The sequence below is a fragment of the Lissotriton vulgaris genome, chromosome 2_1 (genome assembly GCF_964263255.1).
Source record: "Lissotriton vulgaris chromosome 2_1, aLisVul1.2, whole genome shotgun sequence".
NCBI classification, from domain to species: Eukaryota; Metazoa; Chordata; class Amphibia; order Caudata; family Salamandridae; genus Lissotriton; species Lissotriton vulgaris.
In genome coordinates, this window is record NC_141687.1 from 2000455697 (window position 1) to 2000527785 (window position 72089).

Below are 72089 nucleotides of genomic sequence, written 5' to 3' on the forward strand. Positions count from 1 at the left end.
TTGGGAGTCCTAGCAGGGTATATGCCGGGAAGCGCGGGAGCTCTATGCCGAAATGAGAATCAATTTCATCCAGCACTTCCTTCCAGTAGTCAGTTAAGAGAGGACAGTCCCAGAGAATGTGCGTGAGCGTACCCCGGTGTCCGCACCCCCCCCAGCATGTGTCTGTCTTACTATGGTCAAACTCATGGATCCGCTCAGGCGTATAATACCAGTAAGTGGACACTTTAGTAAAAGTGTCTGTGAGGCCCATATGATAGGCTGAGTGGCGTGCCCTATAAGATATGTGGTCCCATTCCTTGGGGCTCAGTGTCGTCCCAAGCTCCCGTTCCCATCTAACCCTCCCTGGGTTGTGGAAGTGTGTTGAGGGTAGTTGCAAAAACGTGTACAGGTCCGAGATTAGTTTCGAGTCCGACAACAGCCATCTCTCACACGGTGAGAGCATCCTATCCGCCACCTCCCGCACCTGTGGCTGAAGGGCCCAATGCCGAACCTGCATATAACGGTGTCTCTCCGTTTCAGGGAGTGAGAATTCCAGCCGAAATTGTGTGAACGGGATGACACCCTCGGGGCCATACAGGTGACATAATGCTCTGCATCCTGCCTGCCGCCAATGTGTGAAAGCTCCTTTCTCCATCCCGGGGGTGAAGGCAGGATTATCCACTAGCGGCGAAAGCGGCGAAGGAAATGTGGTGAGGTCATACCTAAGGTAGGTCGCATCCCAGACCCGCAAAGGTACCCTAGTTATGAAGGAGGCGTAGAGATTCTTAGGCCGATGAGTCGGGTGTAGGAATGGTATCTCCTGCAGAGGCCGCCCCGCCACCGCTTGGTCCTGGAAAAGCCAATGCTTATCCGACTCCCACCTGCACCATTCGACCAAGTACCTCAATTGCGTCGCCTGAAAGTATTTACGGTTGTCGGGAATGCCTAGGCCTCCAGCGTCAGGAGACAAAAGGGAAAGGGTCCTGCGTAACCTAGGCTTTTTCCCCTGCCAAATGAAACGGGCTACGTCTGACTGCAATTGCTGTATCCACCCCTTCGGCGGCAGCAGCGGCAGGGCCCCGAATAAGTAGAGCATTTGTGGCAAAATCGTCATCTTGACGGCAGCAATCCTACCCAACCAGGAGAGGATGCCGCGATTCCAGCGGCCTAGCTCGGTCTTGATCTTGGCACCCAAAGCCAAGAAGTTGGCTGAGACCATGACTGGCAACGTAGGGGCAATCTGAATCTCTAGATATGGTATCGCCTCTGAGGACCAAAGTAACGGGAACCTGTTCTACAAATATGCCTTGGTATCAGGCGCCAGGGAAATATCCAAAGCCACGACTTCCCCATATTTACTTTAAAGCCCGAGACTGTGCCGAACGCCGCCAGTTCTTCCATACAGGCCGGAAGTGATGTCCGGGGTGTAGCCAATGTGAAGATGACATCATCAGCGTAGAGACTAACCGCATGGGTAAATCCCCCCATCCGTATCCCCTCCACCGCCGGTCGCGTCCGCACCCTTTGAGCGAGCGGCTCCATGTAGAGAGCGAAGAGCAAGGGTGAGAGTGGACAGCCCTGCCTGGTGCCTCTCTCGATGGGGAAGGCTGCAGAGGTGTGGCCGTTAACCCGGACCACTGCTGAGGGCTCCTTATAGCAGTTGAGGATCATAGTGCGAAACGTCTCTCCGATACCTGCCTTCACCAGCACTTGTTCCAAGAAGGGCCAATGCACGCGATCAAACGCCTTTTCTGCGTCAACCGCGAGCATCATCCTCTCACCCGGAATCCGGGACGCCTTTTCCAGCAGGTGGACCACCCGTTTTGTATTATCCACCGTCTGCCGTCCCGGAACAAAACCGGCCTGATCCGGGTCGACAAGGCCGGGTAGATGGAGCGCTAGGCTGCTTGCCAAAATCCCAGTATAGAGTTTCAGGTCGACATTCAGGAGAGATATCGGCCTGTAAGATCCACAGTATTTGGGCTCTTTCCCCGGTTATGGGATGACCGTAACGGAAGCCCTCAGGAGGTCAGGCGGGATGGCCCCAGGTTCCGCGAAGGAGTTGAAAAGGCGGGCGAGGATTGGGGCTAACGACCCGCAGAACGTCTTATAGAAGAGGGTCGAGTAGCCATCTGGGCCTGGTGCTTTGCCGTGCTTGAGTCTGGCAATGGCTGTCACTACTTTCTCTATGCTAATGTCCCTGTTTAGGTGGTCCGCCTGTAGTGGGTCCAAGGAGGGCAGGGTGACCGAGTCCAGGTAGGAGGTCAAAGCCGGCACATCCGGCGGGTCACCCGCGTAGAGGTTTCCATAGAACCCTCGGAACGCGGCCGAGATGCAGGCATCGTCTGTCACTGCACCGCCCATGGGATCAGTGAGTTCTTTCACCAACTGGCTCTGCCTAGTGGCCCGGAGTCTATTGGCCAAAAGTTTGCCACAGCGATCCCCCCCAGTATAAAAAGCATGGCGTAGTCGAAGGGCCGCATATTCCGCTCGATCCACATCTAATTAGAGAGAAAAGAGGGACCCGGTCACTCGTTTTTTTGGTTCTGCTATCTTTTTTATTTAGAGCAGAATCATACACTAAGGTGTTTAATCCTTAGATGTATATTTTTATTTTATGTGGATGAAAGAAGAAGAAAATTTGCAACAATTTTTACATAATTCTGACAGTCCGAAGAATTACTCACTGTCCTGTACAAAGACACATTCATTTACAAGTGAATACAGACATACATTACTTTGAAAACCAAAAGCTTAAATATTTATACAATTCTAAACAGAAGACATTCAAAAAATAAATAGCTTTTTTGTGAAAGTACCCTGTCCACTTTTTACTATCTCAGGCCACTAAAGTGCACTTGTTATTCTATGTTTTGGCCTGATCGCGCAAAGGGCTAGTGTTGCAATGAACATTCAATTATGTTTAATTTTATAAGACAAAACCTTATGCGCAACAAAAACATTCGGAATTAAGACGAATGAGTGTTAATGAGCCTGTGGCTTACAGGCTCATTAACACTCATTCGTCTTAATGTATGTCTGTATTCACTTGTAAATGAATGTGTCTTTGTACAGGACAGTGAGTAATTCTTCGGACTGTCAGAATTATGTAAAAATTGTTGCAAATTTTCTTCTTCTTTCATCCACATAAAATAAAAATATACATCTAAGGATTAAACACCTTAGTGTATGATTCTGCTCTAAATAAAAAAGATAGCAGAACCAAAAAAACGAGTGACCGGGTCCCTCTTTTCTCTCTAATTGAATATTGTCCTACCCGGACACGCTATTGGACAAAACCCCCCCAGTAAAAGCGATCCACATCTAAGGCGGCAAGAAGTTTCCTTGCTTCTTTAAGCTGCCACCAAATCCTCGGAGCCCCAGTTCTGCGGTGGATCAACTCCAGTTCCCGGACCCTATCAGTAAGCTCATTCCTCTTTATCCTGCGCTCCCTATTTTCGGCCGCGTAGATTGACAAGAATTCTCCCCGGAGGACCGCCTTCAAAGCTGCCCACTGGGTGGCTCTGGTGGTATCTGTATTGTCATGGTGCGCTAAATATTCACGAAGAACCTGCTCAATACGGTCCGTTACCGTTTTCCTGTGGAGCAGAGTATCCCGGAGGCGCCAGACCCGCGCCGGGGCAGCAGACGGTGGCAAGCAGAAGGATGCCTCAACAGGGGCATGATCCGACAAGTAAATAAACCCCATGTCTACAGCAGACGCTAGGGCCTGCACCGGTGAGGTGACCAGGAGGTGATCAAGCCTCGTGTAGGTCTTGTGCACGTGGGAGTAGTATGAGTAATCCCTGTCCATGGGGTGCTTATGACGCCAGAGGTCCTGGAGGTCCACTTCCGCAAGTCTCGCCTTACAACCAGCTGAGAATTCCCCGACTTGCGGGGAGCGCTGCGCCGATCTGTCGGCTACAGAATCGAAGACCATATTAAGGTCGCCCCCGAGGATAACATGCCTATCCGGCGAGGCTGAAATCTCTTCCACCGCAGACTGCAAGAACCGGTCCTGTTTGTCATTGGGACTATAAAGGGAGCCTATCATGAATGTAATGCCCCCAACCCGAAACCTATGTGCCAACATCCTCCCTTTAATTTCTGCGAATTTATGGATGTGCTCCCCCCTGAAGTGTCGAGCCACTAGAATTGCTACCCCGGCTGTCTTGGTAGTACCGGAAGAAAAGAACTGCATCGGAAATTTACAAGAGCGTAGCCTATGTGTGTCTTATGGTAACAGGTGGGTTTCCTGAAGAAGGCAAATGTCCACTTGGGTGTTTTCTAACAGGGAAAGCACCACTCGCCGCTTAATGGGATTGTTCAGACCCCTGACATTCAAGGTCACAATTTTAAAGGTATGAGGAGGCATAGGAGGAAATGTATGTAAAGGCGCAAGTGTCCTGCGTGATGAACACAGTGGGTGAGCCTACTCCCCCCAACTCAAACAGAAATTCAGTCTCCCACCAACAGTATGTAACGCCTCTCCCCCCTGCGCAGCGCGGCCTAGTACCAACCACCAGCCCCAATGTGACCAGTTCACCCACCACACACGCGCCAACCCCACAAACCACCTCCCCATGCTCCTCCCCATCGTCACAAATCAAAACAAGGTGGAGAAACTCAGGCAAAGCCACAATCCTTAACACAGAGCACTGGACAACTTCTTCCCCCACACCCAACTCCCACGACCCCTCCCGGTACCCCAACACCCCAAAACAACCCCTTCCAAACCCAAAACACTGTCCCCGTCCCCCCAAGAAAGGAGTCAAGGAAACCATTGTCCAAGGCCGGCCCAAAAAGGCAAGTCTATGGGAAAGTCTCAAAAGTGGACGTCCAGCCACAACACCACCCCCGCTCCCCCCCACCCCCCCATGCCCCCAAACCTGCAGCTCAAAAAAGAAGAAGCGATGTCGATCTCCCCCCGGAGAATTCCTAGGCTGTCAAAGCAACCTCTTCTGTCGCCGTTTCTCTAGCGACCTCTCGCACAGCATCTCAGCCCGGATAGTAGGCGAGTCCGGTCTCACCGAAGAAGTCGAAGACCTGCGGCCAGGGACTGATTGCCAGCCATCTCTAGTGATCCGTCGACGACGTGGAGTGGGAGCATCTTCGTCGGTCGCCGTGATGCCCAATACAGTACAGGTGTCCTGAAGGGAGCGCAGCTGATGCAATATTCCGTTCCAGCGGAAGATAATACGAAAAGGGTGGCCCCAAGAATATTGAGTGTCATGCTCCCGCAAGAAGTCAGTCACAATTTTAAAAGACTTGCGTTTCTGTAGGGTGACCACTGAGAGATCTTGAAAGAGGGCCACCCTATGGCCTCTGAACTCCAAGGAGGGCTTAGTGCGAGCTACCCTTAGAATCCTTTCCTTCAGGGGATAGTCCGGCAGGAAGGCCAGAAGATCGGGGGGAGGCGCCGGGGCTCTACGTCGTGGGCCCACTCTATGTGCCCTATCAATCCTGAGATTAAAGTCTGCCGGCTCACCCAGGACTTCCCGGAACAGATCCCGCAGGTAGGCGGCCGCATCTTCCCCCTCTTCTCCGAGTGGAACGCCCCGGACCCTGATGTTGTTCTTCCGGGAACGGTTCTCAAGGTCCTCCACATGGGATTGTAGATCAATCTGCTGGTCCCGGAGCCTGATCACTTCCTGCTGAAGCTGTGTGAGTTCCTCGTCCCGGGCATGTCCCGCTTCTTCCACAGATGAGACCCTTTCTCCCAGGCCATCAACCTCTCTCCGGACCTCTCCAACCTCCCCCGCCACTTCCTGCTTAAGAGTCTGGAAGTCCTCTCGTAGGGAGCTAAAAAGCGACTCAAGGAATGACCTGGTAACTGGTGGCTCCCCTCCACTCGCCCCCTGTGAACTGCTAGACTGACTTGGGGAGGACTGTCCGCGGTCTTGCCGAGCATTGCTCCTGTTCAGCATCTCCGGTAGGGTACGGTCACCCTTCCTGTTCCCCCTGTTGCCGGCCATCTTGGGCCCCAAATAAAAGTGTTAAATCCTCACTAGCTACAGTAGAGTTCACTACACCGCCTAGCTACCCGCTGGGTGACCGCCCTGACCGGATAGGTCGTACGTCGCTCCTGTGGTGCAGTCCAACACCCGTTCTCCACCTCCTCGTGCTCTTCGGGCGGCAACTCCTGCCCACTCAACCTCAGTACTAGGCCGTTGGGACTTAGCTTCCAGTCCAAAATGGCGTCCACGCTCCGTAGCACGCTGCCTCGCAAGTAGCTCCCGAGCGGACCCCAATCCGTTCACAATAAGGGAGCCGACAAGTCCCCGCGGTCAGCCGTTTCAAAGGCTGCTGAGACCCCACTGGGCCCGAGTGCACCGCCAGGCACCCACCACCTCCTGTATAGCTTCAGCGGGTGGGACGGTCTCGTGCCCCGAGCCAGGCCAGGCAGGGCCTCCGAAATCCTCGGCACCGCTCTGGTCCCACCCACGGCTGTAAATCGGCCGTTCTTCTTGGTGGGGCACCAACTTCTCATCGCCGCGGTTGCTTTCGCTCAGCGCCACAATCAGTGGCTCCGCACTGCAGTAGGGGGCGGACCCGAGCTGGTCCCCGCTCCCCTCTAGGCCGCGCCGGCGGCCTCCGCACAGCGCCTCAGGCTCGAGTTTGCTCACAGGGCGGACCCAACGGCACTTCCGGTCGGGCCGCAGCTTTCGAGGGTCGCGGCTCCGCTTCCACAGTCCGCTAACCGTGCCTTCTAGCGCGCAGATTTTCTTCCCAGCAAGGTCCGCTAGTTCACCACTGCACCCGCCGTCGCCGGCTAGCGACGATGGGGGGAGATCAGCAGTGAATAAGGTGTTCAGGGGCCTGGGCCGGAGGAGCTCGCCGAGGCCGCGTCCTTCTACTCCGCCATCTTGGCCACGCCCCCTTAAAGGTTTTTTAAATGCTAATTCCTAAATATAACACCCCTAAAACTTATGGTTTTTTCAGTGAATTTCAAAGGTTTTTTAAATGCTAATTCCTAACTTTATCAGGACTCAAACCTATGGTTTTTTCAGTGAATTTTGAAGGTTTTTTAAATGCTAATTCCTAACTATAACATGTCTGAAACCTATGTTTTTTTCAGTGAATTTCAAAGGTTTTGTAAATGACTAATTTTAAATGTATTAATTGTGATATTTATTTTTTTGATTCTGATTTACTACATTTTTTTACACTATTTAATTTTTAGAGATTTCGTTTTTTAAATTACATTATAATTACATTATACATTACATTACAAAATATACCTTCTCAGAATGAATTACTCTAGTTTAAATACTTTGGAAATAGGCAATATTCTTTTAAGTACAGTACTTACAGTTGGTGCAATGGCAACACAATTTCAAATGCAATGCAACATCGAGTTCAATGTGAATTTCTAGTTAAATGCAATGAGTTACTTTATGGATTACTTTTCTAACCACAGGACTGGATCCTAGATTCAGTCCTTGGACATCTCCTGTAAACAGTTGAGTAAAAGAATTTCGGTTACAGTAGTGATTTTTAAGGAATATTATTGTGTTTTAAAAGTTGACACAGAACATTTTTCACATAGAATTATCAATGTTATCCTATGGGAGGAAATTCACTTAGCAGGTAAGTAGTGTTATCGTTAGTTTTCCTTACTCAGTGGTCGATCCTGGATCCAGCACTGATGCAACTCCTGTTGAACTCCTGTTGAAAAAATGTGTTTATGTCATACAGGCGATTTTTAAGGAATATTTGTAGTTAGTAAAATCAACACAGAAACTTTTCTGGGGAAAACCAGACAATGGATTTCTATGGAAGGAAATACAAGTTACTGGTAAGTATGGTTAGAATTACTTTTCAGGTTCAGTGCTGGGCTAAAAGATGCAGCACTGGGTTCTCTCCTGATAACAGGTGAGTAAATGGGAATTGGTTGTTTGGATGATTTTAGGTGAATATTTTAAAGTTCGAAAACTCCACACTTAGAAGAATTTCCAAGTGAAACCAGTCAATGTTAGCCTATGAATGGAAATTCAAGTTACTGGTAAGTATGGCTAGAATTACTTTTCCGGATCAGTACTGGGCTCAAAGATGCAGCACTGAGGTCTCTCCTGATAACAGGTAAGTAAATCGGAATTCGTAGTACATCCAGTAAGCGCCACAGAGCTGCGTAGCAGAGAGATGTAAAAAGGGGCACGGCCTGCACCACCTCTCTGCTTACGCAGCGCAGTGGCGCTTCCTGGAAGCACCTGGTGGCCTACTTGGTCCCCACGGTCCCTGAGGTTTTAAGTGGAATTTTTTCCCCAACTTAAAATGCGCCACAGGGCGTGTTTGCACACATAACGTCAGGCCCCGTCCCCTCCCTTCACCATTGTGTAAACACACTCTGTCACAGTTCTAAGTTGAGAAAATGAGTCCCCTTCAACCCTAAGGGTCCCTAGGGTCAAACTAGCCCACTAGGTACCTCCAGTAAGCGCCACAGAGCTGCGTAGCAGAGAGGTGTAAAAAGGGTGTGTGGCCTCTAAACACCTGTCTCCAGCACAGCTCCCTGGGACCCTCAAGATTGAAGAGGAATTAATTCCTCAACTTAAAATGCACCACAGGGCAGTGCTGTTTAGGTAGCTTGGGGGGTTTTGCCGGGGGTAGAGTTTTAGGGTTTAGGTTAGGGCAGTGGTGTTTGGGTAGTGTAGGGAGTCGTGCTGGGGGTAGTGTTTTTGGGTTTAGGGTAGTGCAGTGGTGTTTGTGTAGTGTACGGGGTCGTGCTGAGGGTAGTGTTTTAGGATTTAGGGTAGTGCAGTGGTGTTTGGGTAGTGTAGGGGGTCGTGCTGGGGGTAGTGTTTTAGAGTTTTGGGAAGTCCAGTGGTGTTTGTGTAATGTAGGGGATCGTGCTGGGGGTAGATTTAGTCTTTAGGTTAGTGCAGGGGGTTTTATGTAGTGCAGGGGTCGTGGTGGGGGGTAGATTTAGAGTTTAGGGTACTGCAGTGGTGTTTGTGTAGAGTAGGGGGACATGCTGAGGTAGTCTTTTAGGGTAGTACAGTGGTGTTTTGTTAGTGTAGGGGGTCGTGCTGGGGTAGATTTAAGGTTTAGGGTAGTGCAATGGTTTTTGGGTAGTGTAGGGGGTTGTGCTGGGGTAGTGTTTTAGGGTTTAGGGTAGTGTAGTGGTGAATGGGTAGTGTAGGGGGTCATGCTGGGGGTAGATTTAGGGTTTAGGGTAGTCCAGTGGTGTTTGTGTAGTGTAGTGGGTCGTGCTGGGGCTAGTGGTTTAGGGTTTAGAGTAGTGCAGTGGTGTTTGTGTAGTGTATGGGGTAGTTTTTTAGGGTTTATGGTAGTGCAGTGGTGTTTGGGTAGTGTAGGGGTTTGTGCTGGGGGTTGATTTAGGGTTTATGGTAGTGCAGTGGTGTTTGGGTAAGGTAGGGGGTCGTGCTAGGGGTAGATTTAGGGTGTAGGGTAGTGCAGTGGTGTTTGTGTAGTGTTTGCGGGTTCGTGCTGGGGGTAGTGTTAGGGTTTAGGGTAGTACAGTGTTGTTTGTGTAGTGCAGGGTGTCGTTCTGGGGTAGTGTTTTAGGGTTTAGGGTAGTGCAGTGGTGTTTTGGTAGTGTAGGGGGTCATGCAGGGGGTAGTGTTTTAGGGTTTAGGGAAGTACAGTGGTGTTTGTGTAATGTAGGGGTCGTGCTGGGGGTTGTGTTTTACGGTTTAGGGTAGTGCAATGGTGTTTGTGTAGTGTAAGTGGTCGTGCTGGGGGTAGATTTAGGGTTTAGGGTAGTGCAGTGGTGTTTATGTAGCATAGGGGGTCGTGCTGGGGGAAGATTTAGAGTTTAGGGTAGTGCAGTGGTGTTTGTGTAGTGTAGGGGGTCGTACTGGGGTAGTGTTTTAGGGTAGTGCAGTGATGTTTGGGTACTGTAGTGGGTCGTGCTGGGGTCGATTTAAGGTTTAGGGTAGTGCAATGGTGTTTGGGTAGTGTAGGGGTTCGAGCAGAGGTAGTGTTTTGGGCTTTAGGGTAATGTGGTTGTGAATGAGTAGTGTAGGGGGTCGTGCCAGGGGTAGAATTAGGGTTTAGGGTATTTCAGTGGTGTTTGTGTAGTGTAGGGGGTCGTGCTGGGGGTAGTGGTTTAGGGTTTACAGTAGTGCAGAGGTGTTTGTGTAGTGTATGGGGTAGTGTTTTAGGGTTTATGGTAGTGCAGTAGTGTTTGGGTAGTCTAGGGGTTCGTGCAGGGGTAGATTTGGGGTTTAGGGTCATGCAGTGGTGTTTGTGTAGTGTAGGGGTCGTGCTGGGGGTAGTGTTTTAGGGTTTAGGTTAGTGCAGCAGTGTTTGTGTAGTGTAGGGGGTCATGCTGGGGGTAGATTTAGAGTTTAGGGTGGTGCAGTGGTGTTTGTGTAGTGTAGGGGGTTGTGCTGGGGTAGTGTTTTAGGGTTTAGGGTGGTGTAGTGGTGTTTGGGTAGTGTAGGGGTTGTGCTGGGGGTAGATTTAGTTTTTAGGGTAGTGCAGTGGTGTTTGGGTAGTGTAGGGGGTTATGTACTTCTGAAGTACATAGGTATGACAAGTGATCAGCTGATTGGCTGAATGACTGCCTTAGCAAAAGTAATGCAGCCATGTTGGTTTCACTTCAACTTTCCCTGTGTTCTGCGTTATGCCTTGTAATGTAGGTAAGCATTAGGTTTGATATTTTTCCAATAATTAAGTAACACAGCATCATAGTGGTGAAAGGCAGGGAAAAATATTTATACGTTTAGATATATTTTTTAAAACAATTTACAGAGTACCGCAGTACTAAAGAGTTACCCCAAAACAATATAAACATTTCGAAAAACACCACAAGGCACTATATTTTGCAAACAAAGAGCCAGATTCACACAGGTTTAGTATCGGGTTAGCATTTCTTTTTTAACACACACCAAATACTAAATCCTTTGAGTATTAACAAACCAATGCAAATTGGTATTTTCAATGGTTTGCATGGAAAAATGAATGCAGCAACACGAAATGGAGAACAGATCCTGTGCACACGCACGTATGGTAGATAGTCCGAGTATGAGGACTGAGGTTTCTACTCATGGGGCGTTTGAGGAGTAGAACCAGCATCCAGGTAGTGGATCCACTACCCAGATGCCGGTTCTACTCCTCAAATGCACTTATCGCGTGCGCTCCCTTTCCGATCAGGCAGCCGCTTATCCCAGGACGCCACTGGCCCTGCAACCCTTGCCTGACCCTGCTACTACTCCTTGGCGTTTTTCGCCTCATTGCACACGCGGACTGGGTCTTTTCTCCACCGCTCCTTATCTCCACGATTCCGCCAACCTTGTAGCCCTACAGCCCTGATGAGTTACACCTCTTTCATGGTGTGACGAAACACGTGTCGGCTGGCTACTTCCTTACTGTACTGTCCACTGTATTACTTATAAAAACTTTATTCACACGAATCTTGACATTCCACGTTCTTTTTTCAAGCAATCACTCTTTATGAGTAGAAACCTCAGTCCTCATACTCGGACTATCTACCATACGTGCGTGTGCACAGGATCTGTTCTCCTTCCAGTTGTTCCAGGCTTGCCTAGACCATTTCAGGGGTGTTTTTCCCAAAGGGTTTGTGTTCCCCTGTCCTGTTTTGCACCGCGTGCCTACTGCACACCGATCTCAGCCACAATATCATACTGCTCAGAGCGCCACTACTTCCTACTTCCTAACACAAACCCAGTCTCCAACCAAAACGAAATGCTGCTCTGCCTTACTTTGTGTCAAGGGGGCGTTACATGGTGGTACATGTGCATCCCCATGCAACCGTCCATGCTCTCTGAAGCAAGACCCTATCTGCTAACATTAGTAGACAGGGTTTAGCGCTAAAATGGAATGTAGGAGTGTTTCAGACACTGCTTGCGATTCTCAATAAGGTCACAAATGACCTGCCTCATTAATATTTATGAGGCAGGTCGCAATTTGCAATCCCATTGAGAATGGCAGGCACTCACAGGGATGGTCGCCTGCTGTGACTGCTTTATAAATAAAGCAGTATTTTTTTAATGCAACTCATTTTTCTTAAAGGAAAACGGAATGCATTTAAGAAATAAAAAGTTAACATTTCTGTTTCACTTTTTTGAAGAGTAGGCATGTGTCCATGGGACCACAGCCTGCTCTTAAAAATATTTTTGCTGCCATTCACAAAGGGGAAAGGGTCTCCGGGGGTCCTCTTCACGTTTGTGAGTGGCTTACCACCTTTTTGAAATAGGTGGTAAACTGCGAGCGTTTTGCAACCGCAATTACGGTTGCAAAACAATTGTACATAGCAGTGTGACTCGCTGTTAGGAAGGGGCACACTTGGCATGCCCCTTCCTAATAAAACCCTATTTTGCGAGTCAGTAGACTTGCAAAATAGTGTTTTACATTGCACAGACCAATTTTGCGGTCATAAACGGGTCAATTCCCTGTTTGAAACCGAAATAATTGTCGTACATTTGGCCCATGGTGTGGTGGTGGGCCTCAGTAAGTCCTATGGGTTCGCCCTTCTCTGCACAGGTCAATAGGATAGAAGTTGGCACAGAAACTGGAATAGAAAATACAAAGTTTATTCAACCTCATGAGGTAGAACTACATTCACACAACACCCTTCAGTAATGTATGAAGTAGCACACTGAATGAAAGGAGCTTGGTCCTTTTATACCCACACAGGGGCTCAAAAGAAGGCGGTACAAGTACAAGGGGAGGTTTCAGGTACATATAAGGTCATACAGAAAATGCACAGTCAACAAGTGGGAGGAGCTAACAGTTGCTAATTCTGGTGAACATATCCTGACATTTACAGACTAGGGACAGCTGCAAGGACAGCTGCAAGCTCAACTAAGCATGTGTGAAGCAGAAGAGGCTACTTATAACCTGTCTCTAGGCAGATTTCAAGAACATACAACAGCAAGGTAGAACAGAGCACATGGCACGCACGTGGTAGCACATGGCAAACAAGATGGTCAAGATAACTTCTGGCTGCCAGAAACACTAAATGGATTCCACAAAATGGACAAGATAACTTCTAAATACAGGATGGCTTCTGCTAATGCTAACCCTATTGCTGCAAAATTACAACAGACAACCCTTTTAGCATTAGCTGAAGACATTCGCTCATGTGGGGTAATCTAGATATGCATCCTGTACATCGATGCTCATCAGTTCAGTGACCTCTTTATTTAGCATTTGTTGGGCTTTCATTTCTGCAATATTTCTCTTGATAGGTGTACAAGCAGTGATGCAAATGGAGCACAGCATGGGACCACATTGTATACATATATAGCATGTAAATAGTATCACCAGTAGTATACATAGAACAGTCAGTAGCTTTTAGCCCCAATGAATAAAGAGTGCCCACATCCAGTTCGAAAAAGTCCATGTACCAGTCTCTGGGTGAATCTCTGCGGCATACTTATGCAGTTTAGAGATTGCATCATATACTGAAGGTGAGTGATCCAGTAAAAGACACAACAACTGCACACCGATGATGCGACATGCACCTCCTCGATCAGCCAAAATCACATCAAGCACCATACGATTCCATACGATTCCGGAGTGCTACAATCCTCGCAACTTGCAGCTCTTCTGTAATGTTCCAAAGCGCCATTACTGTCTGATTGGTAACAGCTTCCACAACACGAGTCAATCTCCTTATTTTTCCACTGTTCAATGCAGCACCCACGAAAAAGAATACGCCTAAGTTAAAGTCGACATATTGTTGCAAAGCGGTGTTAGTTTGGCCAACTTCATCCATACTTATTGTCCTCTTATTTCTGTTCTTGGAAATGTCATTGTACAGTCTATAGTCCTTATGATACAATGTAGGTGCCAGAAACACAGGGGGCAACAGAAAGGACACGTAGCAGACCCTAGACCACCTCACAGGTAGTTGGTAGTATCCCTTATTACCGCAAACAAAGTATGTATTATGCGATGAAATAAAGCTGCTATTATTGGTACCTTCAATTGTCATAATTACAGTACATTCACTTCTCCCCACTGGAATTCTCCCAACACTACTAATACATAAGTCTGCTTTAGCTCTTGTCACTGAAATGACAAAAGGTCCATTGTTCTTCATAGTCCTTGTATTTGTGAACACATGTGGCATAGGAATATTGTTTGGTTAGTACTCCACCCATTTCCATTTTGTTCCTCTAGCTTGAGGGTACCCATTCTCATCAGGATAACGTTCTTTATTAAGGTGATAATTCATTTGTCCTACTGTCATTTCTGTAATGTTGGCCCTTTCAGAGGCAAACAAGAGCGCAAACCATGCTTGACAAGAACCATTATGATAGAATGGAAGAGGAATGAAAGGTGTACCTACTTTCTTTTGGTGCGCAGGTATCATCCCACACACCCAACAGTTGGTAGTATTCGTGGCATTATGTGTATGATGCAACATCTGGATGAATGCATTATTCAGGTAGGATTGTCAATGCTTCTGCTCATGGTAGGGAAGCGTAAAGTGGTCGTGATCAACTGGTACTGGGGTAGTGGCGATCAAAAGCTCTCGAACAGGAGACACTTTCTCAACATACCAGTTAATTGCTGCCATAACCACCATAGCACCAACAAACCCTACAGCACAAATTATTTTCTTAGTGCAGATCTTAGCAACTTTTGATCTCTCGGCAGACATGATCACTTCGTCATCGTCAAAAAATAACAACAACCGTTGGAGCTCTTATCCCTGGGGAGAGGTTGATTTCTTCACCGAGGGTCAAGACGGGTGTCACTTCGCAGGACTGAAACCCCCCTTGCCACATCAGCACTCTGTTTCACCAACCCAGAGCGGTAGCTCAACCAGTCCTTTTCGACAATGCAGGCTCTTTCCGTGGTCTCAATTGGTATCGCGATGTTCCAGAAAACGCGTGGTCCGGGAAGACTTCTTCAGATTCGTCAGGTGAGATGGCTTGGTTTTTCTCTGTATCCAGGATCTCTCGATGGTCGGTCAACACAGCAGGTTCCACCAAGGTAAGCGACACATGTTTGCAGTGTGTGTTATGGATCAAATTCTTTCTGTTCATCACTCAAACTGCTGTTCTCGTAGCCAAAAGCACTTGCTCCGGTCCTCGGCTCCAAGCTGTTTGACCTCTCAAATATTCTGACCATAACCTGGTCTCCAGGCCGGAGAGCATGGGCCTCACCTGCAGATCTGTCAGGAAGAGCTTCTCGAACCTGTTGATGAATAGAGATCAAACTATCGGTTAACTGTGCCAAATAATCATCCATCAGAACACAAGGTACATCATGTATGGGGCGTGGCTTAGGAACTCCCTAAATGTTCATCGGTCTCCCAAACACCACTTCATATAATGTAAGTTCAGATCGTGAATGTGGCACCGATCTTATGGACAACAATACCCGAGGTGTTGCATCTGGCCATTTCGGAGACGTGGAAGTCAGTATTTTCACTAATTTCAGTTTTAAAGTAGCGTTGAACCTCTTCACTAATCCTGCTGATTGTGGGTGGAAGCCTGCATGGAATTTCTGCTTGATCCCTAATCCTTTCAGGACATATTCAACAACTTGCCCAATAAAATGAGGTCCGTTGTCACTCCACGAAAGTTTGCAAACACCATATCTAGGGAAAAACTCCTTTAAAAGCACCTTTGCTGTAGTGAGAGCTGTTTTATCCTTTGTAGGGTATGCCTCTATCCATTTACTGAAGGCACATACCACCACTAGGACATACTTTAAGTTATTGCAGCGTTCAAGTTGGATGTAATTCATCTGCAAAACTTCAAAAGGTGCAGTCGGTGTAGCAAACCCTCCTGAAGGAGTTTCCTGTCCCTTTACAAGGATTATACTGCCAACATATCAAACAGGACTGTACTATTCTCTTAGCTGTGCTGGCAATTTCAGGATGCTCCAAAACTTGCGTAAGCAATTTAGTTATTGCTAGAGCTCCAACATGTGCCAGCCCATGTGCCATTTGAACCATAGGTTGTAAATAGGCTGCAGGTAGTTTCCATTTATCCATGTCTTTGTTGCGCCAACAACCCTCATCGTCCAATATTCCTTCTTTAGCCTATTGCTCAAGTTCTGCTATAGAAGCAGATCTCTGTACATCTAACACTTCCTGTCTAGCGTCGTGCCATCGCTCAGCTTGAGACTTCACTACGTTCATAGAAGTAGTACTTCATTGCATCGCAGTCTCACGAGCTACGCGATCCGCAAAGGCATTACCTTGTCCTGTCTTATCAGTTACCTTCTTGTGTGCACTACACTTCACAATAGCTATCTTCTTTGGATATGTTAGTGCAATCAGAAGATTTTGCACTAATTCTCCGTGCATTATCTGCATCCCGTGGGATGTAAGAAAGCCTCTTTCCTTCCAAAGCAGGCCAAAATCATGGGCCACTCCAAAAGCATAGCGGCTGCCTGTGAAGATATTCACACATAAGTCAGTGCTAAGTTCACACGCTCGTGTCAAAGCTATTAGTTCAGCTGCTTGAGCCGACTTTTGTGGTATGCAAGCTGTCCCCTCTACTGTGCCTTTTGCTTGCAAGACACTAATACAGTTCAATCTATCTTTTTAGGGGAAATAATCGTTTTTAACTTAACTAATATGGCTGCGGGAAGATCTAAAATTAACTGACAGATTTTCTGTGCGGGTTCCCTCTCTACATCAAGTCGTTCTAAATCTTTCCATAACGCCCCAAAAGTCACATGATCATCAACCTTACGTACAGTTCTCCACATATCAGGGGGTAATATCAATCTGAAAAACAGGTCAATATCATGCAGAGTCATAGTACAAGAACTAATGGCACCCTCAACTTCCTCATAAAAAGCTGCTGAATTTTTCAGAAGATTCGGCAATGCAGTTTTAGGAGTCATAACATCTGCTCTATTCCAAGGAGTGTAAACCCATTTATAAATAAAATAATCCTTTGCATCAGAGGAAGCCTTATCATCACTCTTACCCGCTCCTTTAGGAGGAATATCCAAAGGTGCGGCTTCCCGCATAGGTTTCGCATGAACTATCATAGTCTTATCTGTTCTGAAGATAGAAGCTTGTGCCACACTGGTCTGAGGTGTTTGTGCAGCTGCGTCTGCTGCCTTTTTCTCCTCTTGCAAACGGACTGTCTCAACATGTAATTTAACCAAACGCCTAATTAAGTCAGCCACCTGAGAAAAGACAAAAAGACCATCACACATTTACTTACAATCATTTGCTATATCAACAGGCTCCAATTCTTCAGAATATTTCCTAAACTGTTCAACAACTTCTGTGGCAAACACCTCTGTAAAATATATTTGCTCCCTTTCCTGCCAATCCGTTATGCTATCTAAAAGTTCAGAAGCAGAAGCAATATTACGGGCGGCTTTGCGAGCAGCAGATCTAAGCTGAGACGCACGTTCAGCGGACAACATAGAACGAGTTTCTCGTGTTTTGTCCTGGTCTGTAGGAGAGTCCTTATCTGAATCATGAGGAGCAGAAGGAAAAGTATACAGAGGTGGAGAAGGATCTAAGAACTAAGTGTGGGTGCAAAATCTGTTCCGCTCGCGGAATTTGCGGATTTTCGGCAATTTCGCAATCCGCGAACCTCGCGAAATTGCCGACAAATCCGCAAATCCACTCGAGGGCGGATTTGCATTCTGGCAGGATGCTCCTGCAGAGTTAAGGCAGGTAATGGCGTCGGCAAGCTGCCAGAGTTGAAGATGCTTACTTGTTGCAACTATTCTCTGACCCTGTCCTGACCCTAAACAGCCGGGTGCCCAAGGCAGGGTCAGAGAATAGTTACAACAAAGCAGGTGCCCGAGTTGAAGCTCAAATTCAGTAACGCTTTCATCAGCCCAAAAACAATTGTGAGCTTTATCGAGGCTGGGCAGATGTGCTTTCTCCCCATATCTACAGTCGAAAATTAGCTGTGATGCTGGATAGAGGCCAGGGGCTTCTTTCTCCTCATCTGCTGCTCTGATCGGTCTCTGACCTTTTTTACACACAAGAGGCATGTGAACTCGCATAGAAGCCCAGCTTTTTGGCCCCGCCCACACACTAGTGATGTGCACCGTTTTCCCGCCCTGACCCACTATGATGGATCGCTCACTCAAGGGACCCCGTTGCTGGGCAGGTGTGCTTTCCTCCCATATTTACCGTCGAAAATTAGCTGTGATTCTGGATAGAGGCCTCTGCATCCTTGACTTTCACGAGCGCAATCCCCGTGCAGTTCTTGTGTCCAAGAGCTTCTTTTTCCTCATCTGCTGCTCTGATCTGTCTCTGACCTTTTTTACACACAAGAGGCGTGTGAGCTCGCTTAGAAGCCCGCTCTTTGGCTCCGCCCACACACTAGTGGTGGGCACTGTTTTCCCGCCCTGACCCACTATGATGGACAGCTCACTCAAAGGACCCCGGCGCTGGGCAGGGGTGCTTTCTCCCCATATCTACTGTCGAAAATTAGTGGGATGCTGGATAGAGGCCTCTGCATCCTTCACTTTCACAAGCACAATCCCCGTGCAGTTCCTGTGTCCAGGAGCTTCTTTCTCCTCATCTGCTGCTCTGATCGGTCTCTGACCATTTTTACACACAAGAGGCATGTGAACTCGCAAAGAAGCCCCTCCTCTTTGGCCCCGCCCGCACACTAGTGGTGTGCACCGTTTTCTTGCCTTGACCCACTATGATGAACAGCTCACTCAAGGGACCCCTGCGCCCGTCGGCGCGATGGCATAGTAACACACACATGGTCACTGGAGAGAACTCTTCTCGCCCTTTTGCAGCTGCAATGTTGGAAAAAACTATACATTTACCCAACAGGCTAGCACTTACTGTTAGCCAGTAGAAACATTAACTTGTGCAAATCCTCGAGTTCGCAGATTTTTCACGAACTCGCGGACTTTTTGGGCAATTTTACGCGAATTTGCGGACCGCAAATCCGCAAAATTCATCCATACTTACTAATAACATGAAATCATCTTGAGGTTTATTAAGGATAGGATAGAGTGTTCGTCGAACAGCATATTGGCCAGTTACTTGTAAATGGCGCTCCCTATCTTTCCTCTCTTTTAGTTCTTTTATTTCTTTATTTTTCATTTCAAATGCTTTTGCATAGATGTTCTTTCGCTGTTCTTTTTCAATCAAGAATTTTCACGCTTCATTCGTTCACGCACTTCTTTCTCCCACATTCGTACACTGTCAAACATGTCTTGCCTAGCCTTTTGCTTAAACATTTGTTGCTCCACATACTGAATCTTTTGCAAATCAAATGACCCATGCATAGGCCAACGCAATTCTGGATCCTTACGAGTAAATTTATTCCATAACATGCTGTACATTATAGAAGAAATACCATATTTAATATACATCTCCCTAATAGGCGTCCCCTAAGGGGGGGCCAGTTGTGCTTCATCGAGTCTCAAACTGGTACCACTACAAAAGCATCACATCCTACGAAGTGTACTAGAAACAGGCATGCCAAAAATAGTGCAGAATATGCAGTATTATAACCAAAGTAGCACTTAAGGTACCTTTTGTACGATGTGCAGTTCAAATCAATTCAAATAGAGAAAACTCTGCTCATTACCTGCCCATATAAATTGCAATTCCTATATCAATCCCATACAAATCCAAGTTGGCAAACACAATTCCAAAATTCCAAAGCCACAGTAAGCGTTACTAAACTACCTTACCAATCCCATACATCAAAACCAACAGCAAGTGTTGCATAACAACTCCTACCAATCACTTGGTGTCCAGGTTCCCACTGCCAAGTTCTCAAAATCGACCAAATGGTCACTGCACGGCGAATCAACAGAAGAGATCTCAGTCGAGGGCTGGCACCACCTGGAGGGTGAGATCAGAAAGAGAGGAAAAACGCTGTTGTTGCCAAGACGTGGGTCTTCCCGGGCAGTGAACATCCAAAGCGAGATTCGAATCCTCCGTTTCGACCAATCCTTCGGGCATCCTATTTACAGATGAATCCCATGTTGGGGGCCAATTTGTGGTGGTGGGTCTCAGCAAGGCCTACCAGTGCTAGGGTTTCACCGTTCTCTGCACAAGTCCTCAGATCAATAGGATAGAAGTTGGCACAGAAACTGGAATAGAAAAAGCAAAGTTTATTAAACCTCATGAGGTGGAACTACATTCACAAAACAACCTTCGGTAATGTATGAAGTAGCACACTGAATGGAAGGAGCTTGGTCCTTTTATACCCACACAGGGGCTCAAAAGAAGGCGGTACAAGTACAAGAGAAGGTTTCAGGTACATATAAGGTCATACTGAAAATGCACAGTCAACAAGTGGGAGGTGCTAACAGTTGCTTATTCTGGTGAACACATCCTGACATTTACAGACTAGGGACAGCTGCAAGGACAGCTGCAAGCTCAACTGAGCATGTGCGAAGCAGAAAAGGCTAAGTACAACCTGTCTCTAGGCAGATTTCAATAGCAGACAACAGCAAGGTAGGACAGAGCACATGGCACGAACATGGTAGCACATGGCAAACAAGATAGCTGCCAAAAATACAAAATGGATTCACACAAAACGAACAAGATAACTTCTAAATACAGGATGGCTTCTGCTAATGCTAACCCAATCACTGCAAAATTACAATGGCATCACTATGTACCATAGTAGTAAAGCAAAATATACCCATATTTTGCAAACATAATGCGCAAACTGATCTCACAACCTTTAATTAAATTATAAATTGTAAACGCATCTGTGCACCATAATATCTAATCAAGCCAAGCCTTCACAAAAAGCGACTACTGAATTTCACGATACACACATTTAAATAAATTATGCAGCATGCATTGAATTTTACCACTTTTCGGGTCACCCAAAATATTTACATATATTGAATATATTTTGGTGAAAACGTTTCCATCTTTCCACTTTAATACTACATTTCTTGAAATTTACACACTCCACTTCTTCCACTTCACTGTTTACTTTACTCACTGTACTGCACTGAATTTACAGTATGCTACTCCACTTTAAAAACACCACAGTATATGCCACTACATTCTACGTTCATCGACTGTACATTACTCCACTCTACTCGACCCAACTGGACTGCACACCATTGCAATATGCACAACTATACTCTATGCTATTATGCTGTCCATCTCTCTATTCCATTACACTTTTGTGTATGGCCCTTTACTGGACGCCTTCAAACAAGAGTCCAAACAACTCAACACCATTTCACTGTACCCTACTCCAATTTATGCTATTTCACTACATGCTATTCCAGTATGGCTCAGTTGATAGTGCACTACTGGAGTGTATGCTATTCCAGTCTCTGCTACTACACTCTACTCCATAGCATTGTACAGAAATACACTATTCGGCACTGTAACACAATTGACTGTATGCTATTTTGCTTTACATGAGTACATTCTGTGCCACTCCACTAAACCGCGCTTCACTGCATGTGATAAAAGTGTACGCTTGTATAATAAACCCCTATTGAGTTGGATGGCACTGCACTGTATGCTACTCCACTATATAGCACTCCAGGGCATGGGCAGCGTGGGCAGCTGCCCAGGGCACCACGCCGGCTCGCAGCCAGGGGGCCTCGCACTTTCATAAACTTCAGAGTTTGGAGGCCAAGGGGGCCAAGGCGGCCCAGAGGATTTTGATCAATAGCTGCGGGCTGGTCCGTCTCTCTTTTAATCACTGCATCTGCATGAGGATAGCAGTGATCAGACACGTAATTAAAAGAGCCCTCACCTGTGAAGTGTGCCCTGCTCCTGTTTGAATGAAAAGAAGTATAACATGCAGGGCATAGAACAAAAGGTAGAATGACTGCACCTCACAATGAAAACCACTCAGCTCACCCAGGGTGAGGGAAAGGAGCAGAGAGGTGAATGAAAGGGGTACGTAAAATGGAATAAAGTGAGAGGGGGCGGGGGAGCAGATCGGTGTGAGTACAGCAGCCACTGGTGCACAAAGAGGAGCACAATCCGAATGTAAAATTGGCTGGACTAGAGCTTGAAGTGTGCTGGGTGCCTCTTCTTTACCTGGTGGTTAATAAAAATGGACATTGAAACAGGCCCCTATCGGACCCTATATTCACGTCCTTTACTTTACCTGCAAAAGCAATGATCCTGTATCTGCACAATAATTGTATAACACAGTGGCCGGGTTGGACTGTCATTAGGGCAATCAGGCAGTGTGTGATGGTCTAATCTGTCAGGTTAGTAGGTGACCTGTTTTTTGGGCAGTTTGGTTGCCAGCTTTATGGTCAGATGAGCACATTTTTAATGTTGATTTTCATGATATTAAAACAATCATTGTCTGCAGCAAAATCAAATGTATGCAGTCTCCCATACCTAAACAGCATGTCTTTACAAGTTAAAAACTGCCCTAATTTTGAAACATGGGACACTTTTCTCCCTAACTAATTCACTAATGGGGGTCACTTTTATTTTAGTGCCAGGCCTATTTCCTGACCCACTCTCAAACTGCATGATAGAGTAATCCATGGCAGCGATTTTCCTGTGTATATTTCACATGCTTTACTTAATCTTGCATTCCCCAAGAGTGTTAGCTATGTCAAGGATGTGTGTTTCTGTATTTCATTTCACAGTATTTTACACTTGTATGGGGCACACATCGTAGTGAGTCGCCTCCAGATGTTTATAACAGGCTACAGTTGAGTGCTTTAGATTTGAGGATGCAGGCAGTACAACTTTCACACTGTGCCTATCTGTGGGTTAAAAAGGTGTCCAGAATACATGGTCATTCAACACATGGCCTCTCTGAAGAGCACACTGAGCAATGGTTCTGTATTCCAGTTGCAGTTGGTATTCTGTGCAAATGTGTGTGAAGGAGGTACTCATTGGTCAAAACAGTGGCAGGGTGAACTTAAAATAATGTATCGTTGTTACTCATTTGTCTTAAACAGCCATTGACAAAAAACCAAGACCCTTGGCTGTTTTTAAATGTAAGTCAGCTGTTGTCTTATATTTCTTGATTCAATCACAGAAAGATGAGGGAAAGATGAGAAAAAGAGTAGAGCATTGAGGCGAAGGGGAATTTAAAAGAGTCATCATCAACAAGAAATGGTAAGATGCTCCAGGAGGATGGAAGGGGGGAGGTGGATGTAAATGAAGCAGAACAAGGAACGAAGTAATGAGGCTGGGGGAGAGATTAGAGTTGAAGGGGAGCGTATGGATAGGATGTGTGGAAATAAGAGAGACAGAACCAGCAAGGGAACATAAGCAGAGTGGAGAAAGGAGTATTGGTGAGAGGTGGAAGGAAGAAAGCAAGATCACTGAAAGATGTCAGAGGTTGGGCGGGATGAGACAGGAGGGGAGAGGTGGAAGTTTGAAGGGTCAGAAACAGCAAGAGAAATTTGAATCCTAGAAAAAAGAAGTCAACTTCCAAATCTCTTTTATAAAACATAATTTACTCATTAACAATGTGCCGGCTTCTGACAACTCTAGGAGTTTGAAGTAGCATTTGTGCTATATCAAATGATTTGTGGTTGACTCTTGATCGTAGAGTTAGAGCAGCCTTAATACTACTAAATGTTAGTACCACATTTGACACTGTTTCTCAGCCAGTGCTTATAAATCAACTAGTACAACCTGGAATGTAAGTATCCCCCTGGTGTGGTTTACCTGTATCCGATTTGAGAAATTGGAAACAATTCACTCACCACCTATTTCTATTATGTTTTAAACCTCTGAATTGTGGAAATTTATTGAGCCTCCACTGTTCAATCTATATAATTCTCAGTTAGTCTGACTCATACAGTACTTTGGTTTTGTGCTGATATCCAGCGCACATTGATACCCAAACATGACTTCCCTCAGTAGCGATCTGTCTTTGCCCAAGAACATATCTGGACTTGTACGCTAACACTTGATTTCTGAATCAAGACAAATTCATTAAAACCTTAAAGTGACAAATCAAGGGTTCTCATTTTTAAACGTTCTCATACCATATTGTGCTCTCTTTGGTGGCTGGTGGAGCTGGGTCAATCGTCCACATTGGTGGAGTCAGCAAAAAAAATCTTCGATTCATTTTCCTGCATCTTCTCTTTTTTATTCGGAACAGATTAACCATGTTTCATCCACTTGCTTTACTACATCCATAAGCATTACAAAATCATCCATTTTCTCCCCTCTCACTACAGTTAAGCTGTTGTGCAGTCAGTTATCTTCTCATTAGATTATTATGCCCTCTCTCTTGAGCTTCCCGCCTTTTCTCATTCAGTACCCTTCAAATCATTCAGGACAGTGCTAGGCAACTCATCTGAGACTGCTGCATTACAATTCTATTTCTTCTCACCTTTCCGCTGTATGCTGTGTTTTTAATTGAAACCCTTCATCTGCCAGGCACTATCTATTTGTCATTGTGCATTGCATTAAAAGGGTCCTCTCTTTCGACAGCACTCCGTACTGTTCATTCCAGAATCCCATACTCTGCGCCATCAAAACTCCTGTGTCATCCTAAAATTTAGATGGCCCTGATTGGAGACAGAGCCTTCTCCTTTCTAGTTGTGCTGGACTGAGACTCTCTCCCTCTTGAGCTATGATGTGACTCCAATTTATGGAAAGGGGCGACCACTCGGTCCCCCCGAACGTATGGCAGAGTACCACGATCCCCCCGGGAAGCCATCTTGGGCGGGAGGCGAGTCTCGGCTGGTATGCCCGAAGCGGCGTAGCCGGGGCGCGCCTTTTCCCACCCTAGAGTGGGTTGGCCTAGACACGGACGCGGCTGGCCACGCCCTAGGGGCAGGCAGGGGCGGGTTTACGCCCGCCCTGAAGACGGATAAAAGGAGAAGCAAGATCCGAAGGCATCCTCTTGTTCCTGTGCTCTGAAGCTGCACCTCCTCGCTGCACGTGAGCTCGAGACGGAACGAAGAGCCAATTTTGAGCGTTGTAATCGTTCTTGTTTGTTTTGCAGATACTCTGTTGGAGAATGCCGAAGAAGGCTGGAAAGCGCATGACTACTGAACAGATGCTGCGCGTTCTCATGAAGGAGATGACCGAACTAAAGAGGCGAATGGATAAGAACGAGGAAGGGGGACCGAAACGTCCTTTGGCGGGAGCAGCCACGGGAGGAAAAAACAAGAGGCCCAGGAGGGGAGCAGCGGGAGAGGACATCCCGGGTCCCAGTGCCCCGCTCGAGGCACCAACTCCCGTGCCGAAGGAAGGGAATCCGATTCCCGTTGTGGTCACCCCCGTGTCCGAGGAAGATATGCCGCCCGAGCTGGCAGCACAATTGGCAGCGTGGTTGGGAAAAGGTAGCAAGGGCGCCACGGCTGTCGACGCGCAGGAGCTAATGAAGCAACTGCGTGAGTCACGGGAAGCAGCGAAGGTGTCCACGCCGGCTGCAGCAGTAGAGAAGCCACAGGGGACGGGTTCAGTAGCAGAGACAACGTCCGGTGCAGGTAAGCGGCCATTGCCGATTGCGAGGGATGAGTCAGCACCCTCTCGTAGGGAAAAATTGGGTCAGCATGTTCCTTTGGCTATTAAGGAAAAGATATGGGCAGGGGAGTACGTAAACATATTCTCGTTGCTTACTGATCACTATGAGATGGAGCATGTCAAGGGCCAGAAGGAGCTCATGCATCCGAGTGTTTGGCGCGCAAAAATGGCCGCCTTTAAGGTAAATGAAAACATTGGCAATTGGGGCCAAGCGTGGGGGTTTTTTACATCGATCTTGGGGGAGCGAAGGCCCGATCTGTTACCCGAATTGCCGATTTATCAGTCAAGAATCATGGGGTACTCGGTATCACACGAGGGTAATCATTGGTTCTGCTATGATAACCTGTTTAGAAAAGCTAAAGAACATGATAAAAACTTAACATGGGATTGTTATGATTCTGTGTCATGGTCCAAAATGAAGGAGACTGGTATGTTAAAATTGCCATTAGTGGGGAGTATCGTTGGCGAATCTTCCCGCCAGTATGCGGGGACGCCCTTTCGGTCAGGTGCGGGTACAGACAATTACTCGAAGCCTGCCGGTAACACAGGAAAAAGGGGGGTTTGTTGGAACTTCAACAGGGGTAAATGTACTAGGCCCCAGGGATCGTGCAAATTTAGACACGAATGTAGTGGGTGTGGGCAATCATCCCATCCTGAGTCCACGTGCAGAGCCAAAACGGGTGATAACGGGGGTAGAGGAGGCGCCAAACAGGTCTAACATAGTCCGAGGGGCGCCTTTACCTACCCCGATTGATACCTTGGCAATGATTCCTTGGCTCAGTGAATACCCGGATCGTACTTCTGCTGGGGTGTTGCGGAACGGGTTTTCTTATGGTTTCCGCATCCCAGTGGGGGACTTTCAAGGTGCAACGAAATGTAAAAATCAGCTATCGGTCTTTCAGCATACGACTGTGGTACAGGATAAGATCAGGAAGGAGGTTACTCGAGGTCGAGTCGCCGGTCCGTTTAGTGTACCACCGGTTCCTAATTTTGTTTGTTCCCCTTTAGGTGTGGTCCCAAAGAAGGACCCGGGTGAGTTTCAGCTGATACATAATTTATCAGCCCCACGTGGTCTTTCCGTAAACGAAGCGATAGACCCGGAAGTGTGTTCGGTGCGGTACGCATCCTTCGATGAGGCCGTAGCCATTTTGAATCGCCTGGGGCCCGGGGCGCTGATGGCAAAATCTGATATTGAGTCAGCGTTCCGGTTGCTCCCGGTACATCCAGACGATCAGCGTCTCTTAGGTTTCATGTTTCAGGGTCATTATTACATGGATAGGTGTATGCCGATGGGGTGCTCCATATCTTGTGCCTATTTCGAAAAATTCAGTAGTTTTCTACAATGGGTCTTCACAAGGAAGACGGGTTTCCAAAATGTGATGCATTACCTTGATGATTTTTTGTTCCTGGGGGCAGCCGGGGACCCGGAATGTGGGCAGGCTTTGGCACAGTTTTGTGTCTTGATGAATCAGTTTGGCGTGCCATTGGCACCACGTAAGACTGTGGGGCCTTCCACTTGCCACGAGTTTCTGGGGATCGAGTTAGACTCCGCAGAAGGTTGTTTTCGTTTACCAGCTGACAAAGTGTCAAAGTTCAGGACATCCCTGCAGATGTGTATAAGGGGACCTAAGGTTAAGCTGCATCAATTACAGCAGTTAGTTGGCCAGTTGAATTTTGCCCTGAGGGTTATACCAATGGCCCGCCCCTTTTCCCGTTCGATCGCTCAAGCCATGGTCGGCCTGAAGGAGTGCCATCATCGCACAAGGCTCTCGGCAGAGGTCCGCCAGGACATGCGCATTTGGTTGGCATTTCTGGCGGATTTCAATGGTCGAGTCGTCTGGAACAAACCAGCCGTGTCCTCTGAGGAGCTGGGGCTGTGGACAGATTCGGCAGGGAGCATAGGTTTCGGTGCCATATTCGGCACAAGATGGTCTGCACAAACGTGGCCGACATGGTGGCATGACAGTGGACTGACAAGTAACATTGCTTTCCTGGAACTTTTCCCCATTTTAGTGGCCCTGAGAACTTGGCCCGAAGGGTTCAAAGATCACTCTGTGGTATTTTGGTCTGACAATATGACCGTGGTCGAGTGTATCAATAGTCAGGCAGCACGATGCAAATGGATTTTGAGACTGCTCAAGGAAATTGTTTTACTTTGTATGCAATTGAATGTGCTATTCAGAGCAAGACATGTCCCAGGGGTAATGAACCAGGCGGCTGATGCACTGTCTCGTTTTCGTATGCAGGCTTTCTGGGGTTTCCTTCCCACAGCGGACCCAGAGCCGGCACCCTTTCCCGAAGCTCTCTGGTCTCTCGGTGCCCCGAACTTCGTAACCTCGTGGGAGAGAGTTTAGCACCCAGGACGAGGAAGGCATATGAAGGGGCGTTCCGGTCCTATTTGGCCTTTTTGGGGACTGATAGGGAGGAGCTTTGGGGCCAGGAAGAGTGGGTGGTGGATTTTCTGATGTCCTTACATCGGGTCGGGAAATCGGTGGCCACGGCTCAAAGGCATCGGGCTGCCATTTCCTTTGTTGCTAGGGCTCACGGAATCCATGACCCGACAGCGTCTTTCGTTGTACAGAAAGCGCTACGGGGGTGGCAACGCCTTGAGGGTCGCAGAGTAGATGAGAGGCGCCCGATAGGTTTGGATAGGCTGGCCCAGTTATTATACAGACTCCCTGCTACGTGTTCATCTCAGTTTGAGACAGTGTTATTCCGAGCCGCTTTTACGCTGGCATTCCATGGGGCTATGCGGGTAAGCGAATTAGTGGCGAGGAACAAGCAGGATGTGACAGGAGGATTGTGCCAGGAGCACGTCCAGATCAGAGGGGAGACGATGACGGTCTCATTTGTCAGGTCCAAGACCGATCAAAGTGGGATGGGTGACTGCGTAATCATACGCAGGATTCCCGGGTCCTCCATGTGCCCGGTAAGGTGTCTAGAAGATTATTTAGCACGAAGGGTGGCATCATGGGGGGGGACCTTGTTGAGACACGCTGACGCCACCCCACTGACAAAGTTTCAGTTTCAGCGGGTGCTTGCGATGTCGATTGCCGCTGCGGGCTTGAACCCGGGCGAGTTTGGGACCCATTCCTTTCGGATAGGGGCTGCTACAGAAGCTACAGCCAGGGGTCTGGATGTTGAACAAGTTAAACGGGTGGGGCGTTGGTCCTCCAATTGTTATAAAAGGTATGTGCGGTTGCACATGTTGTGAAGCTGTAGCAATGTACTCACGCTTCTTGTTTTTGTTTGGTTTTCAGTTGCGCAAGCCTACGAGGCGGGGCGGACTTTGCAGTCGACCCTACACCGGGCCAGCGGTCAGACATCACCGGCTGTGAAAAAGGAGGTGTGGGTTGTGGGCCACTCATACGTGAGACGTGCCGCAGACGTATTCAAGGCAGGTGATATGATTCACGTAGCTGGGGAATACGGGTACAGTGTGTCCTTCTACGGAAGAGGCGGTCTCTGTATTGACCAGTTTCAATCAATTTTTGAGGGTTTGCTAGGGCGGACGAGGTCACCGCCGTCTGTAGTGATAGTACATCTTGGGGGTAATGATTTGGTCACCACTGGTAGACGACTTCTTCTTGAGGCGATACTTTCCACTGTAAGTTGGATAGCGAGGAGAGTTCCAGGGTGCACAATTGCGTGGTCCCATATGATCCCACGAAAAGTGTGGCGGGGGGCTATTTCGGTTCCTGCTTTAAATCATTCTGTTAGGAAGCTTAATAACAAAGTGAGTAGGTTGTTCCGTTCCAAGACACTGCATGCTATTTCACATGGGTGTATTAATGATGACAGTATGTATTTGGGGGATGGAGTGCATTTGTCACGGGTGGGGAATGAGTTACTCATAGGAGACTTCTTAGCATGGCTAAAAACGTTACACCATGACCTTTAGGTAGGAGTGTTGTGGGGGGTCCGGATAGCCGGTCAACTATCCGGCCTGTGGCGGTAAGGTCATGATCGGTGAGCACTAATTGGAAGATCCCTATGAGTGGGCGTCACCCAGCACGGATGGGAGCGCTCGGGGGAGGTGGCCATTGGCCCCTCAACGGGGAGGCGGTCCCTTCTAAGGATGGGTCGCCGAAAGAAGAGGAAAGGCGGTCAAGGCCCCTTCCTGGGTAGGAGGGGTTACAGCCCCCTCCTGGGGAATTTCCCGGGGCCAGGACGTCTGCGACGGCAGATATGGTAAGTTGTGTGGGGTTTGGGGGGGGTCTACGCTACCTTCTAGATACCTCACACGAGTCCTCGTACGACCTCTAAGTGGCGTCGAGTTTTATTGGGGCCCCCGTCAAGTCAAGGGAAATTGGTAATTGCACTTGAGGTACGCCTCTGGGCCGCCCCTCACAAGTGAGGGCGATATTTCTGGGTTAGGGATCTTGACACCGGTTACGACCTTGCCGTTGGCCCTTAAACGTTAGGATGTACAATTTCAAAATTTCAAGTAAATGTTTTGCAGGATGTTAGTTCGGCTAGGAGAACCTTTGTATTAGAGAATCTGTTAAGGTTAGCCAAACATCGCAATGTGGTAATGAAATTGTACATAATATGAAACTGTTTATTTAATGTTTTAATTTTGTTTCATATTTTAATAAATACGGCCGGGGGGGTTACTCCCTCCCGTCTTCCAAAGACTTCAGAACTGTTTCCGGTTTCCCATCCTTGGGGATTGTGTTGAGAGGGGGTGGCGGGTATCTCAGCCATATGGAAAGGGGCGACCACTCGGTCCCCCCGAACGTATGGCAGAGTACCACGATCCCCCCGGGAAGCCATCTTGGGCGGGAGGCGAGTCTCGGCTGGTATGCCCGAAGCGGCGTAGCCGGGGCGCGCCTTTTCCCGCCCTAGAGTGGGTTGGCCTAGACACGGACGCGGCTGGCCACGCCCTAGGGGCAGGCAGGGGCGGGTTTACGCCCGCCCTGAAGACGGATAAAAGGAGAAGCAAGATCCGAAGGCATCCTCTTGTTCCTGTGCTCTGAAGCTGCACCTCCTCGCTGCACGTGAGCTCGAGACGGAACGAAGAGCCAATTTTGACCCACCCACCAGCCCCTGATGACAGCAAGTGGTTTTGAATAAAGTTGATGGATAACTCTGATTTTCGTTTACAGGTTGTGGTATTATCGTGATGATTTTGAGTATGTAATAAAGAATGTCGATTTGTGTTACGTTTTGCAAATAAAGAAATTCTGCTTTAGTGTTCATTGGTAAGCATGCTTTTAATAAAAGTATAGTTGCTACTGTAATTTTAGTTTAGTCATGTAGTTAGCATTGTCGTATTTATTTTGGTCGGGCGGTAAGGTCATGATCGGTGAGCACTAATTGGAAGATCCCTATGAGTGGGCGTCACCCAGCACGGATGGGAGCGCTCGGGGGAGGTGGCCATTGGCCCCTCAATGGGGAGGCGGTCCCTTCTAAGGATGGGTCGCCGAAAGAAGAGGAAAGGCGGTCAAGGCCCCTTCCTGGGTAGGAGGGGTTACAGCCCCCTCCTGGGGAATTTCCCGGGGCCAGGACGTCTGCGACGGCAGATATGGTAAGTTGTGTGGGGTTTGGGGGGGGGTCTACGCTACCTTCTAGATACCTCACACGAGTCCTCGTACGACCTCTAAGTGGCGTCGAGTTTTATTGGGGCCCCCGTCAAGTCAAGGGAAATTGGTAATTGCACTTGAGGTACGCCTCTGGGCCGCCCCTCACAAGTGAGGGCGATATTTCTGGGTTAGGGATCTTGACACCGGTTACGACCTTGCCGTTGGCCCTTAAACGTTAGGATGTACAATTTCAAAATTTCAAGTAAATGTTTTGCAGGATGTTAGTTCGGCTAGGAGAACCTTTGTATTAGAGAATCTGTTAAGGTTAGCCAAACATCGCAATGTGGTAATGAAATTGTACATAATATGAAACTGTTTATTTAATGTTTTAATTTTGTTTCATATTTTAATAAATACGGCCGGGGGGGTTACTCCCTCCCGTCTTCCAAAGACTTCAGAACTGTTTCCGGTTTCCCATCCTTGGGGATTGTGTTGAGAGGGGGTGGCGGGTATCTCAGCCATATGGGAAAAACGCTTAAAACTGTCCTTTCTCCACATTAGTAAAGTCTGCACCTCTCCTTTGGAGCACTCTTAGTGCCAGAATGCCAGATTTGCATATCATTTTCATTCATCCCATTCAAGAGAACAATAACTAGGTTCAATTCATTTAATGTATATCCACTTATTAGAGATTTAAAATGTATGTACATATTTTATTAGGATTTTTAAAGCTATTTATAACCATTTTACTTATATCAAAACTAAGTAAGTTGTTTCTTGCAAAGCGGCTTCAAACAATGCCATATAATTAATGCCCGATTGATATTACCTCCTATGAGGTCCCTTCCTGTCAGGTTAAATCTTATGCAAATTATAGGGGGCTCGCATGTTCCTATTCCGCCCGGGGCCCCACAAATCCTAGGACCAGCCCTGCTTCACTCTACATCTAAACAATTGATGCTACTAAACTCAACTTTATGACAGTAAACATGACTAAATTCTACAGTACTTCACCCAATCTCACTGTAGTTTATGCAACGCCATTATATGCTATTGCACTGTTTTGTATTACACTCAACCCCACAGTAGTCTACAGTATACTGCTCCACCTCATTGCACTATGTGGCACTCCAATATATGCCACTACATTGTACGCATTTTGACTTTACAACAATACACCACAGTCCACTTTACACAAGCCCACTGTACACCACTAAACTTTACCCATCCACTCTATAGCATTCCAGTATACCCCACTCCAGTGTATGCTATTTCAGGTATAACACTCCACTGTACCACACTTCATTGTATACCACTCCCCTGTATGCAATTTCAGTACATTATATTCCAATATAGACCACTAAACGGTGCAACACTCCAAGGTTATCAGTACACTCTGCACCACTAAAGTATACACAAATACACTGTGCAATATTTACCGGATGTCAATCCAATTTACTCACATTTATACGTAGGCACCACTTTTCTATTAATATCACTCGAGCTCTTCCGTACAGAGTCTTGTCACCTCACTCACCACACTACATTAACTATAACTCGCCACACTACTGTGCACTATATTCTGGCTAATAACATAATTTCTAATGCCATACATGTTTTATTTACTGCAATAAATTCACAGCTTATAACTTAGGTAATATCCAAGGGTATGGGTAGTGCATGGAGAAGGGGTGAGTTATAGTTAATGTAGTGTGGCGAGTGAGGTGACAAGACTGTGTATGGAAGTGTGCGAGTAATATTAATTGAAAGGTGGTGCCTAAGTATAATTGAGAGTTACAAGTATGACTTACTGTAATATGAAAGCCAGTGCATAAATGATAATTTCAACACATAAGTCTAAGTTATGAATTTGTTATGGTTGTTCAGTGTAAGGTGTGTTTGGCAGAAATACGTTACAAATAATTGTGCAAGTGGGGCAAAAATAATTAGTGATAACTAAAACTGTAGAATTTCTATTGTTTGTGGAGTATAATTTGGGTTTTTATACCAAACCAAAAGAAAGTTTAGCAAATTATACCTGACGTTTAACCTTTGTTTTTTTGTGATTTATACATATTTATACATGTATATATACATCACACTTGAGTTACTCCTTCCGGAGATTGTAGCCCTTCGAGGGCTGGTGCGATGCCGGCGCAGTGAGCCGGTGTTTTATTATTTTGCAATGAACGAAGTACCAGTCGCGCTCTCAGACCATAACAATATACATAATAGAACAGGTAACAGCAAATAGGAGACAGGAAAACCGTCCCTGAGACTCAGACAAAGGGAATCAAGACATATCATAGGGATGGGGACCCGTCAGTCGAACTGACACAATATTGACGAGGAAATGGCCATACACCTTCATGAGGGGTAGATTGGAGCAATATGTAGATCTGTGACTTGTGCTAACCTTGAAGATATGTTTGGTCAGTGCTATTTGCATTGTGTAACTTTTTCTCACTGTAAATATCTCACATTGCGTTGTTATTCTTTTATCTTACACAGGAGGAAAGGCAGGGACTATGTCTCAGACCCGTGGCAAAAGGATTCCTAAACTTTTCTTCGGCTGCATCCCAGTGACAGATAAGATCTCACTCAATCTTTAACAATTTATTTTATTTTATTATCACATCATTGTGTCTTTTTGGGGTGACAGGGGATGAATCACTAGGGTAAATGCACACACATACTAACCTTACATGCCATAGGAGAATGCACTGCTCCTAATAAGATGCACTCAATAGATATGCCATGCACCATGCGCCAGGAATTGTCTAATAGTCCCTCACTCGCCGTTATTCCATTACTCACCGCAGGGCACATGCAATAGAATTCCATTGTCTCTTGCACTAGAAAACAGCACACACAAGTGGATCAAGCACCGTAGCCGGCACGATCCCACTACAGGGTTATCAAACAGGCAGATGACCGTATATACCACTATGGTGTAAAGGCAACTGCATGAGTAGAGACACTGTGCACTACAAGTACCACTAAGCACCATGCATTGTACATAGTTTAAACAGACATCGATACTGTCAGCCTGCAGACTATCGCGAACAGAGGGAAACTATGCACTACCAATACCACAATGCTCAATGCGCTGTATTTAGACTACACAGACACTAACATTGACAGTTCGCCTAAGTAAAGCAGACTAGGTCCCACACACTCATGATGCAACATTCCGAGAACATATGGGCAACCAAGCAGGGACGTCTAAATATGTACTTACAAAGATTTTGTTAATTGCACTTTCCAAAATGGTGCCTGTATTTTTGCTAATGATGAACTGTAGTCCGCTTTCTATGTACATGGGGCCTTATTTATGAAGGACTTGCGCCGCCGGTGCGTCACTTTTAACATGGGAAAAAGTGACGCACCGGCGGCGCAAGTCCTTCATAAATAAGGCCCATGGTTTTTGACAGAGTGTATGTAAAGACTTTACTCATTGTGGCACCGTTGTGTGAACAAGCCCTTTGAGGGTGAAACACGTCACAGCAGGTTTATAAAGTTAATAAACCCCTTTTGATTAAACCTGGATTTTGGTGCTTGCGTTATGGTCTGAGAGCATGACTGGTACTTCGTTCTTTGCAAAATATAGATATATACAAAAGGCTCAGATTTCACTCATAAAAGACCATTGAAATTCAGCAGCTATAGTCACCTGAGCTCACTATAACTTACACTCAAGCAATGCACTGCTTACGACCTCATATATTTCATCACTCATGACATGGTCAGTGACATCACTGATGACATCTCAAACAACATCACTGATGATATCATCCACAGAACCAATCACATACCCACTCACACCCGCAAGCAATATCGCAAACACCCACACAACCACTCACATACCCATTCACAAACCCATACAAATACTCATGCACCCACTCAATCATGCATAGAGACACACACACACACTCTCACTCGTACAGACTCTCACACAACCAGACACTTACCCATACAGATACTCACACGCGCACTCTCTTACTCCTACAGATACTAACACATGTGCTCAGTCACCTAAACAGTCACTGAGACAACCACATAAGCTCCCAAAGAGCTTCTCTCAAACTCACTTACTCGCCCATACAGGTGCTTAAACACCCACTCACTAACTCATACAGCCATTCACATACCCACTTACTCACCCAAACACCCACTTACACACCCATTCATACATGCATACAGCTACTCATATACCCTCACATCCACCCATAGAGACACTCATGCACCTTCTCACTCATCCATAAAGCCACTCATGCACTCTCTCATTCACCATTTACAGCCACTCACACACCCACTCATTCATCCATACATCCACTCATGCATCCTTTCATTCATCATTTGCAGCCATTTCCATGCCCACTCACTCACCCATACAGCTACTCACTTACCCATACAGTCTCAGACACAGCCACTTGCTCACCCATAAAAGAACTCATACAACCACTCACTCATCTATACAGTCTCTCACATAACCACTCACTCATCCATACTCCACTTATACACACACTCACCCATGTAGAGATTCACACAGCCACGTACTCACCTATAAAGCTACTCCCACATTCACTTATTCACCAGTTCAGTCACACACACTGCCACGTGGTCCATGTGGCCATTGTCGTTTTTCCTATGTTGGCATGAGCCAGTGGCAGGCTGTCTTCCGCTTTGCGCACGTTACTACAAGAATGTATTTTGCTTTGTGCCACACTACAACTTTCACACAGAGCATGCTGCTGTTTTTGCATTCTGTTCATTCCTGGGATTTTGTCGGAACACTGCAGACATGGTCGAACAACAATGCCCCTTGTTATTATATTCTGGTCAGGCCCTAGCACCTAGACAAAACATGCAGATGCAGCTGGTGTTTGGGAACATGTACGTTGGTCATATAGGTATACATGGTTGGGTAACACACACTTGGAGAGGGATCTTTCTATAGAAGGGAGTGTGACAGCACCTATGATGTAGATCTTCCAACTATATACTGGGTACATGGTCTGCCAATGACACCCAGAGATCTTCTAATATATAATCATTTTGCTTCTATTGATAGGGAGGTAGTTTAGGCTACCCTGTCGTTTATAATGACAGCAACGTTTATGATTTACGGACTACTTGCTATGCTAACAGTATTTGTTAGGCATTTTTCTACTTGTTGTGGCACGTATACTGCATACTAGAGCACAATAGTTAAACTAAACATTTTAAACTTTTCGTGTGTCTCAGCCAAATCTTATTGTTGACTGATACGAGAGTGAGAGCAAAAAGGTGTGTCCTGCAACCGTGACTCCTGAGGGTCAGGAATGTTGTGTTCTGCTGTATCTAATCACTTGTTCCTCTGTGAGAGGGTAGGATGGCAAGTGAGACATTATAGCTAGTTGGTCCTCAGGCTCGTGGTTATTCAAGTGGTAGGATGACTCAGTCCCTGCCTACTAAGATTCTATGATCCTATGCATAGTTCTGTGACTGCAGAATCCCTGAAACAACGCACACTCACACACTCGGAGGGACACAGTTATACAGACACTTACTTAATTTATGTTTTAAAATGGAATCACTCATTTGTAGCACACAAAGTAAACTAATTCAACTTTTGTTATACCTTAGCATATGTGTTTAGCACTCAGAAATGTTTAGAAAACCCTCACAATCACTGGAAGATGTTATCAGTGAACTCATCAGTGATGTCATTGAGATGTCTTCAGTGATGTCACTGCCCAGGTCATCCGTGCTGTAATATGTGAGGTCATAAGCAGTGCATTGCGGGGCATAATTTATAGTTCACTCATGTAACTATAACTGCTGAATTTCTATAATTTTGTATGAGGGAAATCTGAGCCTAACAATAATGTCCCTGTAACCTTTGTTTTTTTCAGTGAATATATTTATATATATATATTTTTTTCTTTAAGAATTACAACGCATTATTAGTTTTCCCTATATTATTGTATTGGGAGATCTCCACGTTCAAATAAAAAGGTTCTATTAGTTGTATTAGATATATCCACTCCCTCACTTGAGGAGGTGGAGAAATGGAAGTGTGTACTTACAGAGAGTCTGCCTCCCTCCATTCCAATCCGAAGCCACCAAGATCACCTGCGGCGTGCCCCAAGGATCATCCCTCAGCCCAACCCTTTTTAATGTCTACATGACACAGCTCACCAACATCGTCAAGTCGCATGACCTCAACATCATCTCATGCACCGTCAACACCCCGCTGATCCTCTCCCTCACCAAGGACCCCGCCAAAACCAATTTCCACCAAGGAATGAAGGCCATCACCGAATGGATGAAGAACAGTCGCCTGAAACTGAACTGGGACAAGACGATGGTCCTCATCCTCGACTCCACCCCTTCCGCCTGGGACGACTCCTGGTGGCCGGCCACGCTGAGAGCTGCGACGACATCCACCAACCTTGCACGCAACCTGGGGTTTATCCTGGACTCATCACTGTCAATGACCCAGCAAGTCAACGCTGTCTCCTCCTCCTGCTTCAACGCCCTCTGCATGCTTCGCAAGATCTACAGATGGATCCCCACCGGAACCATACAGACGGTCATCCAGGCACTCAACAGCAGCAGGCTGGACTTCGGCAATGCCCTCTATGCGGGAACCACGGCCAAACTCAGGAAAATACTTCAACGCATACGGAATGCCTCTGCATGCCTTGTCCTCGACATCCCTGCCACAGCCACATCACTGCCCACCTGAGAGACCTGCACTGGCTCCCTGTCAACAAGAGAACCACCTTCAAGCTCCTCACCCATGCTCACAAAGCACTCCACATTTCCGGACCAGCATACCTCAACAAACAACTCTCCTTCTACACCCCGAACCGCCAGCTTCGCTCCGCTGACCTCGCCACCGTTCCACGCATCCACTGCCTGACCACCGGTGGCTGATCATTCTCCCACCTCACCGTCAAGACATGGAACACCCTCTCCATCCACCTGCGACAGACCCAGTACCTGCTGACCTGCAGGAGACTTCTAAAAACCTGGCTGTTCGAGCAGTATCAGCACCCGCCTTCCCATTAGCGCTTTTAGACCCTTGCGGGTGAGTAGTGCGCTCTACAAATGGTTGATTTATTGATTGATTGATGGATTGATTGATTGATTGATTGATTGATTGACTTAGGAGCAAACTACACTCAGAGTAGGTGCATAGCAAAGAATTGTAGACTTACGCCTAGACGCGACAACAAGTTACATGTTTACTTATGTAAATGGAACTTTGTGACCACGACCCAGAGTCAGTAGCAAGTAGGCTACAAGAGTCCCTCTAAAACCTGAGGAAATAAACAGCAGTAAAGTTTCCTAACCCATCTGTCCAGACAGTTCAACCTGAAGGCGGGCCATAGCTCACACACTGAAGCTCTCTTGTCAATTATCCATTCTGTTTCTCAGCACCCTATGCACTATCAAGCCCTTCAGTGCCTAAAAGCTGCTCATCTTTGATGATGTTGCCCATATACAGAGTACATATCTGTTTACCAAGATGCCCAAGAGGAGATTATTTATTTGGATTGGTAGGGCAATTATTGAGACTTCTCTGTATTTCATTATAGACTCAGATGTCATTTAGTATGTCTAGGCCGCCACTGACATCCCTATCCACCAGAGGAAAGAGGAGCACTCAAGAGATATACTTGTACCTCAATGCTTTGGCAGTTCTTGAAGCTATCTAGAGAAGCTTACCCCAGACAGTAGAAATCTGCATTCTACTTTTTATGAAAAATATTTTTGCTGTGTATTACATGACCCACTTGGCAGGTCTCTGTTCCAAGGTTCTTGCAGACATTGTGAGGGACATTTGGCACTATATTTTGGATAGACAATATTTTGTAGAGTTGGAGTATAATTGTTCTCTCAAGAATCATATAACTGATAGGCAGTCTCGATGTCTCCAGCAGTGACGGAATGATTAACACCCAGGTATTTCTGTCTGTTTCTGAAATTGTGCCACTGTCCTGTTCACCTGTTAACTTTGAGATGGAATTTTCAACTCCCCCTCTTTTTCAAATGACACATCTATCTAGAGGTTGCTCCTCTAAACACCTTCTTCAGGACTGACCGTGAGCCCTATTTCCTGCCCTGCACTGTGTGATCCCTCTTCTCTTTGCCAGAATTCCGAAACTCTGAGTTATGGTCACTGGGATGGATTTCCAAACTTGTATCCATCTACCTATCTGTCTTTGCCTTGTCAGGTTTCGGGCTACGACACCACATAGAAAGTTAGGAAAAATGCCACACGAAAGAGGTGAAGAATAGGGCATGGAAACTAACGTCTACATGACACAGATCACAGTCATTGATGACATCAGCTTCCAGAGTAGGGTCTGAAATACCCTGCCCCAGCCTCCAGAGGAGTGGAAGTTGACTTCCAGGACAGAGAAGGCACAGCCCTATAATTGATTAGTGGATGCAGAAACCATGTCTGTCAACACTTGCTGTTTTGACTTCCTCACATGACATTATAGTTTGCACCCGTATTCCCATTCCCACACCTTTGTAGTTTCCACTCTGCCAGTGCCTCTGGTTTCCCTTCAACAACTTCCTTGTACTGACTCCGGTATTTATTTTTGAGTGGATTTGGGGTTTTAGAATTGCCAACTGTGTTTTGACCTTGCTCCTGTAATCCTCTGGATTCAGGCTCAATAGAGTAGAAACAAGTTTTTGACCTGGTTTTGGATTGTCGTAAATCCCCTAAAGGGCCCTCTGTTGTTTTTCCTTATATTAGCCTAACTACATACATAATAGACCGCTTTTTATATTTCTGAAGGGACCGAAACTTTACTGAGCGGGTGTCACAAAGCAGGGACTTGTTTTTTGAAAATCCAAAAATGAAATGTACTAGACACGCTGGGAGTTTTCTTCCTGGCCTGTGGAAGTCACTAATTTCTTAGGTTTACAGTTCAGGGCCTCCAGGCTTTTCCTGTAGGCCCAGAAGAGAAAAAATGTACATCAGAACGGCCAACCTAAATATGGGTGGTGGTTTGAGGTACTTTGACCAATATCTGACAGGCGGTGTGTATAAGGTTCGACTAGCAAGACATTGTAGGGTCCACTATTGGAAACATGGCAGTTCCCCCAACAGCAAATTAAGTGAGGGGAAATGCAAGTTTTGCAAATGGAAATCCGCCACATTTTGGAAGGAAGGAAGTATGCTTACAATTGGTGCGATCTGTGTCAGCAGGAAACATGTCTTGCTAATTGCTAATTGTTGTTACTGGCCATGTTGACTATTGTTTTGGAAGTGTGGGCTGTGACTATCATTTAGTTAAGTAAGGAAAGAGGTAACTTTTTATTCGCCTCAGTGTCTTTAATACAATTTAGACTTTCCGTTAGGATAGATAGGAAAATCTGAATTTTTCATTACAGGCATAGAGTTTCAGACACTTTTCTATAGGACTATTGCAGCTTGTGAAGGACTGCTGTTTTAATTTATAAGGGAATTCGCCATTTCAAATTGGCTACTTAATTCACAGCATTACGTCAGCCAATCCAAGGAAGGCGCCTTGAATTTGCATGAAATAGGATCAGCCCGCTATGCTTGAATTGCATCATAGACTCTTTGAATATAGAGGAAAGATGGAATACATTGTGCAACTGCCCTAGACTCCACTGTTGCAATACCAATAAAAAATAATACACGTGAGAGACTTAGCCAAAGTAAATAAGGCAACTTGCATAACTAATAGAGCCACTGAATGATAGGCAAACTAGGAATGAGGCAAGAGAAAGAGGGACAAATTAGGCCGTGCTGGTTTAAAATTAAGAGTAGCCAAATCTAATAAACTTTAGGATATTGAATGTAATTTCAACTATGCTGGCTTTTTCAATGAAATGTAATTTAGCATTTTTTCACCAAATCTTTCCTAAAGTTCTTCTGTGGCCCTGTCAAGAACAGTGGCCCTGGCTCAGTTGGCAGTTGTGCTCCTTTTTATGCAATTACATTGTGTTACGTGCATAGATGTAACTAGAAATGTCTCCAAGTTGCTGCATTAACCGCAGGCAGCACGGCTCGGAAACAGAAAGAGGCAATCGCTGCTCACTATTCCCGACATGTGCTCTTTGCAGTTCATGCATTAACCTGCAGACGTTATAGTTCTAAGCTGCAGACATTGCAAATGCATGAAAAAAGCGGCGACCTAGGAAAGGATACCGCATTGAGACGCCCAAGAGGGCCAGGGAAAAACAAATCTACCTGTAAAAATTCAGTTTTTCATCATTTCTGGATTGTCCATGTTGTGGTCAGCTGACATATACATAGTTGACAACTGGTAATTTGCTTGCATTTACTCTCACCATTCTCAGAATTGTCGAAAAAGAGTAAAAGTGTAAATGTGCGTTAGTTATGCATGTCAGTAGAGTCACCCATTAATCGTGAACGGGGCCCTACATGTTTGTTTACGTATTTCATATTTTTATTTCATTCATGATGATACTCAAAATGAGGGAATCGTCTATGACTATCAACCACATGGATTATTAATCGCTCACCAAAGCTAGCCGACCGCTCAAAGGAAGCCGAGGATAAAATAAATGAAGCAGGGATTAGATTAAGTTCTAGGGAACCAAGTGATTAAAAAAATTTGGTACATCATTTTTGTTTTTTGTTTTATCTAAGTCGACTTTTTCATTAAACACATTTTTCCAGGACATACTCTAATATTTGTAGGACTGTCCCGTACTTTCGAACGGTTTAAAAACCTTTCTGCGTGAACACGCAATAGAAATAAGAACGCACCTCAAAGTCATACGTGCTACAGTATCAGTGTGCGTTTCCTCCTGCTTGCATATTTATTGGTTACTAGGGAATGTTGGGAGCAGGGAAGATGCTCGTGGAAGGTGAATGCCTCTGCCCTACAACAGCCCTCCTTGTTGCTATGGGAAATGCTTCCTCTAAGTCTAAGCCAACACGCTATGCACTGAAAACCAGAGATCTGGTTGTTAAGCAGTGTTTAGCGGTGGCGCGCTGCTGTGCCTTAATCAGCATGGCAACTGCGCTGCGATTGTCTGAGTGGTGGGTGTAGATCGGATATTATTGGAAAGTGAATGGGAGAACAGCGGCCTGTGAACCCGAAATAGAATCATCCCATGGCAACCGGGGCAAGGCGTCCCTTCCAATAGCATGGTGGCTGCCCACAGGCTGGAAACACCTCACTCCTGAGACATGATTACCATGCCAATTAGTGCACAGGGAGAGCTCCTGTACGCACTTCTAAGAACATGTGATTCAAGCTGCACAGGCAGCAGTCATGTATGCTAGGCTTCATTATACACTCATATTCTACGTTTTTCATCTATATCGCTTTGCTGGAACATTGTTGGATTACTCTCTAAAGTAAACCTATAGTGTTTATAGAAGGTGTTGCTACTCCGTGTGCTTCTGAATGTTTGCAGCGAATCAAGGCGCTTTAAAACACATCGAAGTTGGCAAGTCAGCGCTGGCCAAAACCATAAAAGAACACGAATAATAATAATAAGAAGAATAAAGAGAAATAGACGAAAAAGAAGAAATAAAGCAGAAAGGTGAGAATGTTTGTGCATAAGTATGCTTGATGTAATTCTTATGTTGAATCTAAGAGATGTGCCTAAACATATTATTATGAATGTATGTGTGTGAGTCATGAACATTGGAACAAGCCCCTGGGGGTAACAGAATTGCCGATCTGACATTTGACTGACTCGACTCAAAACTCACTGGTTTAACAGGAAACTGACTGTACCATAGTTCTAAAAGCTGCCCAAGGCCATTATCCGGATATGGTAGTAAATGTACACCACTCCCAATCTCCAGCTCCACTGATTCTGGCTTGATACAGGACAGATGCAATCTTAGCATCATCAATAATGAAAAGTGGTGACTGGCTGCACCCATGCCCTAGTGAGCTGTTTGAGATAACAGTTAGCAGGATTGGTTGCTTTGCTCATGAACATTCATCCATTGACACCAGCTAGGTTAGTGGCTAGCTGCATATCAGGCCTTCTCCGTTCTACAAGAACTGGCCCATCATGAAATTATATGTATGCTAGACCACCTTATCCTCGATTCGTCTGTCTGACATATGCCTCACTTTTCCTCAGGCCAATTGGATGCTAAGAGGATCACTGACACGTGACTGATTCTGCCTTCAGTACGCCGGATGCTAAGAGAAACAGATATACCTACAACAAATGTCCTATTCAAATCATAGGTATAGAAGCATCGTCCTGATAGGTGATTGACTCTTTTGCCTATACAAGATTTTGGAAGGTATTGGTCAACATGTGACTGACAGATCACCTGAGATCCTAACATATGTGCTGCTTATAGATGTTCCTTTCATGTGAGATTAAGAGGTTCAACTGACATGCAATACCCTCTACACCAGATATGATGCCTTTCCAGGTTACAGATCTGACAGGACTGATTCCACTCAAGTAAAAGTTATTTTGTGGAATACTTTCCAAATTTTCGGCTATTGAGAATTGCCCAAAGATGCATTTCAGCACATCGTTTTTGCCCATCATGTTTAAGGCAGCACAGTAAAGCAGCAACATTTGATAGGTGGAACTCTATCAGGATTTCCGCAGAAGAGCGATTAGTAAAGAGAACACAAAGGCATTCATTCAAGGTGTGACCTATTTGCACGCTCCATAAGCAGTCACATTATTGCTGCTTCAGATACTGCGTGAATGAATGAATGAATGAATGAAATGAAATTTATAAATGCGCTACTAAGCCCGAAGGCATCAAGGCGCCTAACCAAAAAAGGAATCATAAAAGGTAAATCCAGAGCTAAGGGTAGGCTTTGGCAAATAGCCACATCTTGAGGGCCCTCCTAAAAGCTTGCATTAAGGGAAGGGATTTAATCTCAGCCGGCAGAGTGTTCCACAGCTTTGGAGCCAGACTTGAAAAGGCTCTGCCACCCCACTTGGCTCTACAAACACGGGGGACTGATAGTAGGGATTTATTAGCGGAGCGCAGAGTTCTGGCAGGGGTATAAGGGACCAATAGGTCTTTTAGGCCTCCAGATCTATTTGTAGCCAAAGCCCCATAGATCAAACACAGGGACTTAAAAGAGATCCTGGCCTCAATCGGAAGCCAATGCAGTGTCTTTCTTGCAGCAGTGGCAGAAGCCCGCTTAGGTAGATCCAGTACAAACTTGGCAGCGGCGTTCTGCACCATTTGAAGTCGCAGTAGCAGACCCTTGTTAATGCCTAAGTATAAGGCATTACAATAGTCGAGTCTTGAGCCTATTAAAGCTATTACAATTTGCATTCTAGCTTGTGGGGACAGGTAGTTTTTAATCTTCCGCAAGATGTTTATTATTTATTTATTTATTTATTTATATTTTATTTAGTTTCTTGTATAGTGCAGGTATCGATCCCGGCTGGGATATCTCTGCGCTTTTGCTCGCTAGGATGTAGTGGGGGAGGAAACTTTGCAGATCAGCTGTGATAATGTGAGTTGATCCGACCAATTATTCCTCTAAGAACAGGTTGGTTTTTAACTTTTTCCTAAAGGAAAAGTGGTTGGAGATTTGCCTAAGACTGAGGGGAAGGTTGTTCCATAAGGTCGGTCCCACAAGGGAGAAGGCACGGCCACCTTGTCTGGTCTTTTTTACAAGAGGGGGTTTTCTTAGCAGTTGGTTGCTAGAGCGTAGGGATCTGTCTGGTTTGTAAAGTTGCAACTTTTGGGTCAGATAGTTAGGGCCGTTCCCGAACAGGCACTTATGAACAGTGCAGCAGATTTTGAATTTGATACGTTGCTGTATCGGTAGCCAATGCAGTTCTCTCAGTAGAGGCCTGGAGGGAGTTCTTGGAGGGGCGTTCAGAATCAGTCTTGCCGCTGTGTTCTGGACTACCTGTAGACGGTTTATAGCGTCCTCGTTGGCTTGTATCAGGAGTCCATTACAATAGTCAAGTCGACTAATCACCATGGTTTGTACAAGGGTCTTTCTGTAATTATCCAGCAGATAAGGGAAGACCCGCCTCAACAGGCCAATGGTGTGGAAGCATGCCCCAGCGATCACGTTCACATGTTCCTTTAAAGTTAGATTTTGGTCTAACTTTACCCCCAGATTTTTAACTGTCAATTTTGGGGAGGGCAGTGGTCCTAGGTCTAGGGGCCACCAGTCAGGGGACCATAGTATGGATGCTTTTCCAAAGAGCATAACTTCCGTCTTCCCAACGTTACATTGGAGACGGTTGGAAGTCATCCAGTTAGAGATGGCCCTCATGCCTTCAGCGAAGTTATCCCTAACATTGGAATTAAGGGAATGGAAAGGGTAAAGAAGTTGGGTGTCATCGGCGTAAGACACTGGAGTGAATCCATATTTCCTCACAATCTCAGCAAGGGGGGCCACGTACACATTGAACAATGTGGGGCTTAGGCATGAGCCCTGTGGCACCCCCTTCGTGAGCACCCTTGAGGTGGAACGATAGGGGCCCAAGCTGACGGATTGTGAGCGCCCGGACAGGAAACTCTCCAACCAAGAAAGGGCCTGTCCTCCAATGGCCACTCCCTTCAAACGACTCAGGAGAATGTTGTGGGACACAGTATCAAAGGCGGCCGACAGGTCTAACAGCATCAGAATCATTGAGCCTCCTCTATCCTGTGACATCTTGATGTTATCGGTCACGGAGAGGAGTGCTGATTCGGTGCTGTAGTTGGGCCTGAACCCAGATTGTGAGTGGTCCAGGCCTCCTGTCGCCTCTATGAAACTGGACATGTGGGTGTTGACATGTTTCTCAGCCAGTTTGCTCAGGAGGGGCAGAAGAGAGATAGGGCGGAGATTGGAGAGTTCTGTCCAAGGGGAGGTGGAATTTTTCCGTATGGGATTCACTACTGCCTCTTTCCATTGCTGAGGGAGTTTACCTTCTTTGAAAGAGAGGTTCAAGATTTTTTGAATGATGGGGCAGAGTGCTATGCTCAGAGTATTCATCATTCTGGCAGGAAGAAGGTCAAGGGGGGACCCAGTTTTTATATTGTTTAGTAATGATCTTATGTCGTCCTCAGTGACATCAGGGATGTCATTGAAGATATCAGTATTTGTCTGTATGCAGGAGGCATTGGAGGTCTCAGTAGTATTGGGATGTTTGCCCAGAATTTTATTATAGATGGTGTCAATCTTGTCTTCAAAAAATTGGGAGATATTATTGCACAGCTCTTGAGAGAAGGTGTCAGGGCTTTCACATGCTGAAGGGTTAGTGAAGGTTCGAAGAATTTTATATAGGTCTCTAGTCGAGTTGCCAGCTTCATCAATCTGAGATCGAAGGCTGGTTTTCCTTGCCTTTTTTATATTTTTGTAGTAGGTGGAGACAGCCTGTTGGTAAAGCTCCTTACTTTCGCTGGAATGATTCTTCCTCCATAGTTTTTCCAACTTTCTACATTTTTGTTTCTCTAATTTTAGCGTTTCAGTATACCAAGTCTCTTTTTTGTTGGTCGATGGTTGTTTGACTGTTTTTTGGGGGGCTAGGAGGTTTAAGGTATCAAGGAGAGTAATATTAAGTTTGGCTAAGGCCGACTCAGAATTATCAGAGTCAGTGATAGTCGGTTCTCTCCAGGCTTCTGTAAATGCATCTGGGGTGATCTTGTGCCATGACCTACGTTTGATGCTCAGGGTAGCAGGAGGATCAGCAGGTTTGGTTAGCTGCAAGATGGAAAATTCCAGCATACTATGGTCAGACCAATGTATGGATCTGGGGGGATGACAGTGAATTGAATGGTCATTTGAAAAGATTAGATCTAGGGTGTGGCCTCCCCTATGAGTGGGGCCGCTGTTCCGTAGGTGTAGGCCTAAAAGGGCGAGGTCAGCTAGGAGAAGCTTAGTATCAGGATCATCCGGTACATCTGCATGAAAATTAAAATCCCCGAGCAGAATAAAATTTTCTCTGGCCTTCATGTGTGACGCAAGTATTTCAGTTAAAGTTAATGAAAAGCCAGTGTTAGGGCCAGGAGGTCGGTACACTAAGGCTCCTTTCCAGTGGTCCTTAGTTCCAGTGTTTATTTTGAAAATCATTATTTCCATAGAAGGAAGTAAGGCTTGTTCTATTACTGTAATGTGAAGGCTGTCTTTGTATATAATGGCAGTACCGCCCCCGGTTTTTATCGGGCGATCTTGTCTCAGAATTTTGTATCCTAGGGGAATTCCTACCGTAACCGCTGGGACAGTGTGTGGTTTTAACCAAGTTTCCGTGAGGAAGCATACTTCCGGTTTAAGGTTAAGGATGGTGTCCCATGTTTCAATACAGTGACGCGGGAGTGATCGAACATTTAATAGAAAGCTTTTCCAGCCTTTCATTTTTGGTTTGGGGGATTTTTGGGACCCGATAATTATTGTATTGGAAGTGGCTTGGAATCCACAATAGAAACAGGAAAAGGGACCTTCTGGACAAGGCCAGCTGTTTTCAGCACATCTTTGGAGCCCCTGGGGTCGGAGTGCTAGTAAAGATTGTGAGGAATACCTGATAGGAGTGTCTTCTGGTGTAGCCATGGTGAGAGAAAGAGTAACAAGAAAAAGGAGCAGGGTGGTTGGCCCCTGGCTCCGTCCTGTCGCGGACGGGCGCAGACGGGCTACTCTTTGGCTACTCTTCGCCGTAGCTTCGGCTCCACTGCGCGCGATCGCTGCGCGCTCATAAAGGGGCGAGGGCTAAATAGCCCCGAGAGACCAATCTGCTAGAGCGCTAACCACCAAGCAGTTCTAACCAGGAAGTGGTGTCCTCCCCCTTGCAATCAGAGGGAAGACGAATCAGCGGTCCGAAATGCGTCTCCTACGGCAATTTTACACCAATCAGAGAAGTGTGGTGATAGTGAGTGTGAGCAATGCGAGTAGCAAATTTTAAAAGTCTAATATTCCGTTTTTAGTCACAGATTTTAAAAACATTCAGGCAAATCACAGTCACAAGTAGTTGGAGCGCAGGCTCAATGCTAAAGCCTCTGGCGAGCTAGCGGGTCAGGAGGAACTGCCACTACCCCTTACCGCAGCGCGTGGATGTCAGGCTCAGCCTAAATAGCCCCGAGAGACCCAGCTGCTAGAGCGCTAACCGCCAAGCAGTTCTTACCAGGAGGTGGTGTCCTCCCCCTTGCAATCAGAGGGAAGACGAATCAGCGGTCCGAAATGCGTCTCCTACGGCAATTTTAAACCAATCAGAGAAGTGTGGTGATAGTGAGTGTGAGCAATGCGAGTAGCAAATTTTAAAAGTCTAATATTCCGTTTTTAGTCACAGATTTTAAAAACATTCAGGCAAATCACAGTCACAAGTAGTTGGAGCGCAGGCTCAATGCTAAAGCCTCTGGCGAGCTAGCGGGTCAGGAGGAACTGCCACTACCCCTTACCGCAGCACGTGGATGTCAGGCTCAGCCTAAATAGCCCCGAGAGACCCAGCTGCTAGAGCGCTAACCGCCAAGCAGTTCTAACCAGGAGGTGGTGTCCTCCCCCTGGCAATCAGAGGGAAGACGAATCAGCGGTCCGAAATGCGTCTCCTACAGCATGTGGAAATAGTCCTGTTAACTTGCTGACCCATCCCCAAGGTAGGGTCAATCATGACTCCTAGGTTCCTGGCCAGGGCAGTGGGTGTCGGACAGACGCCCAGGGATGTAGGCCACCATTCCGCCGACTAAATGTCCTCCTTTCCTCCGAACACCAGAATTTCTGTCTTCTCGCCATTAAGCTTCAATGAATTGCAAATCATCCATTGAGCAACTGCCTCCATACAGTGTCTAAAATTGGAGGCAGCGGAGATGACAGGTTGGGCGAGAGACATCAGTATCTGCGTGTCGTCGGCATAGGAGACTACCTCCATCCCATATGATCTAATGAGCCTGGCAAGTGGGGTCACATAGATGTTGAAAAGGGTCGGACTTAATGCCGACCCCTGAGGGACCCCACAATGCACAGAAGGGATGGAGATAGGAACTCCCCCAGCTTAACTCTCTGTTCCCTCTGGCCCAGGAAAGAGGCCAGCAAACTAAGTGAGGGCCCCTCAACCCCTATCTCCCTCAGTCGAGATGTTATCACCGAGGGAGACAGGGTATCAAACGCAGCCGTGAGATCTAACAGGATAAGGAGGGTAGTCTGGCCCTTATCAACTCTAGTGCCGATGTTGTCAAGCACAATGGTAAGGGCCGACTCCGTACTATGCTCTCTCCGAAATCCATGCTGCGAGTGATCCAAAAGGCCAGAGGTTTCCAGAAAGGCTGCAAGATGTTGGTTGAGATGGGTTTTCAGCATCTTTGCAGGGGCTGGGAGCAGCGAAATGGGGCGGAAGTTTTTGAGAATCCCCAGGTCTAATGTGGGCTTTTTTAACAATGGCTTAACCACCGCTCTTTTCCATTGTAAGGGGAAAGTCCCATCCCTCATTGCCCTGTTCATGATCTCTAATAACGGAGGCAGAAGAGTCTCCTTACATTGTTTAAGGCGTTTCAAGGGGCAAGGGTCTAGTGGAGACCCAGACCTAGTCTTGATCAAAAGGACTTCAAGTTCCTGGAGGGAAATGGGTGGAAAATTGGACAGACACCCTGAGGACACCTCCTCGGATGATGTTAGCGGTGGGACAGGTAAACATGGGTCTTTGTGTTGCTGACCTGACTGGGCGCTCTCATCAGCGGAACTTTGGACGGACTCTGCCTTGCTGTCTCCCGGTCGCGGCTCCCGCTCCACGGCAGCTGCTTGACCCCGGACCCCGCCCTCACCGCCCACACCGCTGCGGGACTGCGAGGCGAACCAACACACCTGCAGCCTCTTCCCGCAGCGGCAACGCCCACCCGCCTGGCTCCAGAATTTAATCTCGCAGCAAACGCTGCGCTAGTGCTTCTCTTTACTGGGGCTTTGTGTTGCTGACCTGACTGGGCGCTCTCATCAGCGGAACTTTGGACGGACTCTGCCTTGCTGTCTCCCGGTCGCGGCTCCCGCTCCACGGCAGCTGCTTGACCCCGGCACCCCGCCCTCACCGCCCACACCGCTGCGGGACTGCGAGGCGAACCAACACACCAGCAGCCTCTTCCCGCAGCGGCAACGCCCACCCACCTGGCTCCAGAATTTAATCTCGCAGCACACGCTGCGCTAGTGCTTCTCTTTACTGGGGCTTTGTGTTGCTGACCTGACTGGGCGCTTTCATCAGCGGAACTTTGGACGGACTCTGCCTTGCTGTCTCCCGGTTGCGGCTCCCGCTCCATGGCAGCTGCTTGACCCCGGACCCCGCCCTCACCACCCACACCGCTGCGGGACTGCGAGGCGAACCAACACACCTGCAGCCTCTTCCCGCAGCGGCAACGCCCACCCGCCTGGGAGGATAAAAAACAGTGCAACCGTCATGCGCAGCGGGACGCGTGCGGGACGAAGCTCAGGGCGAAGCCCGGGCAAAGGGCGGGCCCTCTGAGGCCCTCAGAGGCTGAAGAAGGCTGGAGCTGGGCTTACTCACTAACTTGCCTTATAGTCTCCCACAATACTATAGGATTTGTTAATAGTTGTATTTAGCCTGCACTGTATTCTATAACACTTAGATAATTGTACCAGGATGACTGCAAAAAAGTTAAGGTCTGGGAGAGTCCTGGTGGGTAGAGCATGCTCTAAAACTAAATCTAACCCACTTAGAAATAAGGTCGGTCCTACTACACAGTTAAAGGGGAATTGTCAACGGTTTAGCCTCTGGGAACGGGGTTCGAACAAAACTACAATGGCATCACCCAAACCCAAAGATAAGGTAGACATTAGTAAAGATACGCCAGCCCTATTTGCTCCAAAAGACTTTGCTTCTCCTGAAAAATCCCTGGGGGAAAATAAAAAAGAAGAGGTTACTGGTCGGACTAAGGTCGCAACAGTGAGCGATTCTTGTCCATTAAATCTCAATTACATCCGAGAGAATCATTTCAAAAGTAAGAATGTGTTAATCCATAATTTACCCTCTAATTCTAAGGAGCATCCTTCTAAAAATTTCTCTAAAGGGTCTTGTCGTAAATCCTCCTTAAGATCTTCTACTCCTGAAAGAGAGGGCAGTAATAAATCATTATCTTTTGAAATAGATATGGAGCTTTGTGAGCGGTATGTTGCCGATGAGTCCTGTAGAAATTCTAATTTGGTAAAAACTCCGGCGGCTTTTGTCCCCTCTGGACTCCAATTGTATAGCAGCACGCCCTCCAATAAATCTATTTCCAATAGTGTATCATTGAGCCCTGATCTTAACATAATAGACCCAGATATGTTGAACCTTGCAAATTCTGTTAAACCAGTTTCTGATTCCCTGATTTCACTGGAACGCCTACTCTCTTATATATTGTCTTTACTTGAAAAGTTTGTTGGGGGGTCGGATTGTGTTTTAGAAACGGTCACGAAAATCCTAAAAGTACTGTTGGATAATTGTGCAGAGAAGGTTTCTCCCCTTAATATAGTAACAAGCTCTATGGAGGGGGAAGGGTTGAATGATAAAATTCTATCTGAATGTACAGATGCTGTTACTGATGTTCATCCGATTTCTACAGTGGTGGAAAAGATAACTTCCCGCACAACTAATTTTACTTCCAACTGTGCGGTGGTGCTTGATAGTCCTATAGTTGTATTGTCCCCCGACACGAATGTGGTGGAGCCTGATAGTCCCATTGTTGTACTGTCCCCTGATAGGAATGTGAAACCAGTGAAAGAGTGTTTTGCAATTTTCCACCAACAGAGTGGTAAGGAAGATAAGGCGGGCTTGGAAGTAGCTGCTAGATCAAAAGTTGGGAAATTAAATAAGAAGGGAAGAAATAAAAGGAAGAAGGAAAAGGCTAAAGCTTAGAATGTGTAAGGAGAGGGAAGACCAAATCTGGATGCAATTGAGAGAGGTAGCCTTTCACGGCCGAGTAAGAACATTTTGGTCTCTAATTGGTAAGGGTTGCGGGGCAAGGGTGAGTCCCTCTCCAATTCCAATAGAGGAACGAATCTGGGTTGAGCATATTAAAAATCTATATGCAAGCAATGGGGATTACTCACTTCAGGGAAGTTACAACGTGGTGCATTTGGCTCACGTGGAACCTCCTTCGGAAAAATCCATTGTGTTGGCCATCCGTGAAATGCATACATCTGGGGCCATGGGCCCAGATGAGTTGCCTATTTCTGTCTTAAAGCAGAGTAGCACAAAGTGGAGTAAAATCTTATTCCCTGTATTTGCTCGTTGCTTTTTGAATAGGGTTGTTCTCCCATCTTGGAAGGGGAGTATTTTGGTTCCCCTCTTCAAGAAGGGTGATCAACTTCTGCCTCAAAATTATCGCCAGATTGCCCTCCTGGATGCCGTCGGCAAGGTCTTTGCCAAATGCCTTTTGAACTTATTATCTGAATGGTTAGATCAGAATAATATTCTCCCCTTTGAACAAATGGGTTTCCATAAAGGACATGGAGCTATGGATAATCTAACAGCTTTACAAGTGATTATGGACAAATACATCAGAGTCCGGGGTGGAAAGGTATATGCTGCCTTTATAGATTTTTCCACAGCCTTTGATAAGGTTGACCGCCATCTGCTGTGGAGGAAACTATTATTTTTAGGTATCCCCCCCTTTACTGTTAGATTTAATTTGGGATCTCCATACGGATACCTGGTGCAGAATATTGTTGGGAGGAGACAGAGGTTTGTCAGATCCTATTCCCTCAGCCAATGGACTTAAACAGGGCTGTTTGCTGGCACCATTATTGTTCTCTCTTTATGTTCATGATCTTCCTCAAGCTGTAACTTTGAGTGGCAGAATTGCTCCTGTATTGGGGGAAAATGCTATTGTGTGTTTAATGTATGCCGATGACATATTATTGTTAGATTTGACACCCAAATGATTGAACAAGCGTCTACAGGCATTACATATTTTCGCAGAGGCGCACTTTCTTCAGATAAACATCTCCAAAAGTAAAGTTATGTGCATGTCGGGGAAGAGAAAACCCGCTCATGGGAGTTTCATATGGACATTAGGTGGCCAAAAGCTGGAAATCGTAAATTCATACCTATTTTTGGGGAAAATAATTTGCGGTAATATGAGTAATAAGGCCCATATTGAGAATAATATGCGTAAAGCTCTGATACAGGGCAAGGGTCTAAACGCTCTTTATAAAGCCACAGGAAAACGTCATTTTCCCTTCCTGTTAGAAGCTTTCCGAGCAAAAACTCCCCGCCTCATTATTGTACGGAACTGAACTCATTGATGTAAGTAACTGGGGTTTTCTCCACATTATTGAAAATAGACTCTTGCGACAATTATCCTCCGTTAATTCCGCTTGTTCTGTGGCCTCTCTTAGGCTTGAGCTTGGCTTAAGAAGTAGCTGGGTCCAAGGACTAGCTGGGATAGTCAGATGGGTCTTCTATCTAGCTAAATGCGAACCCTCCACGCTAAGACATTTAATTCAAAAAGAATTATTGGGCCCTTTAAAAGAACTTTCTCCAATCGTAAAAAACTTTAGAAAGGTGGTCTCTTTGTTGCGACTGGAAGAATCTTCTTTGTTTTCACTCTCTTCCTACCAATTAAAGGCATTATTAAAAGCAGCATCAAGGAGGTTAAGTTTTATGCTGGATAGAGACTCTATTGTATCAAGGAAAAGTAGTCTGCCGGGGATAATTTCCTATGTTTTTAAAACTATGCAATGTTATGCATCTTGGAATCTTCCACACGGCATTCGGCGCTTTTGGTACTTGTTAAGACAAGATATGTTACCCTTGAATAATCTTCTATCCAAATGGTATGGTTCTTCCAACATATGTACCTTGTGTAACCATTCGATTCAAGACCTCTCTCATGTTCTGTTTATTTACCCAGCTCTGTTATATTTGTGGCGTAAGTGGATAAGACCAATTTGTTTGAAACTAGGTATCTTATCTGTCAATGCATTTTCTGAAGCGATCCTAAGCCCCCCTAATGAAATGTTCTGCTCTAGAATATTTAACTTTTTTAAATGTTTTTTGAATTTATATTAATTTCAGGTTGGTTATCTTTTACCTTGTAACAACTGCATGATTTTATATACTTGTACTGTTTTGTAGTTGTACCTTTTATGTGGACCTCTCACGAGTTCCAAATCATAAAATAAAAACTTGAACTTGGAGAGGTAGATAGTGACGTCCTCTGTAGCTCTAATGCCGAGTATATGTCCACAATTTTAGATTGGAAGAATTGTGCAACATCATTGCAGAGCTGCTGTGAGCTGACAACGGGATCTGGCACCTTCAATGAAGTGAGTGTGTCTACGCTCTTGAACAGCTCTTTCGGCGAAGAGAGTGAGGTGGTAAGAGTTGTAAAATACTCTTGCTTAGTCCTTATCACCCCCGCCTTATAGTTCCTCAGGAGGGTTTTATGACTATCCCTATCGCGCATATCCCAACTAGTCCTCCAGAGACGTTCCTGTCTCCGTACTCCCTGCCTAAGAAGTCTTAACGGTTCCCAGAACCATGGGGCCAATGGACTTTTCCTAGCGGAGTAGCGCAATGAAGCTGGTGCAAGTTCATCAATAGCTGTTTTGATGGCACTATCCATCCTCAGTACTGCAGAGCCTACATCCTCCTCTGGGGAGATCGCCAAACTGGGCAATCTGGGGGTGAGCAAATCATTAGTTATGCTTTTGAGGTTACGCCTCAATTCCATTTTACTTGGCTCGTTCCCCTTGCTATTGACAGTGGCAATCATTAATTCTAGAGGGACCGCGTAATGGTCCGACCAGGAGAGAGGGATGAGAGTCTCAATGGTCAACCGGGTATCATTCGAGAAGACCCCATCCAGCGTATGGCCCGCCTGATGGGTGGGACCCTTGACCAGCTGTTGCATCCCGCAGCCAGAAAAAATATCCAATAGGGATAGGGTTTAATTTGACTCCAAATTTTCCAAATGGAAATTCAGGTCCCCCAGAAAGGTAAAGTGCTCACAGCCAAAGTGTGGCTCTAGAATGTTGAGCATATGATGGCCAAAATCTGCTCTGGTCCCCGGAGGTCTATAGATGAGAAAGCCCGTAAACGGAACTACATATGATCCGTTAATCGAAAACTGAAGGGCCTGAAAAGCGTCTTGAGGTTCTGATAGTGGGATAATATGGCAGGAAAAGCAGTCTCTATAAAGGATATCCAGCCCCCCCCCTATGCGTCCCACTCTGTCCTCCCTCACCAGCATATAGCCTTCTGACACAGCCTCCACCAAATCAGGTCCCGAGGAGTCCTTGGCCCACGTTTCTGTAATGAAGACCCAGGAGGGTTTTCTGGCCAGTACAAAATCCTTAAATACGAGATTGATTTTAATCAATGACCTCGCATTTAGGAGAAACCCCTAATCACTCCTCAGGCTGCTACCCGAATTAACATTCGGGCCTACCAGTGTAGCGTCCGAGGACGGAACCGGCACCATAGAAGTATTTCGAAAACAGCGGCAGCCGGGGGAAGTCTGAAGCGACTCCGGGGCGTTCCTATGGTGGCATGGCAGCTTAGGAGGCATAAGAGTGATCATATCTATACTATAGAATAACTTACTTCAGACAAGGAAGGGCCTGGAAAATATGGAAGAGATGGCAGTGGGATTTTGGAAAAACTAGAACGCTAACTTCTGTATGAGTGGGATCTTCCTTGGTCAATGTCAATAGTGGTGGAGCACATAATTACCTGAAATGCTTAATTCCTTGGCAACAACTATTGGTTAAATTGGCTCTGAATTCAGCTTAGATCCATACACCTAAACTTACGTTTCTACATTCTTCTTTCCCCTTTGCCATTTCACTTTTCGTGCAAGTTTTTTCTCAGATAACTTTTCTTTGAGGGCTGTCTGTCCCAGTATGTTTGGGTGTTGTTTAACTTTTCATGTGTCTGCAGCTAATTGGAAAGTCCCTTTGTCTTAGGTTTCCAGGAGATCAGCGCTAGCATCCTGGTCAACATCTTTTCTTACTACCGCCTCCTCCCCCAAGGATTGGGATAAGACATATTTACTCATTTTAGGAACTCTTCACTGTACGATTATTACCTTTTATATTTAGTAAACATACTTTCTCATATTTACTACACTTATCTAAAACTTACTCTTGCATATTATCGAAGACATTTTCAGTGAATCAGCCAAGTAGCATACCCCACCCCCTTTCAGATGTTGTGCCACCCAAAGAAGCCACTCTTGTGTGTTTCTTTCACCATTCTCCCCTTATTTCTCTTGTCCAGTATTCAAATCCTTTATACCCCTAAAGATACATTGAAATGACAGACCCTCAGCGGGTCAGGGTCAACAACCGAAGCCTGACAAATGTTAATAACATTCTTAGTCATTAGCAATCACTCAAGGCCCATTCCAGCCCATTGCTGTTTTGATCACTGATCACCTCTAGATGGGGAGCAACCACATGCAAACCAGTTTTGGTCCTATTACAACATGAACAGTCCTGCCTGAACTGCCAGACTGTATCACCTCTGAACAATAACAAATATCACCCTGAATTTGTAGAGCGCAGCTAATCACCCATGAGGATATCCACATACAGCCCCAGACCAGTTTCAGGCTTGTTGGCACTCATCATGTGAGACTAAGGGGCCCAAACAATAAGTCAATAATCTATTTCTTACATACTGGCCATTTATAGCCACTGATCTTAAACGACTGATCACACTGAGCAGATGGGTGGAATTCTAGCAGAAATCACAGACACAGACAATCGATCAGGGCTGCAGACAATTTATTTTTTTGCTCATTGTGCTACTCCAGATGTGGAGCAACTGTATTCAAATCAACTTTTAGGTCTGTTCCACAAAGATTAAATTAGCCTGAACTGCCAGAACACGTTCCCTCTGAATTGGAACAGAAGCAAACTCGAACTGATGTTAGGCTTTTGGGCTTCATCAGTGAGGTGCTGGTTGGAACCTCTGGCAGAGTGTGCAAGGGAACCACACGTGGGCATACCTGTAGCACCCCAGCCATCAAATTGAAACAAAAGATGATGGGTGGAATGCTTGCAAAAGTTTCAGCCGCTGTCCATTGCTCAGGCTTTAGCCCATTGTTTTTCTCCCACAGAACTATTCCAGACTCAGATCAGCTATATACAAATCAACCTATGTTCGTCTTCAAAAGCTGTAAGGGGGCCTGAACATCACCTCTCATAGGAGTTTGCTTTCTTGCATATCTTAGGAACCCGTGAACGGATAATCACCACATTTTACTGCAAGCTGTTCTTTCAGACATTCGGTCCCTTTTCGTGCTTTGGTGAAGATCCTTTCAGCTGTTTTGCAGGCATGAGGCAAAATGTGAGGTTCTAGTGTTTATCTTTTGTGAAATACAAAACGTTTTAAGCTAATGAACACATATAAAAGAGGACATTAAAAACCCTTTTAAATGCAGTGTGTTTGCCTTTATGGATAGCGAATAGACACGATGGAACGGAACAGAGGGAGACGTTTCCATTGCGAAAGACGTGCTTGTGCCATTGCTGTGGTTCACAGATCTATGACAAAATAGACAGACGCATACACTCCCACTGTATAGGCACAATCCACACCTCACCATCCATACACAACACCATAGTGGAGCATATAGAATCAAATAGAACTTTGAACCATTGTTTATGTTCGTGAATAGTTAATTGGAAAGACATATATAAACAAACAAACTACATAAACTCCATACAACATACATCCCAGGTTAGTGTGTCCGTTTTGAAAAAATCTACAAAGTACACATGCAAAACACACACAAATGCAAAGTTCACCCAAGACACACACTTCACTCAATACAAACTCCTTTATTTACACAATAGCGTAGTGGAACATTTGACTTTAAATTAGAATAAAAAAACTGTTCACTGTTAAATATGTTACTAAGTACTTAAAGGAAAAGACACACACAAGATTGAGCACCCTCTCCATCATCAATAAAAATCCCATCACCCACAAACAACACCACAGTGAAGCATTTGGAACTGAAATTCGGACATAAGTTTGCACATCTGTTTGTACTTGATGACAATTAATGTAAAAGATAGACACACACACTTCAAGTACACATAACACCCCCACCCAAGCCAGAGTGGCCTTTTGGTTCACAATAAACAAAACCTACAAAAGGCAAATACATTCCCACAAAGTACACACCCAGCACACCTCATAATCATAAAAAATCCTCTTACATGTTCAACACCATTGTGGAGCATATGGATTTTATAATTGCACGTAATAACTATAAAGCAGTATAGGTGTTTGAGAGCACTAAAGATAAAAGACACACACACACTATAGGTGCACATTTGGACAGTTTGTACCATCATATACGTTCATGAACACATGAACCAAAAACACCCACACATACAAATTACATAGCACACAGAATCAAAGTTCCTGTAATTTCAACACACTTTTGTGAAGAATGGACAACAACTACGCAGAACATATATCAAAAGACATCCCGAGGTTTATCAACAAACAAGCAGATGTTCGCAAACGCTTAAACACATGCAAAACATTACACACAAAAAATAAAAGAAATATCTTTTTTCAAAACAATTCGGTGGTTCAAACTACCTTGGAGATGCAAAGGTAAAAAGGGTAAAAGCTGTGTTGCCAAAAGAGATTTGGAAACCTCACATTCACTCACTTTCCCTAGTAAGGCCTCATCAAAGACGACGATTGAAAATAATATTTAACATTCATCATCATCTTTAGCAGTCTATTAGAGCATAGCTGTGCAAATGCTACTCCATTTGGGGTCTGCAGTATCTAAGTCAATTGCACATCTGTTGCTTGGCGCAAAAAACATGCTCTAGCCAGGTCAACCATTTCTGAAGTTGCACCCACTGGGATTGCAGCATAAGTGGAAAGTCTAGCACCATCCTTATCCTCCATAATACTTCATGGCTGATCAGAACCAACCTGACCATATATGCACATTTTGACACCACTGAGTAAATAATGATGCAAACTGGTGGACAACACACCAAATGCTGAGATTTCATACATTACAACATTGTTGTATTTAATAGAATTTAGGCAAGTTACCATTAATTTAGACAAACCGAAAATATCACCACGTGCATTGCAAAAACCAGTCAACATTCAATATTTGTGCATAACTAGAAATGCAACCATATCCATTTCGTTTCAATTCTCCTGAAGGATGTGAGAAAAATTCTCACACAATACAGACCCTTGATTTTCTTTCACCCTCCGTGGTTTCACTAGTGCAGAGATCTCCCTTGTCCTCTCACAGGTAATTACAGGAACCTGTTGGCAGGTGAATCAACTATTCTTTAGCACATTCTTTAGTACAGACATAGTCATTTGCTCAGGTCTGCTGCTCCTCACAAAATTCTTGGTGTGCCTGATACTGCTATGGCATAGGTACATTTTGATGCACTGGCAGGTTATCTGAACTCTCAGCCAATGAAGAAATCAGAATGTTCCTTCATTTAGACAATATTGAAAGTCAACTTTAAGTCCAAAACTATAGCTTACGTCCTGCTGTCATTGCTAGATGTGCCAAGTCCATAGTCTTGCAATAGAGACGGCAGACTTGGGCCCATTTTATAGATAAACAGGTGCACCAGGTGCAAACAAGGACAGTGCACTCTATCAAAATTAGTGTGCTGCCCTCAGGGCAGTTGCGAATCCGGGTTTGGGCCGGAAGCAGCACATTCAAGAAAATACAGAAGTGCTGTTTACAAGCTCATTCATGTTTCACAGTGCAGCCACCAGAACATTGAAGAGGGTAGAGAGATCCCGTCGCAGGCAGGTGTAGTGAGCGACTGCACCTGTCCGCTAGGGGGACAAGTTTCTTACTGCATTATTTAGAATCTTGATTTTAAAGGATGATGGGGCATATTATAAAGGGGTTTATCTCCGCTTTTTTGGCTTTAAAAGCCAAGAAAGCGGAGATAAAATTATCTCCCTATTACCTAACTGTCGCTAACACCAGTTAGTGACAGCTAGTAGGAGATAGCAACCATCTTGGGCCCCGCTTTGCATGTCAGTGATATTTATCACTAATGACATGCAAAGTGGGCGTGCCAAGATGTTAGCGACTGGAAACAGTCGCTAACACCGCTATCTCCTATTACCAACTTTTGGAGATATTCGTGCTAAGCGCGAATATCTCCAAAAGCTAACACCTGCCCCATATCAGTTCATAGCCATGTTATCCAATGGTAGGTGGATAACATGGCTAAGAGCATTAGCTCGGTAATGCATGAATATCGCGGACTTTTCAGCGATATTCATGCATTTCGGCCGATTTTTATCGCTTAGGAGATAAACCTTGATAATAGCAAGGTTCCTAAGCGATAAAAATCGCCGCAGCTCGGCGATAAAAATATCGCCGCTAAACTAACATAGCGATAATTATCGCTAGTTGTTGGTAATATGCCCCCTTGTTCTGTGATCAACCAACAACTAGAGGAGATGAGAGACTCCCAAGAAAGAGGTAATTGGATATGAGAAGGGACGCAGGAACATCACCTGAGCTGAGACCCTGCAGAGGGAAGAGAACACACATTATCACAGGAAATTACAAGTTTCCAGTCCATATTTAAACTTTAAAACGCACAAAATCATGGACCTGCTCCTCTCAAGTGCTTGTCACTCAGTTGTGCTCTTCATTTCAAATTATTTGTTTGGCTTTAGGAAGAGGCTCACCAGATCTGTCACTGAACAGCCTTAAGCCAAGTAGTCTCCTTAAATACTTGATAGTACTCATTCTCTCACTGTTCAAGAAAAGTCTAAGGCTATTGCCAGCGGTGGCCGGAGGTAGGGGTGCGGGGTGGAAGGGGTGCTATGGATTCTGAAGGTTTTTGGACCAGTAAACGCTCCGGGTGCACTGCCCCTATGTACGCACACAGTAAAGATTAACTATTGTTCAGGTGCAAATTCGGCGAGTGGAGAAACCCTAAACCACTCAACCAGAGCAGCGAAAACTACTCCTAAACAACGAACTCAGTTGCCGATGCACTCAATATGGTATGCAATGTTTAGTAACAATATACAACAAAAAGTAACAAATGACAGAAGTGTCTAAACAAAAACTCTCATGAAGGGTAAGTCTTGGAGTCTTTAATGCAGTGAACAGCCAGCTGACACGTGTTTCATCGCACTCGCGATTCCTCAGGGCTAGATGGCTGTGTCCAGGTCAAATAAGGTCGCTCAGCTCATGCTAATTCCAACCCAGCCGGGCCCTTGACCGTGAAGATACTCGGTATGAGTATGTATGTAGATAGGTACGATTATTGGTTGACAATGTAGTCTTATCATCAGTCTCGGAGGTCACAGTTAATTGCTAATTTCCAAGGTTGGTTACCGCCCACGTCGAGCAGAGTTTTGTTCTATGGCGGGAATGATTCGCATATATCGCTGTAGGTTCTCACGTAAATGTGCGCCCCACGCTGTATCAAGCAGAGGAGCGGCGAGCGGCATGTATCGCGTCCGGACCCCCGAGCCGTGTTCCTGTTTGGACCTGGACACAGCCATCTAGCCCTGAGGAATCGCGAGTGCGATGAAACACGTGTCGGCTGGCTGTTCACTGCATTAAAGACTCCAAGACTTACCCTTCATGAGAGTTTTTGTTTAGACACTTCTGTCATTTGTTGCTTTTTGTTGTATATTGTTACTAAACATTGCATACCATATTGAGTGCATCAGCAACTGAGTTCGGGGTGGAAGGGGGTTAGGATGTGGGTGTAGGGGGGGAGAGTGCGGGAGGGAGGGAGGATGCGGGGGAAGCAGCTATAGAAAAAATAAATAAAAACATACAGTTTTGCCGCTTCCTCGCCGCGTCTCTCCTCCATAGTCCTTCCTCACTTGGCCACAGGAAGCACACCCAGGCTCCCAGTCAGCCAATCACAGCCAAGTTGTAATTGGTCTGAGCTCTGTGTTTCGGCACTCAGATGCTGGCTGGAAGTCTGGGAATGTTCTCTACATAGACTGTAATGCAGCCTGCATGGCAAACATGCGAATTGCGCAAGACTGTTATGGGCGCCCTTAGAATGCCGTCCAGGCAGTCACTGTGAACTTTAGGAGGGTGCTACCACTCCTCTCCTGCTCCCGCCCCCTCACACGATGCTGTGGGCAGAAGTAGTAGAAATTAAAATAGTAATAACATAAGATATTAACATTTTTTCTCTGTATTTCACTGCAAAAAAGCAGTAGGGGGACGCTTCTCTGCCTTAGCGGAGGGAGCCCTCTGGCTAATGCTTGTATGTAGGTGCACAGGTTACTCACCATGAGTTCAAGATTAGTCTCTCTCTCTCTCTCTCTCTCTCTCTCTCTCTCTCTCTCTCTCTCTCTCTCTCTCTCTCTCTCTCTCTCTCTTTCTCTCTCTCTCTTTTTCTTTCTCTCTCTCGCTCTCTACAGCTATGTCTTTAGTTCACTGTTAATTCTAACTTTAGTCTCCAAGATTTCAAAATTAGTCTCTCTCCTCTCTCTAAAGCGATGTCTTTAGCTCACTGTGTAGTACAAAGGTTGGTTTCCAAAATCTGAGCTCCGCCTCGCTTTCTCCAGGCCCAGAGAAGGACCCAATGTTCAGAACAAATTAAGATTCTCCTCTTACCACTCAAACCTGAGATGTGCGTGCACCAGTTAAGCCACTGGATCCACAGGTACCAGCAAGAAATTACAAGTCCACATGAAAACATCCTACTGCAGGCAGGAATCTTCAATAAGTGTCAGCAAGACACGGGTGAGGCTTCCTTTTATAGAGAAGCCACACCCAAGATGGCCCCTACTACTTGATGTCTCCAAAGTATCACCTGATCTAGCGAGACTGTGCATGGCTACAGGAAGGCAGAAGAAAGCTGACAAAGTGTGTGGCAAGACTTGACTGTCCTATATGAAGCATAGAAATGTTTCAGGCCACAGTGCCTCCTGAGACATACTGTGTCTGCCTCTCCTGCACCAACTGCTACAGAACCTTCAGTGATCTTGCTGCTCAGGGGGATCTGGTGAGGAAGTGGGGGCTCACGCCTTGCAGAGAAGGCAATTTAGTGGGGCTCATGGCAGTTCACACATAGGTGTTATTTTTATGAATTCAAATTTTAGTTTTCTAATATAAAAAGGTCCCTGTTGGAAGTCCACAGACTATTTTTTGAGATGGCAAAATTGGAACTCCTAAATGGTGCTCACAGTTCTAAGTCTTAGTATCGGGAATACAGATTACCAAAAGGGACCCAACATGATCCATGAGTTTCAAAGTCCACAGTTCAGTTATTGAGGCTGCAGCTTCAACAAATATAAAATAGGACCAATAGTCCCTGGCCTGGGGAGCAGAAATGAGGACTATGACATTTGTGGGCACATATTGGGTCCCTTTCCCATCCCTTCACAAAGACTGTGGACAGTGGACCACAAAGGCAGGGGGCCTGCATCTATCAGGGTTCATGGATCCATAAAAAACATCTTTTTAATTACAAACTTGTATTCTGGAAGGGGGGTACTTACAGTGTTCCCCCACTTAGGACTGGGACAACCTAATCCCTGAAAAAGGGTCAATGTGGTGTTGTGGTTGTCTTTGTCATAACACCCTAGCCTCAAAAACCCAGTTCAAAAACTACAGTTAAGGTGCAGTTATGGATCCAATGTATTCACAAGTTATAGTTAGGATCAGAATCCGTAAATTGCACAACAGCCATTCAAATCATAATTCATACTTTTGCAACATATATCAAGGTGTTATAACGAAGACAACCATAACTTTACTTTGCACAGCGGGAGTTGGTCCTATAACCTGGCCTCTGCAAGGACCTGAGCCCAACTATTTGCAGGCATCCAGCCCCCACTACAAAGGCCTTTAGCTGTGTGCCCATTGAGTTAGGCACAGCACCTGACTCCCAGCACCCATTTGTGAGCAACTTCTACTGGTCTTGGACAAAGCTGTGGATATCGGTCCTCAAACCTCCAAGAACAAACACACCCCATCTGTGCAAATCCTGAGCAACAGAGGTTGGCCACAGGGTCTAGTCTAAGGCCAGAGCCTCCTTTATTTTACATTTGTTTCTCCATCCACAAATACCCACAGAAGCTCCATGCTGGGATCTGTGGATTCAGGAGTTGGATTTGCAAATTCTACAGGGAAAATTAAAATGGCGAACAAATCTAAACTTATGGGCTCTCTTTGACCCCCTTCACATGGGATTTGAGGAGGGGGTGTGCCGAAGATCATGTACATGGGGGAAGTCTTGCCCACATAATGTAAGGTGGAGTGTCTGGCTGGAGACTAGGCTGTGTGCCTAATTAGTGCTGCTAAGTGGACTAGTGGCAGACACACTACTTTTGTTGCATTAGTAAAATCCACAAGTTGTTCATGAATCTATAAGGGGAGCAACAGGAAAATCATGCAGTAAACTGAGGTTTCAGCTTGGAACAGTAGACGGTCCAAAGTTCCAAAACTTTGCAAAATATGCATTTATAAAGTAAAGGTGGCTCTGAAAAGAGCCTATGAGTTCATGATTTGTTTTGTCCAGATATACCACTTGCACTATTTAGAGCATGTCTCTCCAAAACTAGATATACCAAAGTGCTGCTGTTTTAGTTAATTGTTCAAAGTTTAAGGCCATGTTTTGGAAAATATTTAGATCCTGTCAATCAATAAATTCAATCTTTTTTATATCTCTTTTTATTGAAGATTTCTAACAAACAAGAATGCACAGCCCATCCTTGCGATGCAGTAAACCAGTAACATGTCTGGAGCATTTTGTTGATGGCAATATGACCCTTATCATGTAGCTGTGTACACTACCTCCCAGTATTTTTTTTTTATTGCACAAGACAGTAGGAGGACATTGATACATTTGATTCTTCGACTTTAGATAAAATTTCCATTCAGTATATCAGAGACAAACATGACAAATTCATTACTAATAACTAAAACCTAGATAGACCAATCTTTAAGTGCTAGTGCAAAATGGTGTAAGGAAAGCAGTTAATCAATGCATCAATAATAACTGTATAGAAGCTATATCAATATTAAAGTGCTAGAGCAAGAACATGCAAAATTGACAAAATACAAGGAAGGCTAGATAAAACATTCACATTTCTGTTATGGTTCCTAAAGCCCTACTAGTTTAAAAATACAAAAAACATCCAATATGATATTAATATGATTCTAAAGTGACAGTGCAAAAATATACATCGGTAATACTATAAGATTCTTAAAATGCTGGTACAATAGAATACAAAACCCACCAATTAAAACAGCAAGGATATTATTTAATTATTAAAGTGCTGTTGCAGTAAAGTGCAAAATGACTGAATAAAGTGCAAAGAGTGCATTAGCAACTAGTATAGAACAATAGTACACTATCAATTTCCTTTTATGGATTCCAACTTCTCTAAATATTTCCAATTCCTTTCAAATCTTTTGATCGCACCTACCCTGCCTGCATAAGCCCTCTCAAAATTGCATGTTCTTTTCATTTTATTAACCCATTTTATTTGACATGGGGTTACCTCAGATTTCCAATTTTGTAAAATGATGGACCTTGCTACAATAGTAGAAATAAAAATAAATGCTACTTCAGAGTTATTAAACCTATTCCTGTCTTTACTAATGCCAAAAAGGGCCACTTCTGCTTCCGGTAGCAGTGTTTTCCCAGTTGCCAATTCTATGTCAGTGAAAATCCCCTTCCAAAAAGATTCTAGCTTAGGACAGGAAAAAAAAATATGATGCCAGCCACCCTGGCCAATAGTTTTGCATCTAAAGCAATTATTCTCATATTCGGGGAATATTCTATGCAAGGCCTCCGGGGTGTAATACTTCATCCAGCGGGAGAGAAATGACATGCGTTTATAATTAGCTGCCCGGAGTGCTTTGTTTCTTAATTGACTTATTACTTCCCAGTCTTTATCTGACAAAACGCATTGTGTCGTTTGGCTTATTCTATCTAAATGATTAAGAATTACCTGAGGAGGTCCTGACGGGAGTAGCCTTTTGTACCAGAATCCTATACCCTTATGTTTTTCCCCGTATAAGGCTGTTAACAAGGCATTGGGTAAAGTGTCAGAGCCCCCTATCTCTTTTCTTATAAGGTAAACCAGTTGTAAATAGTCAAAAAACGTTAAGCCGCCTAGGATATGCTCTATCTACCACTGTTTGCCAGCTAATTATCTTATGTTGAGAAAATAAGTGTCTTATTTCACAAAATCCGGCTGATTCCCATTGAAGCAGATGGTTCTGAGATATCTTGAGTCCCATTTTACCACATTCTAGCAATTTCAAATAACTAGATCCATCTGAACCACATTTTTTAAATAAAAGCTGCAGTCTTAAGGAGTACACTAGTAGTGTCTTATATCTTGTTTTTTTAGGCAACTTTGCAGTTTTTAAAAAACTCTTGAGGCCTTTTTATTCCAGATACATTTCCTCATTATAGATTCAAGTTCATTGAAAAAGGCCATATTAACTTTTATTGGAATATTACTAAAAAGAAATAAAACCAAAGGGAGTATATTCATCTTTATCAGTGCAACTCTACCAATCAGAGTCAGGGGCAAAGCATCCCATTGTTCCAGCATGTTCTTCATTTTATTTTTCATCTTAATATAATTTAACCTAAAAAGATCTTGATAGTCTCTAGTCACATAAATTCCTAAATATCTTATTGGATCCCGTTTTTCTGCTTGAGACTGAAGATGTGGTGGAAGAAAATCTAAATTAGAGTTTAAGATAAGAAGTTCAGTTTTTTTCTCATTGATCTTATATCCCCCAATCTTCTCGTAGTCCTTAAGCTCTTTCATAGGATGTAAAATATTTTCTTTTTCAGAAGCTAAATACAGAACAATATCGTCGGCAAACAATTCTAACTTTGACGTCCGCTGATAGGGGTTATTATTGCATCATTATTCCTTATTTTTATAACCAACGGTTCAATAAAAAAGGTAAAAAGCAGGGGAGATAGAGGGCAACCTTGCCTAGTCCCTCGATTTCTTTTAATCTTCCCTGCTTGCCTGGTGTTGACTATAACCTGGGCTGATGCCCCTTAATAAATGTTCTGTAGCATACTAATAATCGGGGCCGGGAATCCAAAACAACCTAAAGAAAAAAATAACACTGACCAGTTAACTAAATCAAATGCCTTTTCTGCATCAATCATTAAGATACATGCAGAAGTTGAATTAATATTAAAAAAATCTAAGGCTTGTATCAAATATTCTTTGTTCGCAGCCATAGATCTGCCAGCTATAAACCCTGTCTGATCTTGATGGACTACTTCCTGTGCTGCAGACACAAATCTTAGGGCCCAAATTTTCATAAAAACCTTATAGTCCGAATTCAGTAGACTAATTGGTCTATAAGAATTTACCTCCTCTGGATTTTTGCCTTTCTTAACAAAGCTGATAATAGTAGATTCTTTAAACTCAGAGGGAACCTTGCCGCCTATTCTGATATAGTTCAATACATTTTTCAAGGGATCCACCAGTTCCTTTAAAAATACCTTATAAAAATCAATCGGGAACCCGTCCATGCCTGATACTTTAGCTCCTGCTGTTGCTTTTATACTATTTTGTATTTCCAGTATGCTTATTTCACTGCTTAATTGATTCCTCCTAAAATCGGAGATTTTGGGAATATCTAAGTTTTCGAAATATTCCTTGATCAGTGTTCCCTCCACCTGAATATCCGTGGAGTAAATTCTCTCATAATGGTCAAGGAACACTTTCTCAATTCCCTCGCTCCGAGTCTCTATTCCACCCAGAGGATCTAACATTTTTACGATGATGGAAGATTCTTGTTTTTTTCTAATTGCATTAGCCAAGAGCTTTCCCATCAATTGACTCTCCTCATAAAGCCTTTGCTGCAAGGCCTTCGAACTATTTATCTCTTCAAGGGTAAAGAAATCTCTAAGCAATGCTTTAGCTTCTTCCCATTTATTAGGCAGTCGGTTGAGCTTTAGCTCATATTCTTTCTCAGCGGCTCTCTGAAGGGCAGCTATTTGTTCCTTACGAACTTTTGCCTTATTACTGGAGAATGCTAACATTTGCCCCCTGGCTGCTGCTTTAAATGCTCCCCATATAGAGAAAGGCTCCGCTGAATCTCTATTTACCAAAAAAAATTGTTTCATCCATTCTTTAAAACCCTCCACCCACTCCAAATTCTGTAAAAGGGTGCGATCCATCTGCCACCTGGGGCGTTCCCTTTTTGTACCTTCTACCATTAGTTCAACTTCAATCCTTCCATGGTCTGAAAAAGGGTTGCAACCTATCCATGCATTAACAATTTGAAGTGACCTAGAAGTTAAAAAGAAATCTATTCTAGAGGCAGTGTGAAATCTATTGGAATAGCAAGTATAAGACTCTGAATTGGGATTAAGGGAACGCCAGGAATCCCGCAGTTGGTATTCTGTCATAAGAACTTCCAGGACCCCTTTTGTCTTTGGTTTAAGTTGCTTCTTATTCTTATTAGAGGTGTCCCTTTTTAAATCTTGGATATAATTAAAATTGCCTCCTATTACAATTTGTCCTGGAGTGCTCCTCAAGATTTCACTAATTTCCGTCAAGGACGAAATATCATCAAATATTGGACCATAGTAATTTACAAAATTTAATACTTTCCCCAACAGTTTTACTGCCACCCAGAGCCATCTGCCTTTAGAGTCACTTTGCACCTGCATAACTTCCCAAGGAAGATTCCTTGCGAGATAAATAGCAACTCCCCTCTGGGCTATCCCGGCTGAGGAAAAAAACCCATACGAGAAATATCTAGGCAGAAACAACATTGGAGAATTGGTCTTCAGGTGTGTTTCCTATAGGAAGACCACTTGGGGATTTAGGGCTATTGTCCATTTCAACAGCGAGCCGTATTTCTGTTTATTAAGTAACCCATTCGCATTAATGGACAGGATTTTACATGAATCAAATCTCGTCACTATGTTTATGGATATTTATACATAAACTGTACCAACCAAAATTGAAAAACAAAATAACAACCCTACTGTACTTGTATTTTTTTGCTGCTTCCCCCCCCACCCAAACCACCCCCAGGGATGCGGGAACCCCCTTCCAGTCCACGCTGCCCCCATCCCTCCCTCCGCTTCTTCTTTGGGTGTCTTCTTCTTACACCCTGGTGTGACTCAGTAACCCAGTGCACCCACCTCTGTTATTCCTCTTTTTTTTCTTTTTTTTTTTAAATCATTCATCCCTTTTTTTTTTCTTTCTTCCCTTCCTTTCCCCAAACCTATTGTGGCAATTTCAAGTTGTAAATAAGATTCCTTCTATATATTTTTTTTCCATTTCCCCATACTTTTCTCCCTCGTCTTCAGAGCTAAGCCTTTGCAGAAATCTCGTTAAGAAGAGTTTGAGCCTCCTCTAAATCAGTAAACAGGAAGAATTTCCCTTTGACAAGAACCTTTAACTTTGATTGTTGTGCAATCGAAGCCTGGGCGCCATTAGCTTTAAATAGTTGCAAAAGTTTTACAAATTATTTTCTTCTTCTGGCCGCTGCTGCTGTCATGTCCATAAATATTCAGCATTTTACCGTCTCAGAAACATTGAATTGGCGTTGTTGATATGCCCTTGAGAGGATTCGTTCTTTTATCCTGAAGTCAGCAAAGTTCAGTAAGATGGTTCTTGGAAATGGAGAGTTCACGAAACGCTGTGCTGGTACTCTATGGGCCCTTGTGATCGTCAAGTCCCCTTCGAACTCTGGAAGAACTACCTTTTGTATAAATGAGTTAGCCCATTGTACTGTGTCGGTCCCTTCTGTCCCTTCAGGGACCCCCACAATTCTCAGATTTGACCTGCAAGAGTGGTTTTCCAACTCCTCAAGTTAGCTTTCCATGGTGATCCTCCTCTTAGTGGCCTCTCTAGTTGCTCCTGATACCAGTCCCATTTGATCTTCCAGAGCTGAGATCCTGGATTCCGCTTCCACTACTCGATTAGGGAGTGATACCGTTAACTCTTCGAGCTTGTCCATTCTAGCATGCAGAGCAGCTATCTCCACTTGCTGATTGTTTTTAATTTCGCGGATCTCATCGAGAATTAAATTGAGCATTTCGCGAATATCTAGCTGATATCTCTCTTCAGATCTTTTTTCAGAACCAGAAAGGGTAGCATCAAACCCTGCTGTTCCTGCCGTTTCTTCAGGACCGGGAGTTATATCTTGGGTGAATTCTCCCTCATTTACTGTCGCATCTGCAAAGGGAAGCGTAATTTGGGGTAAAGTTTCAATCATTCCGGGATCCGTAGCAGATATTCTCAGGGGCGGTGCCACCGAAGTAGTGGCGACTTGAGGAGAGGGAAGTGTTTTTGGAGTTGTTTTTTTTGCAAAAAGTGGAAAATCTTTCACCTCCTTCCCTCCAGCACCACATCCCCCAACACCGCTCTTTCTCTTCTCTTCTGCCAGGGGCACTGCTAGGGCAGGAACCAGTGAAGTTTTAGGGGTTTGCACTTGAACATCCACCTCAGACTGGGGTAGAGAGTCTATGATATTGATGCCATCTATATTACCCCCCTCAGCTACTACCTTACGCTGATCATCTTGTAGAGAAGCCGGGAGGGGGGGAAGCGATTAATCTTCTGATGACTCAGGTGTGGAATCTTCCAATGCAGTGTTCTCAACCCTATTTCCATCTTTATTTCTGTCTTTGGCAGCCTTGCGCTCAGCCTTCCTAACTAAGGCGAGGCGTGTTTTAGCTTTCTGTCGTGCAGCTGCTTCCACTCTGCTGAGCTTGACTGTGTCATCACCCTCCTTCTGTGGTTTACCCATTTAAATTCTCAAAAAAGTTTCTTTTTCCCTTTTTTCCCCCTTTTTTTTCTTCCCCTTATGAGTCCCGGCCCAAAAATAAAAAAAAAACCAATCACTCCCGCTGAGCCTTATTTTTTTATTTGAAGAAACGATTTACTGGCAGCTGGAGCAACTTGAATAGGTATAAGTAACCACCGGCAAAGTATCCACACTGCCGCCTTGCAGAGCCTCCCGGTTTTACACACCGACCTTTCCCTTTTAGACCAGCCTATTTCAGCCTATTTCAGCAATCTGGCCGCCTCCCTGGCCAGCCGGTGGTGTGGCTAGCCGACTTTCAGCCTCTGAGATCCCCCTTGCTAGCTGCACTCCTGCAGCACTCCAGCAGGAAAAACGGCTAGCGTGCCGAGCCTACCTTTAAGAATAATCCGTGTCAGCAGTTCTTTTCGCCGGGCAAAATCCGGAAATTAAAGGAGGTAGAGCTAAAATCCTGAAATTACCGTGTCTTTCCTTCTTTTCCAGGAGAAATGCGAAGTGCACAAAGTTACACGCAGCTGCAGCGTGCTAGCGTGTTAGCGTTTCTTCTTCACGGAGCAGCCTGCTGCTAGAATATCACCATCCCCATCACGAAGCAGCAGCCATGGGTCCCTTTCCGCACACGGAGAAATAAAAGGCACACGGCACACGGAGTTACCCAGAGCTGCAACCTACTGGCGTTTCGTCTTTCATCTTCACGAAGCAGCCTGCTAACGTTTCACCATCACGGACCAGCAGCCTGCTGGCGTCTCACCATCTCAGAGGCGGGGCCATGGGTCACGAGTCACGGGAGACTACGCAGAGGCGTGGAACTCTGCAGCCATCCCGGCAGTCGCATGTCATCGACTACCTCCAAGTATCTCATGGCTCCTGGGCCCTTTGAATTTAAGGCACCTCCTACTTTGATGTCCATTGTTGCCAAATCTTTTACCTTTTTTTTGGGGACACTCTGCTTTTATTAACATGTTTTGCAGCCAGTGATCACCAGTCCATGTCCATTTTCTATTGTTTCATATCTGGCGCGATCAGAAAGCCTCATCGCTGAACAGCATTACTCTTGGCAACTATGAGACCTAACCTGTATAAAATGTTTACATATCCCTGCATAGTTAAAATTCCGCACACGTCAAGTACCATCAGCTTGTCTGAAAGGGACTCCTGTATAGTAGTTATTCCTGCCAGGCCTTCTACCACCTTAAAAATTACAGTTCTTCTCAGCTGCTGATTTATTAAAATGCCTTGCTTAGAGCCAGGGATTTAATTGTGTTGGTGTTTACTTATGCTTCTGATCACCTGGACTTGAAATATATGTGTTGCTGCATTGTTATTCCAGGCTGTATTTGAGACTGGGTACAATGAAGTGCACTCTGTCTTTCACTTTCAAAAAGAAATGGTAAGTGACCCTTTCTGACCTGTCTAAAACAAATCAAGTCAATGGAGAGTACACATACAAAAGCACCTGTGTTATTTTATACAATACTCTGTTATATCCTGGATCGGCAAACCTAGGATTTGGTGAGAGCTTGTTTTACTACACTTTCAAATCACGATTCAGACATTGCTAACCATGACA